A 72,089-nucleotide genomic window follows, 5' to 3' on the forward strand; every position below is an offset into this window, starting at 1 on the left:
ATAATTTCCTTTTATTGTTAATGATGTTGTCAGGGAGCACTGTTGGATGCTGCGTGCAGTATTATGAACACAGCACGGTGATTTGATGAAGAACGAGGTGTTGAACAGTCGACACAGGACAATGACTGCTGTGGCAGAGACACCTTGGCTGGAATTCTAATTAAATAAATTTCCTGTACCTCTCCTTGTTCAAAGCAATCAAAGAGGTACGAGCACACACCAAGAGTAGAGAGGTGCTGACCACAGGAGATATATTTTAAAAAGGAAAGGAGAGGTCGCATCTATTTTACCAACGTTTCGACAAACCTCTTTAGGGTATATGAACAGCTAAAGTATACCATAACGCTTAAAACACCAAGACCAAAAACACTGAGGGATGATACTAGTCCAATCAATACCACTACGGTAGCACCAAACACAGCCTATAGCTTTAAATATACTGTGCGATGAATGAACGATGGTTCCATACTGCTACAACAGGTGTACTGCATGTACAAATTACTGTGAGCCCATATAAATGTAAAAATGTTGCACGGTAAAAAGCAAGGGGGCGATTGTTGTTGCCATTTTCTTGTTTATTAGCCTGGGATCTGGAGAGGACAATAATTGATAGCCATATCTGCAGGATGACTTTGACACTTCATCCTTATCTGCACTGCTATCAGGGATGGTATCCACCACTTCAGGACTGGGCAGTATAGCACTATATAGCTTATCCCCAAGCAATACCATTTCACACACGATGAACTTAACCCCCTGTATAGAGGGTATGTGCGCATGCATAAAGTGAATGGTGAATCGAGTGGCAAAGTGAGTTTAACGTTGTTTAACCCATTTTGGTGTTGGCATTATGTTATGCTTTATAGCTATTGAAAAATATCAGATCTACAAGCTCGTAGCGCGCCACCGAGTGGCGCGGTACGAGCTTGTAGGTCTGCTAATTTTTGAAAAATCGAAGAACCACTGACGTAGAAACATAGCTTTTTCAGAAAACTGTCAGGATGTAGAAGACATTTTTAGAATCTGATCTCGGGTCAAAATGGGTTAAAGTCATTTAATGCAATTACCGTAGATAGGAATTTTGTTTAAAAATTTGTATCGGGGAGCAACATTAATGAAGCCAGATATTAACGTTGGAACGTGGACATGATGAAGTGGTGCTGTAGGTATAGGCTATACATAACCAGATATCAATGGGTACGTATTATTGTACGATTGATATACATTCTACCAATGACATCAACTCGTCATCACTACGATTTTTGTGTTTTAAGCATTATGTTATGCTTTCTTTTTTCTATTTCTATTTCTTTAAAGTCGTGAAAATGTGGCGCAAACATTTGAATATATATTCTTTCAGAACGTTTTTAACTCAAATCTTGGCTTCTGGGGACTACATATTTTCAGATGGGGGGGGGGGGGGTCCTTGACATGAAGAACGTTGAGCACCACTGACATAGAAACATTTGGTTTTACTGACATAGAAACATTTGGTTTTACTGACATAGAAACATTTGGTTTTTCAGTAAAACCGTTAGGATTTAGAAGCACATTTTTAGAACCGACCTCAAATCTGAATGGATTAACAGTTCCCTGTTCCTGTGAAAAAGCCAATGTTGTTGTCCCTTCCCCCCCCCCCCCCCCCCCCACCACCCCTAGCCTGTTACAGTGCCTGGTGCTATCTCACCACCGGCCCACTCTGTCTGTCTTATACCCACACACAACCCCCTCCAAATGAATACAAATGAGTGTTTTCATTCTGAGCTAGACGCCAAAGTATGTTACCAAAAACACTGGTTTTTCTACTCTTAAAAGGAGCAATCTTCATCACCAAGAAGAATAAATATGGGAAACTCTCGAGGATGCAATCATGTTGTGGCCAATTTGCTTGTAATGTCTGCAATTTACAATTATTATAAAGTGCTCTAGCAGGAGTCATTATAATAACACTACAAGAAGGACCATTTTCTTTCGGTTAGAAAACAAGTCATTGGTGCAGAGCTGCTTGGGTAGTACACACAGTATATTATGCTCTTGTGGAGTTGCAAGTTTAAATCCGACTCCCATCATGTCTCGCATGTCTCTCCTCTCTCTCTCTCTCTCTGCCCGTGGTTTTCTGTCTCTATACTCACCTATCTAATAAAGCGTAAAAATGCCAAATAATAATCTGAAAAAAACGAAAACAATTCTTTGGTGATATCACTTTTTTTTAATAATCATTTAAATGTAACACTAAGCTTTACGTCATCAATTGCATTTGTGCAGTTCCACTTTTCTCATGGCCTATGCCTGATGAACTAGAGATTCCAACTTGCTACTGAGAGCGAGAGAGAGAGAGAGAAAAATAGATATATAAGCAGCCAAATAGTTCCCAAACAGTGATTTCCTCATTACAGTGGAATTCTGAACAATGCCAAGAACATGTCAGAATATAAAGGAGGGTGAATAACTTACACCCTAGCCTGCCCCACAGTCTGACTGAAAGTATTTGCTAATGTGTTTATGGTTGATATTGCTGGACACTTACCTCGGTGTCAAATCCCCTGACCTTATAGGTTTACACTGCGTGGTAATGGTGTGTGTGGAGCTATTTTATTTACAACTTTCTCTCGCTTTCAATCTTAAAATAAAAATAATATGCCAAAAGTCACTTATCAAATCTGTGAGCTATTGTTATCTTTTTCTTTTTCTTCTTTTTTTTTTAACACTTTTTTCAAGTTATCTTTGTTACTGTACAATACAGTGCAAGGTACCGGCATGAAAACCTGGGGGTGGCGGGTCCATTTAACATTCTATATATTCTCGAAGATATGGCAGACATCACAAGTCAGATCGAGCCGGCCCGGCGTTGTCTCGTGTGTGTGCGTCTGCCTATATATAATCTGAAGGCTTTCGGTATAAATCTCACACACCAAAAGACCCGGCTGACCCTCGGAGTTAGCCTTTGTTTGGCAGACGCCTTGCCCCCCTTTAATCTTGTGAAGAGATAAATCCTTTGATGGACCTGGCCTGACTCAGTTGAAAGTGCTGCCCGGCGCTGTCCATAGATCACCGTAATACGCCATGTTTGATGTTTTGGTGGGGGGGCTCTGCTGTGGCATGCGGGTGGGCTTCCCTTGCGACCCTGTATAACAGAGTCATCAATCCTCGGCCACAGCCGCAGACCCCGCCTCTCCACCCCCCCCCATACTTTAGCCATGTACCCAACCACAGCAGCCTCCCAGACCCTGCCCTCTTGAATCACACACACACACACACACACACACACACACACACACACACACACACACACACACAACCTGGATAAGCATAGCATATCTGTCTGTCTCAGACACGGAGACGTCAGGCTTTTCTCACACACACGCACGCACACGCGCGCGCACGTGCACGCACGCACACACACAAATCTCATTCTTGCCATTATTCCATTTATTATCTATCCACTCTTCTTTTCCCCCTGAAAAGGTCTTATACATCAACTGTACCTATACGTGCAATTTTACAAATCCATACATTTCCCATAACTATAGATCGTCAGACATTTTGACAGGTTGAACGGCACCGTTGCATTTAGGTGTCACCGTGTGCCAGGCCAGGCCAGCATGGACAACTCCTGTTACTAAAGATAAATAACTTCATGCTGGCACGCAAACCCAAAACGAGACACACCCACACCGTTAATGTTATTACCTTCACCTGAGGTTTATTATATATACCCTTTAACCCATTCTGGACACCCCTTATGGTGTTTTAACAATTATTTTATACTTGTAGCTATTGAAAGATCGCACCGAGTGCCGCGCTACAAGCGTGTAGATCTGCTATTTTTGAAAAAACCGTGAAAATGTGGTGCAGATCTTTGAATATATATTCTTTCAGAGCGAACACTTTTAACTACTTTTTTTTGCTTTTTTTTGGGAGGGGGGAATCCCTGGAACAACATATTTTCAGATGACATAGAAACATATGTTTTTCAGAAAACTGTCAGAATTTTGAAGACATTTGAAGAATCGTCCCCAGGCCTAAACGGGTTAAAATGGCTGCTGTGAAAAAAATAAGGGGGGTCCATATATCACCGAGAAGTAATGAGGAGTCAAAATCCAGTGAGCACATCGTTTGGACTGCGTCCAAGTGTCATCCAAATGAGCCTGATTGAACCGAGGTGAACTTCAGGCAGCTCTTTAGATTCCCACTGATAAGAACCTCACTATAGGCCCATTAAGGCAAGCGGTGGCAGAGCGAGAGAGCTCCACACTACATGCACCGGGTCCCTCTCTCTCACTCACTCTCTCTCTCTCTCTCTCACTCTCACACTCTTATCTAAATCCTTCATTAACACATGCCTAATCTGAACACCGGCAGCTAATTCTGATAGATTTATAGGTTCTCTCCACTGCAGGGGGCCTATTATGGGAGTATAAGTATACTCTCAGGGTCCAAAAAATCAAACGGTAACAAATTAAGGCATCAATGCCTACTTGAGATAGAAATAACTTGTGTGACTTTAAAGGAGTTCACTGCAGATCTTTTCATAATGCTATGTTATAAGATGGTGTGTGTGTGTGTGTGTGTGTGTGTGTGTGTGTGTGTGTGTGTGTGTGTGTGTGTAGTGTCGCATGCATGCATGCATAGTGTGTCCCAGCAAGACCAGCTATGGCAAGTGAGTAGTGACAATAACACCCCTGAAATAGCATCGAAGGCATTTTAATTGCTTTACCCTGCGATGACTCAAAATGTTATTGATACTGTAGCATGAAAAAACAAGACTAAAGGGTGAAAGCTTTCCCAGTACTCCCCCCCCCCCCCCCCCCCCCCCCCCACTATCAACAAAAACATTACAATCATATCCTTTATAGTTGGGAGTGTCTGTCATTGACAACTAAAATTCCATGGAAGTAGTTTTACCACACACACACACAAACAATAGAATAACACCTGAATGCCAGGGCTATAAACTTTACACACGATAACCATCCTTCCCCCCCCCCCCCCCCACATGTATTCATGTCTTGAATCTCCTCCTCCACTCCTTCTTTCAATCTTCTCCTGCGTGTTTAATTATCAACACCACTTATTAGTACTATAATAGACCGCTTGTACAGCGAACCTCGTCCATTAACCGCCTCTGCCTGCCATTGTTTCTACCTCGCGGGTGTAATTTATGATTCACTACTTGACATGTTTTTCTTTAATCAATTTTGGCGGGAACCCCTTTTGGTGTTAGCATTATACCATGCTTTTGCTTTAGCAGATCTACAAGCTCATAGCGCGCCACCGAGTGGCGCGCTATGAGCTTGTATAGGTCTGCTATTTTTTTTTTAATCGAAGAACGACTGACACATAGCTTTTTCAGAAAACTGTCAGGATGCAGAAGAGACATTTTTAGAATCTGATCTCGGGTCAGAATGGGTTAATCAATTTGAAAGTAATAGCGGAGTCATGTGCATCCCAGACTCCACAATGAGGTGCCGAAGCACTTCATGTGTAGGAAGCTTCACACAAACACAGGAAGCTCCGTGTTTCTCGGCGAGGCCATGAGTCTGAACCGCAGCCAGCAGCGCTGCTCCAGGGACTGATGGAGCGCTCAGATTAACTGCAGTTAAAGGACCTGCACTTCTCCCAATGCGGTGTTGTTGTCGTCCAGGAGCTGAATGCTTTGCAAAGGCATCTGAGTTGTGTGCTGCAATATAAGGGGTTACCAAACTTGATAATGAATTGCATTTTTATAGCGCTTTTCCAACGGTTCATTCATTCATACATTGAGAGGTGAAGCGGCGAACGGTCGACGCCATGCAGCGTCCTCACTTCCCAGACCGACTCATTGGAGGTTCAGTGTCTTGCCCGAGGACATGTGGACAGGAGGAGGAGCTGGGATTCGAACCGCCGACCCAGGGATCTTTGGACGACCTGCTCTATACTACCTCCTGAGCCACAGCCGCCCTTTATCAGCTTTAGACACCCAAAGAAAGAGAGATTTGGTGTCTCCTCCTCCGGGACTCAAACTGAAAAGCCCCCCCCCAAACCACACCACAGGGTCGCCATGCGCAACTCCTTGGCTCCAAACGGTTGCAAGGAGTTGCATGGTGGTGACCCTTTGGTGTGGTTTAGGGCCATTGAATTCAACCAGTTGAATCACTTGGGACGACGTGGGTCAAGTGCAACAGGACATATCACACCCTTTGGTGTGGTTAGGGCTTAAGGATTCACCACTTATTACACTAACATGACTGAGAGGTCATTTTGACCTATTTTGAAGTTGATTATCTTTGCCCATGAAGCTTTCAGAAGGTTCCCCTTCCACGAGCATCATCATCAAATTCCATCATCTCAGAAAGTTTTGACATCCGAAACATTTTCTGAATTTGAATTTAAGCACATGCTACTTCTGTCATGCTAGTGTTGGTGAATCCAAGCTAATAGAAAGAAATATATAGCCTATATATATATATCTGCCTAACGATGATGTCACTGGAAGGCGGGTTTCTGAACTGCCCACAGCCCTCCTATGAGACATAGGCAAACAAATTGTGCCATTTTATCATGAACATTAGTGAGGACCAATTATATGAATGAAGATGAAAAGTGGTGCTTTAAGCTCTATTTAAAAATAATAATGTGAAAAACAGCCGATCTACAAGCTCAAATGTGAGCTTTCAAAATGTACTTGAGTGAAAGTTATGTTATAACCAAAATTATTTATTTAAAGGTTTATTTATGGATTCATTTATTAGTTATGGGACTTTTATATATATATATGTTTTTGTACAATTCTGAAATTATTATGAAATATGGATGAATATTTCTATTTTAGAATACTTTTCCCCCTCGGGACCCGTATACAAATGTGTCAGGAACCCAAAGATGGGTACCGACCCATCGTTTGGGAAGCACTGCAGTCCAATCCATGCAGCATGACGGCTTATTTGAGTCATGCACGGCATTCTGCAGTTGGAGCAGGACTGCAGCGGTCTTCACTGCCCTTTGAGTTATTCACAGAGCAGAAGCATGCACGGTTGAGACTCCCGTTGACCAGACAAGTGGCCTTGTGGTTAGAGTGTCCGCCCTGAAACTGGGAGGTCGGGGGTTCGATCCCCGGCCCGGGTCATACCAAAGACTGTAAAAATGTGGCATCAATGGGTTGGATTGGGGGTCAAAATCAACTGATGATTCCCGAGCGCGGTGCACGCTGCGGCTCACCGCTCCAAAGAGAAATGCGGAGAACATATTTCACTGCCGTAACGTGTGTGACTTTGATGATGTCAAGGGGAGCCAGTTCAGTGTAAAGATACAAGGAGGCTGAGTTGTCCGAACTCTGTGTGCTTACATCACTAGCACAACAGCTGTATACTGTGTAGGTCTTGGTGGATTGACTCATTATTAGGGGAGGCTGTGTCATCAACCATAGGGATATTATACTGTAGGTTCAGCTGCACAAGCCACCTAATTTAGCTGTTTATGATGGGTATAGCCACTACATAGCTACTACTTTAGTTTTGTATATTGTAATGGAAAATTCACTTGTTTGCCTAAAAATGAACAATTGTTATCCTTGTGCCTGTTAGAAGTCACTCACTATGACTCAACAAAGCTGAGTTCTTTGTCACCAAAAGAACAGCTGAGAGGCATATTTGTAGTACAGCAGAGACATCCAGTGGTGAAAAAGAGAACATTAATATGAGAGATTTACATTAAAGCCATTAAATTAAAGATTTACATTAGATTTACATTAAATGTATTTAAAAAAAAGTTCAGTAAAGAACAGTATTTAGTGTCATTCTGAGACCCAACAAAACCGTATGGTTACAGCACTCAACCCTTTCAGTCTGCGCATGATACCCCAAAAACGTTGCCTTTCTTATATTTGACAATTTGGCCAGTGTTTGTACTCGAGTGAAAGTATTGCTATCAAAATGTACTTGAAGTACCACAAGTAAAAGTATATACTTGTGCAGAATGTCCCTTTTCAAGTGTGTAAATAGCAGATCTACAAGCTCACAATGCATCGAATCGCGACACATTGTGAGCTTGTAGATTTGCCATTTACACGTGGCCGAACAATCAAAGTCTACAAAGTAACTAGTAACTGAAGTGTTCAAATACATAGGAGTGGAGTAAAAGTAAAACATTTGGATCTGGAATGTAGTGCAGTAGAAGTAAAAGTAGGCTATTGGAAACACTCAAATAAAGAATAAATACAAAATAAATTCCTCAAAACCATAATTAAGTACAGTACTTAAAGGACCACGTCACCACTTTTCAACCTATCTTCATATAATAGGTCCTCACTAGTAATCATGATAAAATGGCACCATTTTTTTCTACTCAGTCTGTGTCTCATAGGAGTTCACATACCCGTCCACCAGTGACATCGATGGGGAATCCAAGCTAATAGAAACTGCAGGCTTTATAGTTTATAGTCCTGAAAAGTTGCAATTCGAAAATGGAAGCCAACGTTCTCACGATAATAAAAATCTAAACATTTTTGTAAAAGAAAATCTTGTTTAAAACAAATCTGCCTAACGATGATGTCACTGGTGGACGGGTGTCTGAACTGCCCACAGCCCTCCTATGAGACACAGACTGAGTAGGAAAAAAAGGTGCTATTTTATCATGAACATTAGTGAGGACCAATTATATGAATATAGGTTGGAAAGTGGTGAAGTGGTCCTTTAAGTAAATGTACTTAGTTACCGGGCGGTAGTTACTTTTTACACCACTGGGTTTTACAGCCAGGACAGATGTGGAACAGCTGGTTTGGCGTGTAGGAATTAACACGAGCCACGAGATGGCGTGTGTAATCAAATGATTGAGAAAGTGGAACGGAACGGAACACTACCCCCATCAAGCCGACAGGTGGCGCCGTTGTTTAAGACTGGCTGACTTGCATATAGGAGGGCGGGGGGGGGAGGAATGTAAAATATATAGTTTTTTTTCAAAACAAACAGCCAGCCCCTTCCTGTCAACATTCATTGATCATTGTGCAGCGTCTAACTGATGCATGTGTGAATGTTGCTGCACTACGTTGAGCTGCTTTTACAAAATATATATATTTACCTTAAAAAGCTTTAGGTTTCAAATTCACTTCCTCATGTTGTAAAGTAAAAACATTGTTATCCGAAATGCTGCTGCAAAAAAAAAAACAACAGCTAATTGCATTGCAGCAATCGCACCACCACCAGTACTTAATTAATTTAGACTAATTAATGCCATGCATTCAAAGGGACTACGTGTGTACTGTGTTGTGTTATTATGTAAAAAATGTTGGCATACCCTGGCAGGCTGTCACAGTCAGAATAGATCGAGGTGGAGGGAGGCATGGCCAGGCAGGAAAAGAAAAAAAAACACGTATCCCTCAGAGCCTATTGGTCCATTTTTTCACCCCTTGTGCTGCCACAATACAGCGCACCACGTGACACCCCCCCCCTCCCCTGTTTTTAGCCAGTTTTAACGCATGTGCTTTAAAAGACAACACAGCAGCAGCAGGGCCAACTGACAGCCAGTCATTCAACCCAACATAACAATCACGATTAACACAATCATGGCGTTTCTTTTCATGTCGCCACGGTCAGATAAGATCGCTTGAGGAGTCGAGGTGAGGAGGACTCGCGTTCCTTAAATCAGTGGGAAGTATAGAAGACAAGACAGACACTAAAGCGGACCATGGCGGCGGCTGCCACGAGCAGCAGCAGCACTGTAGTCTCCACGATCGGCGCGCTCCAGATCAAGCAGCATTCCAGCAGCATCGAGCAGCAGCAGCAGAGGAACAACAAACAGCAGCGCATAGACCCGAGGCGGAGGCAGGCGGCGCTCTCCTTCCTCAGCAACATCTCCCTGGACGGCCGGCCGCCGGTGCAGGATGACTCGGAACTAGTGGACAATAATCACCACGAGGACAACACGTCCTCCGTTGGCGTTGAGGAGGCCAGTAGGACTACTGCTAGACAGAGCCTGGTTTGTTGTTCGCCGGCGGCGGCGGCGCACGGTGTTGGTGTTGGTGGTGCCGCCCCGCCGCCGCCACCGCCCACGGCCGCCCAGGCACTCGCCGCTGCAAACCAGGCTCTCCTCGCTGGTACTACCAACAACACCCACCGGGCTGCTCCTTTTGGCACGGCCGGGGCCGCCCACCACTACCACCACCTCCTCCTCCACCACCACCACCCACCTGAGGCGGAGGGAGATGCGTTCGCCGCAGCCGCCGGCGGCGGGCCTCTTCTTCCTCCTCCTCCTCCTCCTCCTCCCTCCTCCGCCTCGATCTTCAGCTCGCCTTTCTCCGCCGTGCCGCCCGCGACCAGAGGGAGGCTGCAGACCTACACTCAGGGAGTCGTGCCCGTGCCCTACTACTCCTCGTCCAGACAACCGGCCCAGCAACAACTGCAGAGCATCTGCTGTCTGGAGGGAGGACAGATAGCAGCCAACTCTGCCATTGAACTGCAGAGGTCAAGGTAAACGCCGTGCCCTGCCCTGCCGTGACCAAGTTTATAGGCTATACTGCACGGTCAAGTTTATAAAGCCTCATTTATACTTAAAGGACCACTTCACCACTTTTCCAACCTATCTTCTTCATATAATTGTTCCTCACCAATAATCATGATAAAATAGAAATGAAAAAAAAATCTACTCGGTCTGTCTCATATAGCAGGGCTGTGGGCAGTTCAGAAACCCGTCCACCAGTGACATCATCGATGGGGAATCCAAGTTAAAAAAAGTTGCAATGTGAACATGGAAGCCCTCATTCTCACTTAACTGCCCACGGCCCTCCTAGGCTCCTACAGTATGAGACAGACTACCAAAACATTGTGGTATTTTATCATGAACATTAGTGAGGACCAATTATATGAAGATAGGTCCTTTAAGTTGCGTGACTTGTGTCGAGCTCGGTATAAATGGCAGATCTACAAGCTCACCAGCATAATATCTGCTATTTACACCATTCAACAAACACCAGCAGACAACTACGTAAGCATAAATGTCATGAGGCTTAAGAGAGAGCGTGCATAGTAGTGCTGAATGTAATTAGCTTAAGAGCAATTCTATAACGTGATTAATGTGCACACACAGACAAATCCTCTGTGTGTTGAGGCTGCAATCCCTGTTTTACGTCCTACCCACGATTAGAAGCATGCTCGTCTTCCCCGGCCGTGGGAGACCATAAACGAGACGACACATCGTTGCTGTTGGGAGGAAACCTCATAACTCATAATTAAATTTTCTCCAAAAATCTGTGCTATTATTGAACACCCTGTGTGTCCAATGGAAAGTAGTACAAAAAAACCCCCGCATTGGACAAAACCTCTTAACTCAATTGGACCCTCAAATTGTTTGCTAAAACAGCTAACTCCACCACCTTCTGCAAGTGATTGACAATATATAAAGTCACAACAACAACTTTGATGATGGTAGTATTGCATCGTTTAATTTCTTTAGTAAAAATGTATATTTTTCATTTCCTGAAAAATGAACATTTTGGAGTTGGGTGGTTTCTTCCCGACAGCAACGAAATACAAGACGGAATCCCCACTTGGCCAGAGGGGAGGTTGCTCTCTCTCTATTGTCAAGCAGTAGGTGTCCTAACCCGACACCATGGGTCTACATTTCTTTGCAATGGAAGACAGGGGAGGCCAACTCCAACCACTGCAGATGTAGCCTATAGTTCAGTGGTTTCCCAAACGTTTTCATGTCAAGGACCCCCAAATCGACATTTATCAGCCCGCGCAGTGATGCTTCCATTTTAATTCAAAGGACCCCCCAGTTTGACATGCATTAGGCATCTCTGGGACCTCAATTTATATTGTAAAATCAACCAAATCTTTTGTACACTCCTCTCAGAGTTAGACTCATAATAGTCCAGTTGGTTCCTAACTATCATTTAGCTAGGGACCCCCTGGAACTCCCTAAAGTACCCCTAGGGTTCCCCCACTTTGAGAACCAATGGCCTAGTTATAGTGTAATAACTCTACTACCATATTTTAACACTGAGAGCATTTACTGTGTGATGTGTTTGTTTTGTTTATTAATATTGACTAGACCTGTACGTGCCCGTCGCAGTCGGCCACCGGCCTACTTGGGATTTGGGAACGATGCAATTTGGGAACCTAATGATATATGTTGTCATAGCACCCGTTTTAATTGTCAGCCGGTGTCCCACATGGAGATCTGTGTGTGTGTGAAGACTGCAAACTGAAAAGCGTACTTGGCAATCAACTCGGCTCACTGGCAGAGCCTGATTGGTTGAGCCTCAATTGGCTGAGGCAGAGGCTGGAAATTGCACAGGTGAAAGGAGTTGGCCTCATTAGGCCCACTGGCAGAGCCTGGCCCAGGTTAAAGGAGTTGGCCTCATTAGGCCCACTGGCAGAGCCTGACCAGAGCCTTTTGTGGTGGTTCTGGAGAACCGTGGGTCTGACCGACTCGATACCTGGCACTGCACTCCCTGTGGGGTTGTGGAACGTGTGTGTCGAATGTGAAGTCGGTGGGTGAAACGGTTCTCGAGTTACGTGTATTACAACCGTACACACATTTATAGTAGGATGTCTCAAGTTTATCTGCAGAATCTGCATCTGGAAATGATTAATTCAATTTTACTCGTCCCTGACTGTATTATAGAATACCCAGGCTAGGCCGAGTATTCCCAAGAGGATTGTCATTGCGAACGGTTTCGAGAAAGTCTTCTAGAGACTGTAGGTGCTCAATAGTTTTGTCAAGATTTGCCGAAAATCTGGAAAAGATTTCTTCAGTTGTCATATTTCATTGCAAACAAATATAGGCAAAATGACTCCTACCATCAAATGGTTCACCACCACTAGTGAGAACAAAAAGCCCCTTATGCTTTGTTTTTAGTTATTCCTTTTTTTAGTTATTTTAGTGACTAAATTAATGAAATGATTTAGGTCCGATTAATCCGACAGCTGTCTGAAGACTTCAAGAGGAATGACATCAGCTGTTTGCGTTTGCTTATTTTCCGCATGCAGGTGCACGTGGCCTTGTGACTCAGTTGGTCCACAGTAGAAAGACAAACATGATCACAAGTCTATAACAGCTGTGGAGCCGTAACCTAGTTCTTTGTCAGGCAGTTCTGTGTGTGTACCTCACATTCCAAAATATGCTGCATCTCTCTCTTCGTCTCCCTCTCTCTAATGCTTGGTCTTTGTCTCATATAGCCTCACATACTGTGCGCATATACAGTACGTGAGAAACGCACACGGTGGCAAGAGTCAATTTAAGTTGTTTTTATTTCCTACAGAGCAGATGAGACGGACGTTTCGGCTGTCCATCTTCATCAGTTCATCGGCCTTCATCACTCTGATGAAGGCCGGTCGGCCCGAAGCGTCCGTCTCATCTGCTATGTAGAAAATACAAAATCATTTTAATTTACTGTTATTTTGAGTGGTACGCACCAGTTGTCAGCGTGGTGGTCACAAGAAAAGTTCTATATACAGAAGGGCTGCACGATATGGATATCTCAGTATTTAGGAAAACTAAACATTATTCAAAAATAATAAGTCAATACTCTTAATACTTAATTATAAGTGCTATTGGGTTCCCACATTTGCAATTTGATGTGTTGTATAGCAACAATGAAAACTAGCATGGAATGGGATGTTGCTGGCTTTAGAAGTGGCGATACAGTTGCCTTTTTTGCAACACTGATATTGCGCATGTTCACACCTCGATAATGATACGATAAGGATATATTGTGCAGCCCTTAATATAATATACAGTATAAATGTGTATAGCGCACTATATGATATATTCTAGCCTGTTGATATATTTTTCACTTCAAAACATGGCCCCCACAGTACACCTGCTGTCACCTTGGTCTCATAGACAGTAAACATCCTGTAACTGTACACCTACAGATTACCCAGGCTCGTAGCACTGCAGTGTGTGAGAATGTGTATTTATGTTGTAGCTCTTTGTTTACGCTCCTCATTGGAAGCACAGGTGGACGGACGCGCTCGCTAGTATGCCACAGAAGGACAACAGTCTGTGTGGGGGGGGCAGTTTTCTTTTACCTAAAGTATCAATACTGCAACGCACTGTAGAACTATACTCCGTTACAAGTGAAAGTGTGGAATTCAAAATGTACTTGAGTTAAAGTATTGGCATCAAAATGTACGTAAAGTACCAAAAGTAGTCACTATGCAGAATGTCCCATTTCAAGTTTTCAAATGTGTAAAATAAAAATGTTTTGAAAATGGGCAAAAAAATCGGCTATTTGCCAAGGGCCGAAATGTATATAGGGCTATTAAAGCAACTAGTAACTAATGTTTTCAAATAAATGTAGTGGAGTAAAAGTACAATATTTGCCTCTGAGATGTAGTGGAGTAGAAGTCAAAGTATTTGGAAATACTCAGGTAAAGGGTTACAAATACCTCAAAATTGTACTTGCAGTACTCGAGTAAATGCACTTAGTTACTTTACACCACCGACAACTCGACTGTCACTTGCAGTCAAAGCGTGGCTCCCTCACTGCCAGTACCTGATGACAAAATCCTCTCCAGTCCAGTTAGTCTTTACTGAGAGTCTATTATCTTGTCATCTCTTGTGGGGCCAGACTTCACAGGGAGTTATTGTTTCTCCATGAAGCCAATCAGGAGCATTATTTACACCTGCGTGTCGGTTTCGCCTCACTCCTCCGAGAGTGTGCGAATACACTCGAGGGTCCATTTGTAGGCTCTCCGAGATGAATGTAGCACTGTGCTACCCTCCTGACTTCATGGAAATCACCTTTACGTAGAATGCCTTCATAAACAATTCAACCATACTTTAAATGGGCGCTAATAATAATTGCAATAGAGCTTCACGTATACCATAATGTTTTTTGAATTCCACACAATATTCATTTATCCATTTGTAACTGAGAGTTTACACATTTCTTTTTACACATTGGGTTGAGATGATGAGATGAGATATACTTTATTGTCCCTCAAGGGGAAATTTGTCTTGGGCAAAAGTGCATTAGTACATACATCAATGTTAGACTTGGTTAGACTGGTTAGACTGTACAAGGTTAGACTTGTACACTGTCAGAGTTCAATGAAAACGCAGGATTTTACAGGTTTTTTTTTTAAAACTACGGTTATTCACCATCAAGAATGTTGCACCAAAAACAAAACGCAATATGATACCATGAATCCCCACCCTCCCAACCACAATGTTGCGTTCATGTCCTCTTTGCTCCTCCATGCTTATTGTACAGTAAGACAATACTTTTTTTTACTGGTCAAATATAACATTGTCCCCCGTGTTTTGCAATGTGCTTGGGGGGGAGAGGACATCCATTCTATGCAAGCAGAATTCCAAAACCGTGGAAGCAAAACAACCTGTCGATGGAGCGCTGCCATATTTATTCCACGGTGCACGCCGCTGCCGTTCCGGGCCGCTCCGGCGCACAGTGCCCGGTCTTGTTTTCCCAGGGCAGCTGGTGGAAAACGTGTCCAGAGAGGTCCCTCGCTGGGACAGGGAAGGATGCCCAGGCCTTTCTGAGAAGCTTGCCTGGCTCTCTCTGCAACGGCACTCTCTGTCCTCGGCTTTCCTCTCCCAGGGGGAATCAGGGACACGCTTTCTTTCTTTTCGGGGGCCTTTTCGCTCCCTTTCAGGAAGTCGACGTGCTTCCGATGTGCTTCCAAGGGGCAGCCAATGCTCGCTTTGAATGAAACCATCCTCGTGTGATTCTAATGCGCTGCGATAATAGATGGTATCGCAGTTCTTTTCCACTTTAATTTATTCCACTGTGTTATTATTCTACTGTACATATGGTTGCTGTTGGGTGGAAACCTTGTATGTCCAAAATGTTATGTTCCAATGGATCCGGTGTAGTTGCAGTACAGTCACTAGTCTTGCGTAGCCAGACAAATATACTACACCTCCCGAAATCCGAGAAAGGAAGCTGCCATTTCCGTTCACGAAAATATATTTTAAAATAACTTTTTTTAATTATTTTCTTTCCTTTTCTGGTGAGCAACAAGCTATAGATGTAGCTTAGATGATACCTTAGGATAAATGTGCGCGACTGTAAAGACGAAACCCGAAAGTGGGGAGGAGGAGGCTCCACTTCCGCTTTATATTTTGCTCATGATAGAGCTTCCGTTGCTCCAGACTGTATGACGGAAGCATTTTGATTCTGAAATTAAATAGCTTTTAGTGGTTAGACATAACCACTTTGTAACTGGTGTCCCTTATTTTGGGCATGTTATTGATCACAGGCGAAGACTTTCAAACATAGCCGAAAAAGCCGAAAATCTATTACTTTTAGATCGGCTATTTTCGCTGCTTTAGTGCTTTTTAGTTAAAACGGGGATATACAAGTTTTCTGCCTGACAGCGAGCGTATGTAGCACAATCTTCAGTGTTCACAACTGGCCTCGTCAGACAGCAAGGTGTGCGGCTCCCATCTTCGGTTCAAACAATGGCATTCCGCGTCTCTTCACATTCTTGCATGGTTGGGTCATTTTTCTTTGTTGCATCATCGTCAGGACTCAGGAAGCACTAAAACATGTACTGTAATTTTAACAACGCTGTTTCAGCTTGAGCCAGCAGAATCTGAGGCTGTAAAAGCAGGCTGCGCGCATGCAGCGCCCATTATAACGGGTCATTCTGGAGTTTTGTGCATTTGAGTCACATCCTTTCTGGTCGAGGGTTTGGATGTTGTCCGCTGAAGTCATGGCTGGCACGACCACAGGATTATATAAGAATGCTTAGTGTTCCTTTTCCTGAATCGTGCAATGCCTTGAACTGTCAGTAAATGGCTTGAGACAGCCAGAGGTTGTGTTTAAATGGGCCCATAATCAAAACCAGACGGGCAGTTACTATTAAGATAAGATAGAGCTGCACACTTGGACTGGGCTACAGGGGGTTTGTAATCGCTTTGTGCTTGTTGACTGGCTCTGTGTCTCTCACCCTAAACGAAACGACTTGCAGTATATGTCGCTATTTTGAGGGCGCAGTCTGTTTCTCTGTTACCAGGAAAAAATATATGGGGTTTGTTCTAAGTTGCACACAACCCAAACCTGTGAGTACACTGATGTTGTTTTAGGCCTAAAAACAACCCGGAGAGAGAATTGAAAATCGGTTGATTCATGGTTTATTTTCTTTTTTCCCTTTTTTTTTCTTCGCCTTTCTCTTTTTAACAATAATTGTATTTTTGTTGGCCCTGGCTGAAAATTGTGAGGAGAAGCTAGAACATTGGATCTTTTTTTCCACTCAGCCGACTTTGCCAATGAAACGGAAGACAATGTCCATGGCAAGCTGCCAACAGGGAGTGTGCGTGTGAAACAGTTTAATCTCCCACCTCTGAGTGGTTCACATTAATTCTCGAACTTAAGAGAGGCATGGCATGCAAATCAATAGATCTTCGTTTTGATTTGAAGTGGAAATCGGGGTGTAAATAACAAGGAGAAAAATGTATATACACTCTGGACTTTCTGGTTGACGCGTATGATCATCATGTGTTGTGAATTTGCGCGAATCACTCGAGATGCAACAATATTCACCTTGAGAGATCCTTGTTGTTGGTGAGGACGAGGTCCATTGAGGCTTTTTTACCGGGGCATCCGACCAACTACTCTCCTTATAATGTCAAGACTGTTTGGACAGCGGCGGAATACTGTCTGATGATCCAAACCTCCGTGAGCTGGCAGCAATGCATCAGCCTCTCTGTCTCTCTCCAGTCTCAATGTGTATGAGTTAGGTCTGGTCTGGTCCGTGTTATTGTTCCTGTGGTTTTCTACTTTGCCTGGAAAACATTCTTTGCCCCCCCCCCTCCCCTCCCCCCCCCCCAAAAAAGAGAACATGTCCTGCTGTTCTTCATCTGCAGTGGCTGAATCACAGTCCTAAACTCTTCTTAACCCATTTTTGGCGGGAACCCCATTTGGTGGTTTTTTTTTAAGCGTTATGTCTTTAGCTAGTGAAAAATCTTTGAATATATTTATTCTTTCAGAGTTTCAGTTTTTTACTCCAATCTTAATTTGATTCTGGGGGGGGGTCCCTGGAACAACATATTTTCAGATGGGGGTCGGTGGCATATCATTTTTGGGGTTCTTGACATGAAATATTGAGAACCACTGATATAGAAACATGAGGTTTTTCAGGAAAAAAAAATACATTTTAAAGAGACTTTTTTTTTTTTTGTTTTGCTGTCAGGCCAAAAAGGGTTAAGTAGCTCTTAGCCAACTAGTGGCCCTGGCCGTGAATTGAAAGGCTTTTCCCACGTCATGCCAGGCAGTGCCTTGTTGAACTGGAAGGTCGACCTGTGCCGGCCAGGTCGTTTTAGAGTGCTCACTCACTGGATGAGAACGACAGCGGTCCAGTGAGGATTTAGATCTACGCCAAGGTTTAGAGAATGTGAAAGTCCGAACATTTACTTTAAATTGAAAAGGATTGGTTGCTGTAATGTCGACCCCCCCCTTTGACTACTAGACATGTATGCAGATTCAACCAATGCTTTCAGCAAATTCCATACAGTACATGCATGTACATTTTCAGATCAAACTGAATTACGTACTCTGTGTGTGTGTGTGTGTGTGTGTGTGTGTGTGTGTGTGTGTGTGTGTGTGTGTGTGTGTGTGTGTGTGTGCATTTTCAGATCAAACTGAATTATGTAAAAAATAATAGCTTTTGTTGTGTGTGTGTGTGTGTGTGTGTGTGTCATTTGTTTTGTTAATGCAAGAACTTTCCAGGAATATTATTATGTTGTGCCCATCTTATAACAAGCATTTATGATGACCAATTATATGAAGATATGTTACAATTACATTTTCTAATATCTTATCACTATTATTTTTAGATGGGGATTAAGTTAATATAAGATGGTATATGCATTTTGTGTGTCCTTGGGGGAGAAACCAATAATTCTCTTTGAGTTTTGAGCTGAGAAGTCGAGGGTTCCCAGACATGCTCAGCTCGAGACCCCGAAAGAGTAATTTTCTAAATCATGAACAACCTTGTCGTCCGACTCGTGCTGTTGTCACTGATGGGGGGGGCGGGTCCATAAATCACATCACACACAATCACATCTCGTCTCGTCTGACCTTGAGCTATAGAGGTCATCCCATACACTTCCACTGGGCATTGTTTTACTATTCATATCACAGCTTGATGTGTCTACCATGCATTTCATGATTATTAAGGCTGTGATGTATAGACCGGGGGGGGGGGTAGGGGGGGGGGTCTTCAATATTATAAGCCAAGGACCCCTTAGCTGAGTGAGCGATGAAGTAGGGACCCCCACTACATATTATTGTATAAAATTGTGTTGCAGATTAAACCTTTTTAATAGCTTTCATTGATGGCTTCATTTAAAAAGGGTATCTTTGAAAAACAAACAGTTTCTTACCCTTTCTAAGTATGCTATATATTGCCCTACGCACCTGTCACTAGCCTTCTGAGGTGTGCATCGGCCTTTTGCTAAAGCATCGATAGCTTCATTGACACTATCTTCAGTGTAAATTCACGTTTTCTTTGTTTTGCACGTGATCTTTCCAAGTCACTTAAAACCTTAATAATACATTAAAAGACCACTTCACCACTTTTCAACCTATCTTCATATTATAGGTCCTCACTAATAATCATGAAAAAATGGCTCGATTTCTTTCTACTCAGTCTGTGTCTCATAGGATGGCTGTGGGCAGTTTAGAAACCATCTTCCAGTGACATCATCATGAGGCAGATATTTTTTTAAACAAGATTTCTTTACAAAAATATTTAGATTTTCATTATCATGAGAACGATGGCTTCCTTTTTCGCATTGCGACTTTTCAGGACTAGAAAGCCTGCAGTTTTTATTAGCTTGTATTCCCCATCGATGATGTCACTGGAAGACTGTTTCTGAACTGCCCACAGCCCTCCTATGAGACACAGACTGAGTAGAAAATGATTGCGCCATTTTTTCATGATTATTAGTGAGGACCTATTATATGAAGATAGGTTGAAAAGTGGTGAAGTGGTCCTTTTTAATAGTGAACTTGACCTCAGCTCTGTACCTGGGTCTGCTCCCTTTCCCTCTAGTCTATACGCCAAACCTCTTCACCGCACATAGCATTGCTACGAGCTCACAACGCGTGTCACGGCTAACGCGTGAGCTAATCGATCACACAGACATTTGGTGACCCCATCCCCCTCACCGTATAGTAACTGAGGACCCCCTAGGGGCCCCGGACCTCCTGTTAAGGACCCATGCATTAGGCAAGGATATGGCCCTCTCTCTATAGCTCCTTGCTTCAGCAGTGAGATTGCGCCGTCATGTGTAAAACATTATCTCATCTCATCTCATCTCTGCTGTACAATGTCCACTCAGCTAGTGTTGGTTTACCCGTCCCGGGAGCTCCTCAGGGACAGTCATCTTTTGTTAATCTGTCCTCCTATCCCTGTCGATCATTAACTTCTAAGTTGCAGCAGCCTGTGGTCTTTCTTTTACCAGCTGGCATTGGCGCACTGACGAGTGGATGGCTCTGGTCACCTGTCATGACCTTTCATGTCGCAGGACAACACATATCGTTTATGTCATTATACCGGCGACCGATTTTAAACCTTTCTTTTTTTAATAATCGTTTTTATTTTCTGTGTGTTTATAGAATAATTGACTAGAATTGATTATTAGTCTGATTAACCACCTACTGTAAATCCTATTTTACGTCAATGTTGCACAACATTGTTGCACGAAAATAGCACAATGTCTGTTTAACAATATTTACTCTGTAATTGAACCCATTCTGCGCGGGAACCCCTTTTTGTGTTCTAACCCTTCTGGACAGGAACCCCTCTTGGGGTTCTGTGTACAGTATGTACAGTATTCAAAAATGTAAAAACTTTGATGCTGATAATATAAATATTTGGTTAAGTTTTTCAGAAAGCTTAGGTCAGGATTCAGAAGGCTTTTTAGAATCGGCCTCAGTCCAAAATGGGTTAAATCAATTTGTTCGGTTTATCGGTTGCACCTCTATAAACACAGCCGATCCATCTCAGAGTAAAAGTTGATGGTCTTGACACTAATGGAGATGGAGTACTATCCGTATCGCTTTGTTTGCAACTCCGCAGCACTGACTGTACAGTCATGTTGAGCACTCGGGGGTTGTTGTTTCTGCAGCAGTCACTTTATTTGTCATTTCACACGTTTGCACATATCAAACGAAAGTCGTACTCGGGACCAGCAGTGCATATTTAAAACCTATCAATGAAAAAGAATAAGCATAAAATCCCAAAGTGCAGTGCATTATAAAACTGAGCAGCATATTAAAAAAATATTAAAACGGCTAAAGTGCATTTTATTTGACTTAAGAGTTCAGTAGCCTGACTGACAGTCCCCGGGTAGAAGCTACGTTTGAGCCTTTCAGTCCTGGCTTTTGATGGAGCGCAGCCTCCTATACCCGAGGGGAGCGGGGCAAACTGTTCATGGGCTGGGTGAGTGGGGGTCCTCCATAATGCTGGGTGAGTGGGGTCCACCGTCCTCCATAATGCGAGCCGCAGTGCTCATGCACCTGCTGGTGCACTGTAGATGTCCTCGATGGAAGGGAGACTGCCAGTGCCACTGTCGGAATGCGTCACAGTTTTGTAATTTGCTCCAATTACAAATTATGGTTCATCATCACCTGTGGTTTGTTCTATTTTGTGGCGTGTGGCTAGTAGCAGTATGTCGGTTATATTTTGTTATTGTGGTAATCTGAACACGTGATTACAACTTTGTTTGGAATAGTGCTATATACATGTTGGGGTTATTTGTGAAGCTGGTGGCTCACTAGTCACTATATTGAGGTGGTCTGATAGAATCATGTGTCCGATTCATCATGGAAAAGCAAGTTGAAATAAAGGGCATCAGTAAGGTAATGTCTTACTTGCACCGGAGGGATGTGTGTGTGTGTGTGTGTGTGTGTGTGTGTGTGTGTGTGTGTGTGTGTCACACACTGAAAATAGATGATCAACACGCTTGCTCACAATGTGTCGTGGTGAGCTTGTAGATTGACAGGCGTTATTCTCCTCCGTGTCTGATTCTGGAAAAGTCTCCGTGATCTTGCATAACATCGGCTGCAGTGATGTTAATTGATGGCAACCATAACTGACCCATTACTCTGTGAGACAGTCGGAGATAGAACACAGGCAATAAAAGACCTGCACACGCTGGTGTACAATATTTACCCGTGGCCTCCTTACACACAGTTGATGAGCACAAGGTTTACTCATTTGCCCACAGTGTTTGTCACGGAATCTTAAATGTCAACCCTCCATCTTGCATGAATACTTAACCCAGTTAGACCTGAGGACGATTCTTAAAAAAAGAAAAGAAAAAAAAAGTCTTCTAAATCCTGACAGTTTTATGAAAAACCTATGTTTCTATGTCAGTGGTTCTCAACCTTTCCATGTCAAGGACCTCCAGAATTATCTGTATTTGGCCCCGATCTGAAAATAGAAAGAAAGAAGAATTGGTATAAGATATCTACCGCAGTTGTGTTCTTTCTCTTCATATTGCACTTATCTTAAGTTCAGAAGGAAATTCATTTTTTAGAGATTTTCTGTCCGAGTTGCATAATGTTTACAGATGAAGGCTAAATTGCAACCTGACGAGCGTCATTGACTCATTGCTAAAGTCGTTTCTAGAGTACACTGCAATTGTCTTCATGCCATATAGCCTTATTAGATAAAGGACTCATCATCTTTAATTTATTTCCCAGATTGATATATATTCAGCTGGATAAACAGAAAGTCCGATCATCCTTTTTGTACATTGTGGGAAAATAAAGTGCTTTGTCGATGTGTTTCTCACCAGACGAAGGCTAATCTCTCAGCGGTCATCACTGGAGACCCTGGAGGACATCGAGGAGAATGCCCCTCTACGCAGGTACTGTTTTCAACAGGACCATCTCATTAGGGCTGTTTGGCAGTCAGCGCTAGAGCCATTTCCATCACCATGGCTTTTTATCACGAACACTAATCCATTCAGGACGGGAACCCCATGTAGGTGTTAAGCATTATGTTATACTTTAGCAATTGAAAAATAGCACATCTACAAGGTCGTAGCGTGGCACCGAGTGCCGCGCTGCGCTGGTAGGTCTGCTATTTTTTGAAAAATGGTGCAAATATGGCGCAAATCTTTGAACATATTCTTTCACAGCGAGCGTTTTTGACTCAAATCTTTGCGTCTGGGAGATCCCTGCAACAACATATTTTCAGATGGGGGGTCGGTCGGCGGCCAATTACATACAGTTCTGGGTGTTCTTGGCATGAAATAGTTTGAGCACTACAGAAAACGATGTAAATGATTTAGAAGACATTTGTAGAATCTGGTCCGCAGTTCACCATGCCCTACTAACTAGTTTGTTTGTTTGTTTGTTTGAACAGATGCAGAACCCTATCGGGTTCCCCCCGACCAAAGAGCTACAAGAAGATCCACTTCATAAAGAACATGAGGCAACACGACATGCGCAATGGAAGGTATCGAATCAAACGGCGTCAATATGAGCCCTCACTCAGTGGATAATGGCAGGGTGCCCTCAGTCAATGAAGTGCAGTTCGACTGTTTCTCACATTACAAGACAAATCCAATGCCAAAAGCGCTAGTCTATTTGTTGCTCAGGAGATTTGACTTGCAGTGTCAGCCAGTCTTCACGCTGTCGTCCTGTTGAAAGGGGCTTTTATCACCCGTCATCCCATGGCTATATCGTTCAGTAGGTCCCTATTGGCCTACCACAGGGGTGGGCAACTGGCGGCCCAAGGGGCCACATGCGGCCCCCCACCGTCACTTAATGCGGCCCGCGTGTTAATATCAGAATACTGATATAGTATTGATTTCAGCTGTTTACAATTCCAAACCCGCTTTAATTATTTCACGACTAGTATTAAATGACTAGTACTTAATGACTAGTATTAAAATGTTATTGTCTTTTTGTGTTCAATGTAGTTATGTTAACAGTTCATAAAGTTAACATGACTATAACTAAATGCATTTGAAATTCAATAAAAAGGTTACTTTTCAGGATTCCAATTCAAAAATAGCTAAAAAAATTATTCAGGTTTTCAATTCAAATATCTCAAAGAATAGCCGTGCGACGCGTTTTGAGCTCAGGTCCTCTTCTAGAGTCGTCCCCATACCATATTTTCCAGACCGTTAACAAGTACTTAAGTTTTAGTACTTGCCGATACTGAGTACCCGATAAGAGTACTTTTTATTTTCGTTGAGTAACCACTTATTTCACCCCCTTTTCTCCAATTAAATGTCATTGTCATGCCAAAATGTTCCTTATTTTGCTTATTGGCAATAAAACATTTAGTTCTAACTAGTATCAATTGAATGTTTTGCTACTCGGGGGTCAGGGTATCTGGGCCGGTGGCAACAATAACTCGTACCGGCGAGTACGAGTACTCGAGGGTGGTATCGGCCTGAGTAATCGGAAAACAACTCTATCCGCTTCTGACAGTGTACCTCCGATCTGATTCGAACACAGGACGTTAGGACTAAAGCTAAAAGGCCAATGATTAGCGAGATATGCTGCCGAGGCTGGTGCTGGAATGGGTCGTTTCATGCTGTGTTTCAATGGGACAGCACATGCAGTAAGATTGGTCTCAACGGGCTGCCCATAGACACAGGCTGATAACAGCCTACCAGACCTACTGAACCATAGCTATGGGATGACGGGTGATAACAAGTCTCCTTGCAATGGGATGATTCCTTTCCTATAGGTAGTTCTAGGTGTCCGCTGCAGCGTAGACCAAGAGAGACCGCATGTTCACGATACAGATTTATTTTATTTAGTTTCACACAAATGTGGGATAAGTGCCACCATGGCAAGAAGAAGAAGAGAACATGGTGGCCTTTTCTCAGCGTTTCCACTGGTTCACTCAGAGGTCCCTCATCGCAAACACATCCCACCACGTTGGTATTGGTCTTCTTCTTGTAGTCTGTCAAGTGCCGTCACGTTTTATCATTGACATTCCTACATTAGTTTATATAAATAGTTCAGTGAGCCATTTATGCAGCACATTATCCATCATTATAATTATATTATTTTAAGAATATATAATGTAATATTGCACTCTGGATGGAGATGGATATAACTATCCCTTTGATGTACAGTCAAGAGGATAGACACATTTTCTAGTCTTTTTTGTTTTATCTTACATTAAGTATGATTGTTGTGGTTGTCATGGAGCAGTTGAATTGTGTTTTAATGTAGTACTATTGACCCAGATTGAACCTCTAAGTGGTTGATAATCAGCATGCCTGTTTGGTAGGCCTAAGTGCCCTTTGTTAAATTGAACTAATTTTGATTACATTTGTTTCGGATCGGTTTATTCCTGCATCCTAGCCAGTGCCTGACGTTGCATAAATGCGACGGGGATTTGCCACGCCATTTAACAATTTATCGGTTTATTGACGCTGAAACAATTTGACTTGATCCTTAATCCAGGTGTTCATGCTTTGATGCAAAACAAATGCCACTGTCAAAACCACTGTCCACATAATGTACTTCTAGCCTTCTTCTAGTTAGAAGTACCACATAATGTACTTCTAACTTCTACATAATATCCTATAATTGTGAACACTGACTCACACCAGAATACACATTCTGACGTTTCAACCTGACTCTTTAAATTCTGAATGTTTGATGCTCACTTTCTATACCATTACCTTTTTTTTCTTTTTTTTTTTTAGATAATTAGCTTATTTGCCATGTTTTGTTTTATAGGATAGTCCTTATCAGTGGCAGAAGATCCTTCTATAGTGTATTTTCTGTCCTGCCCTATCGAGATTGTAGCCAAGCAGGGTATGTATACCACAGCATGCCAAACCGTATCTTTTTCCAGCCTGCGCTCCCTTCTTTCCCTTTGTTTCCCCTTATTTTTTTCTGTGGATGTCTCGTCTCCTTTACCTGGTGATAATAATAATACACTGGGAAGGATTGGTTTTGGTTCATGCATTTTTATCCTCAAGTAGACACAAAAAAAAAAAAACAGCAAATGGGCTGAAGCAGCCTCATAAGTTCCATTGAATGTGCAACCTTGGCTTGTAGCCTAATGCTTGTTGCTTGTATCCGTTTTCCATTTTGGCTGAGGTGGCTTCTTTTTTTCCCTTTTTTTTTAAACGTTTGTTTTTGTTTTCAAACTTCATTTTTGTCCATTGCTCCTGCTGCTGGCTTTGCTGTTCCCATTTAGGATACACGTTCTGTGAAGTTGTCGCTATCCTTCCCGTCTGCCCCTTGTGCTTTAACTTCAAAATTTGCTACCCAATATGCTATTGTCATGTGTTGTCATGTTGCAACGGTTTAAGCCTGCAAACAATCCATCATGCTGGACGACTGATGTTTCTGTTTGGGGGGTTATATACAGACACGATGGCTATTCCTCATTTTTGTTTATTCCCTGCCTGGGTAGACTAGAGCGTACATTTGTCTTGGCACAAGAAGAGAAAATGTCTCTGGCTTATCTGTAGGAAGAGCTACTGTAAGCTTGTTTCCTTCTTAAAGCAACCCGGGGTCTGTGTTATGGGAATCTTAAATTGGTTCACAGAGCCTGCAATCTCCCACCTGGCCTGCATGGAGATGGCTCTGACCTGGCCTTGGTTGATGTAACCTCCCCTCCTCCTCCTCAGAGAGTGCTGTAAAGTCAAACTCCCTTCCCGGGCCTGGCCTTGCATGAACTCTGCATAGCTCTGCTCTGACCTTGCTCTGATGACGTTTTTTGGAGGAAATCCGTGAACGACTGAGAAAAGGGAATGGATAAACAGCGGACGATACAATGCCCAGGCATAAAAGCACCTTGCTGGGGCTTATTGAAGGCTCGATTTAGTTTTTGGAATTTCCCTAAGCAAGTCATGCAGTACAGTACAAAGTGAAGGGTTAATGAACACCTATCCAGTAGCCTCGGTCCCAGCCTTACTCGTCTGCAAAGAGAAAAAGCCTGGTCACAACAACGTAAGGCAGAGAGTATCGGTGGAAGTGTCGGGCTGTCAGATGTTGCTGACCAATCACAACACTGGCTTCATTCACGGAGAAAGTAAACAGATTTGTAAAGCGTCAAAGTAATTTCCTTGAGCAGTTCCTTCCGCCGATAGACTCTACACAGCTTAGGTCTTGCCCAGCGTGTCCACATTTGAATGACCATTAGTGTTATTATGACGGCCGGGTTTTTTGGCTGGCTCGGGGCAGTGTTGTGATTGCAAAATGTCATTTTATTAACAACAGTCGACTGGTTCCAATTCCAGTTTCAAATTGTATTCCAGCAGTTGATAACCAAGTTCCCGGCCGTTTTGAAGGAACATACATACTGGTGCCAAGACATGTCATTGTCTATTCACAGATTCCTGCAAAACATTGTACATGGACAATGTTCCTGTCAATTGTTGGCTAAACATCATTACACACATGGGGCTCTATTTTCATCCATGCTAAACCCCTTATCCCTAAACTACTTTTTTTTCTGAAAAACATTTTTCTACAAGCTGACACAACGTGTCAATGTAGATTGGCTAATTTAACTATTCAAAAATGTTTTTCAAAATGGTAAGAAAGGGCAAGGTAGTTTATGGATAAAGGGGTTTATTTAGCATTGATGAAAATAGATGGACTATTTTCAGCTATACTTTTCAAATTGATCAATGCTTCGAAAAACATTATAATAACACAACTTTGACAAACAATAACTGCACAATGACATTTCGCAATGTTGGATTATCTACGTGTCTCAACTAAGCATGTAGAGTTTCTGAAAATTGATTTTCATATCTTAACAAAGGCATTCAAAGGCTTCCTCGAAAAATCGAACAAACCACAAGAGAATTGGTTTGTAAAATGATTGGCGGTAAAGTGAAGGATAGAGCAATCTGGGAACGCATTAGCAAAACAAAAGAAAAACAGCGGCCAGTCTGTCTCGAGAGACTAGAGCCAGAGTAGTACTATGTAATTATGTTATGAAGTGTGATATTTATTCTAATTTCAGCTAATTTGGACGTATATAATGTGTCTCGCTACAAACATTATTATAGGGGTCCACATAACGGGGGAAAAAAAGCTAATTGTTGGTACAATACCACAAGGGAGTGGTGAGTAAACGGAAAGGTATGTCAATGCCATTACTGAGGTGTAATCCATGGAGCAGGTGCTACGTAGGCCAGGTGTAGCTAATCAGTGCTGCTGCGCTTAATGGTACACCTCAGTAATGGCCGCACCCAGGCAACCCTCTGTGAATCGGTCTATATAGGAACAAGGCTGTTTTATAGTAAACAGGAAATTAAATGTGTTTTCTCTCTGCTGCAGCAGCAAACAAAACTGTTTCCATATCCACTTGTTGTGACCAATTACAATTCGTGCAGAAGGAGTGAACAAGTAGCATAACAATAGCCTTTCCCCCCCGGGGAGTATTAAAGAAAGTAATTTGTCACTGCTGGAAGTAATTAATGGGTTATTCAGTATGTAGTATATTGCTTTTTAAAAGTAAATTGCCCAACTAAATGGACACAACTTGTGGTCCTTTTAATAGCCACTGCTACCTCTTATGTTTCTCTGTCTGACCCCGAAATAGCAGTTTGGTTCAATTGCTAATTAGATCAGATCTCTAGAGCATTACCTCTAGACTAGTTATGGGAACTGTTAACGGCTGCTAATTGCACATCTGTCATCCATCTATCTTTTTTTCTTTTTAGGAAACGTAGTCATCTTATTTTGAGTGTTTGAAGCACAGCAGGCCTAATTTTCCTTTTGGCAAGTATCGGCTAACATGGTTGACCAAAAACGGGTTCATCTTTGAGATCACCTCGATGCTTGACTTAGCCCGTAGTCCAAACCTTGGAGCACTGCGGTCACGTAGATTATAACACTACTAACAGAAACATTTGAATTCAGCTGTTCTGCATGCACTTTGGCATCGCAAGCAAGTTTTTATTATTTTTTATGATTTCCTCTTCTCTTCCACCGCAATAAGCCTGAGCTCCCTGTTTTAATTTTCCTGCTGGCTTCAAAGAAAGCTTTTTCTCCCATGAACGCTTTTTGGTTTTCTGTTTTTCTCCTTCTTACTTCCTCTTGGCTGTTCTCCTGAGTCGTCCGCTGTCTGGGGATCTCGCCTCTCGTCTGTCAACAGATTGTCTCCCTAAATAACACTGTTTCCATTGCAGCACTTTGACCCCCCGCATAATATCATTACAACACTGGGCTTGTCATCCAAACGCCCACTTGTTTATTTGTTTTCATTCCTATATATAGGTGTCATTTTGAGTATGAAAAATGAGACCCGGGTGGAAACGAATAAGAAGAGCTCCAACAAATCCTGGTCTCTAAACTGCCTCCCCCTGGCCAGCCGGGGCGCCTGATGGAGGGGAAAGGAACTGGTTGGAATAACGTGTTCCTTCCACGCGCTATACGTCCAACCAGGGAAACTCCCCCCTGTCAGGTGTAAAGGAGCAACTTGGACACTCGGGCATGAGTTCAAGTTCGTTCCTCTCCCCAGGTTGGCGGAGGGTGTGTAGAGCCCAGGATCACAGTAGATGATTGACACAGGGGTGAAAAAAGGGTTACAAAATCGTGGGATAAAAAATATATATAAAAAAAAGAAGAAAAAGAAGAGCTCCAACACACGGATTTCCCGTATCGTTGTTTGTCAGTTTTATCCCAAAATGTCCAATTGGAGGATTACATTTATTTATTCATACAATGAGGTGGATTTCACCATCACGAATCCCCAGGATCATGCTTGAGGTTGAGGAGTTTTGTGTTAACTTATTGGTGTGTAAACCTCTGCAGCTGCTTGTTCCATTTATTGGTTTGATTCCTCTGGTAGTACCGTTCATGACTCCCCTGGCAACGGGCCGTGGCCAGAGGAATGATGTGTTTGGGGTTGTCTTGTCAGTCTTCACTACATGTGAGTCTAGACAGAGACACGGGCGTAAACGGCATGTGGTTGGCATACGACCGTGATGCAGTATTTGTAGTTATTTCTGCAGGTTTTAAAGGTCCATGCTGGCGCCATTGCATATTCACAGCTTCGACCATATAGCCTATACTGTACATGAACATAGACCATTTCACGGTTTGGCCTGAGACTTTAACAGAGTCCTTCACGTTTTGGCCCATGACTCTTGAACCGTAGGTCGCCCGGTCGTACGGTCAAAATCATTTTTTCCCCCCCTGGAACGTGGATTCCTTGGATCGTGAATCCCCATGTAAGCCCCGGGCATTTGTGCCAAACTCGATTTTCAGTCATTTTGCCCCAAATGTAAAAAAAGTATTTTTTGGTAGCTGCTGTAATCTCTTAGCTTAGCTACACCAATATTGTTTGGTGTACAAAGTACTTTGTTTATGCTTATTTATTAATGTGATGAAGATCAGTCGCACACTAGGCATCAACTTAAATTGACATACTAATTAACTGCTGTATGGGTGTAGTCAATATTAGTTTTTAATTAGCTGTTGTAGACGGACAACTAAACCTGCACATTCAATCTATCGCTAATCCTGCAGGCGCAGAGACAAAACCCCACAGCTGGTCTCGCACAGCTTGTTTGTGAACAACCCATTCCTCTTAGCCAAAATTGTATGCTGTTTTTCAATATTAATTCATATCACATTTACAACTGCTAGTTCAAATATTCATCTTCAAGAAAGTCCTATTTCTTAACCTCTATCGCGTTTCCTTCTTAAAGTAACCTGGGCCCGTGTTATGGGAACTTAAATTTGGATCACAGAGCCTGCAATCTCCCACCTTTTCGTTCACGTATCAATCTTTTTTCCAGGGAAAATAAATCAATCCATGCTTTAACCAATTCTGACCTGAGATCAGATTCATACCAGGTTTCCACTGGACACACACTGGTCTGATTAACCCATTCTTGACCTGAGATCAGATTTAAAAAATGTCAGTCGTTCTTCGATTTTTCAAAAATAGCAGACCTACAAGCTCGTAGCGCGCCACTCGGTGGCGCGCTATGAGCTTGTAGATCTGCTATTTTTCAATAGCTAAAGCATAACATGATGCTAACACCAAAACGGGTTCCCGGTCAGAATGGGTTAAAATGCATTTGGGATGCAACAATAAATTACCTTTGACAAAAAGAATAACCATGCAATGATATAGGATACCTATCTCAAGCAAGTCTCAAGTGTCCACATTCAAGAACACCACAGCACAGTATGCTTGGAAAACAGCCAGAAGTTATGTAAAGTGTACCGTGATAGTCAATGCACTAAACATGTCAGACCACCGGTATGGTCCTATATCATTATGATTTCTGTATGGCAGGGCATTCAAATTGCACAAATGTAAGATTAACCAACCTTTAATGTTTTTTGTCTAAACCAGCAAGGAGGTCACTTAAGTTTTATCACAGTTCTAAAAAAAGATGTCGAACACAGCTTAAACATGGCCTCATACTGAGGCTATTCAGTTACAGTAAGTACAGCAGTATGACAAACCCCTTTTAGATGTTTAGTTGGCATAGTGACGTGACGGCCGCGGAGTTTGTTGACAACAGACAAACGTGGATCACGGGCACATTATTTGGCCCACGCTGACTTGACTCAGCAGCGTGCAAACGAACGGTTTGCTCTACTGACACAGTTCTACTGCACGCCCACATAATATACTCTTACTCAGCAAACCATAATGACCTGTTGGAAAGCTCTCACATCGGTGTGGCATTTCAAGTATTGGTGGTGACGCAGCATCTCCTATAGCTGGAAGAGAGACTGCTGCCCTGCTTGCTGGAGTGAAACCCAACTCTCCCCTTGTCGTCGTCGTCACCCCCCCCCCCCCCCCCCCCCCCCTCCCCTCCCCCCCACACACACACACCTCCCAAGGGCGCACTTGAATTTAATTGCCCAGAAACATGACAAACGAGACTGGCAATCACTGGAGCTGTGCCAGCTGTGTGGACGAGTGCAGTTCGATAGTGGGGGGGGGGGGGGGGGGACCATCTGTTGATAAGGGAAGCGGCAGATAGCTGTGACAGGCAAGCAGTGTTGATTTCGTCGACTAAAACTAAGACGGAAAATGTTCGTCGACTACCAAAAAAGGTAGACGACGAACATTTTTCGTCTGTGAAAAAACACTGACGAAAACTAAATGAAAACTAAGCTATATGATTATAAGCTATAAGACTAAATATACTGACAATGTTGTCAACAAATTAAAACTAGACTAAAATGTTAGGAAGGGACTAGTGGACAAGAGATCCAGTAGAAGTCATTTTCCACTTGGTTGCATGCTGGAAATTGCAGATCTACAAGCTCACAAGCGTCGTGTTGTGAGCTTGTAGATCGGCTATTTTCAGCATGTGTAAAAAAACAGCCATTACGACGGCATCGAGGCCCGACGAAACACATTTCACTCGACTAAATCAACTGCAGATTTAGTCGACTAAAATCGTATGACATTCAGTCGACTAAAAACCAGACTGACGTTGAAACATTCCAGGTGACTAAAATGTGACTGAAACCAAATGAAAGCTATTGAAGAGATTAAAATCAAAAGTTGCTGCCAAAAACGACACCGACGGGGCAGGCAGCAACAGTGGGGTGGAGGAAGGGAACGTACTGTGTACTGTATATGAATGACTACTGCGGTGTGTGCATCGCTGCATGAGAGAGAGTTGTTAAAGGGTCTTGTGCCCCCCCGACAGGGACATCAAACTGGAAGGAGGAGGACGCCAGCGCCATCCCTCGGGTGGCGTCAGTGCCAAGGAGATGGTGATTGGGCTGGAAGGAGTGGAGCTGGGCGCTGACGGAAAGGTGAGTGTGGCATTTTAGATTTTTAGCTATAGAATCCTCAGTGTTTTCTATTTTAGTTTTAGTTTTTAAGATTTTTAGTTTTTTGGGGGAGGCTTTTCTTCCTTTTTTATTGATGGTATCAAGTGAAGACAGACAGGATAGAGGGAGGGTAGAGGAGGGGAGAGACATGCAGCAAAGGTCGTCATGAACGGGACTTCGGAACACGCAACACGCTGTCAGGCCAAAGCCTATATGTGGCATGCGCCTGGGAGGGCATTAAGCAACTAGTTCGACAATCCACTAGTCAACCTTGTTGGTACTAGTTGATAAGAAGACGAATTTCTTTTTGAAGACCTCAAGATCAGGTAGATTATAGTTATAGTCACCAATGTACACAGTTTTTAAATGCACAAATATTTATTTCCTTTTTTTTTCCCTTTTTTTTTTTACATAATAGGTACTTAACCCATTTTGGGTGGGAACCCCTTTTGGTCTTAGCATTATGTTATGCTTTAGCTATTGAAAAATAGCAGATTGCCACCGAGTGGCGCGCTACGAGCTTGTAGGTCTGCTATTTTTGAAAGATCGAAGAACGACTGACATAGAAACATAGCTTTTTCAGAAAACTGTCATGGATGTAGAAGACATTTTTAGAATCTGATCCCAGGAGTGTCCAGCGTCCAGCTTGCAAAGCAATGTTTGGATTCACTGATTTAACCCATTAAGGTGTGGCATTTTAGCTATATATATATATATATATATATACTATTATAGCACATTGGTTGGCTATTCAAAATGTGCAGATATATACAGTACGGCATAAAGTAACGCACTTGCAAGCTTGCAGATCTGCTATTTTAGAAAAATCATGAACATATTTTGTGCAAATCTTTGAATTTATATACATAATTATATTAAAGTGAACATTTTTAACTCATTCATTTTCCTTCTGGGGGCCCAAAAAGTCTAAGGGTCCTTCTTGACATTTAAAAAGTTTGAGCACCACTGATACCGTAAATTATTAACACCTTTCAGAAAACGGAAACGGAAAACGAAAATACGTTTTTTCTTTTTTTTTTAACCCATTTAGGCCTGAAAAAATGTCTTCTAAATCCTGACAGTTTTCTGAAATACCCATGTTTCTAGGCCTATATCACTCAATATTTCATGTCAAGGACCCCAAAAATGATCTGTAATTGGCCTCCGACCCCCATCTGAAAATATGGTATTCCAGGGACCTCCCCAGAAGCAAAGATTTGAGTTAAAAACGTTCTGCTCTGAAAAAAAATCCAAATTTGAGGCACATTTTCACGATAAAAAAAAAAATAGCAGACCTACAAGCTCGTAGCGCGCCACTCGGTGGCGCGCTATGAGTTTGTAGATCTGCTATTTTCCAATAGCTAAATTATAACATAATGTTTAAAACACCAAAAAGGGGTTCCCGGCCAGAATGGGTTTTAATCGGCCTCGGGACTCAACGGGCTCACTTTGTTTTTGGCTAACAAACATAACTGTATGTCTGTGCAGACGGTGTCCTACACCCAGTTCCTCTATCCCACCAACGTCCTGGCCGGTCCCTCCGGGGGGCGACGGAACACCATGGACTCCACCTCGTCCTTCTCCCAGTCACGGAACGCCAGCCACCGCAGCCTCAGCCTGGGTCGCGCCAACAGCAATCAGAGCAGCATAGACACAGGTTTGCCCCCCCCGCCGTGAATCAACTTTCATTGTTTCATTTCATTAGATAATTGCCTGCACCTGTAATTATGGGAACTAATCACAATTATTTTTTTTGCACAATCGAAAAATCGTAATTTCCATTTCATCTTAACGGCAGGGCATTTGGGGCATATTTTGGGGGACGTTAAGTAGTACTTATTAGTACGTTAGTAGCATTTATTAGTTTAGTTATATATTTAATCGTCAACTAAATTGTCATGATTGCGCCAGGCCCTATAGTCCGTCCCCCCCCCCCCCCCCCCAAATCACCATGTTCAGATAATTGCGATACATGGGACTATGCTTTCTTGCTTAACACGTTGTATACAGACTGAAGTGGGGAGACACTTTGCAATCACGCAGTACGTTTGCTAGTACCGTAAGCAAATGTTAGTTAGCTGCTGTTTCCAATGCGTTCTCCTTCTGTGCAGTGCCACAGTGCACATTAAGAGCTGTGTACAGATTCTGAGAAGATGATGTTTTGCAGGCTGATTTTTGTTGTTGTTGCATCTGGCTCATTTTGTCTTTCTCTGTTGTTGTGTTCATGGTCTCGTCAGGGAATGATCTGGGGGACTTTCGTGAGTATGACCCCAATCTGCTGGATGACCCCCAGTGGCCGTGTGGGAAGCACAAGAGAGTGCTCATCTTTCCTTCCTACATGGTGAGAGAGAGAGAGCGCTCTGCATTTATCATTGTCAGACTCCCAATTATTTATTTTGCCAAGTATGTGTACACACAAGACAGTACAAGGAGTTTTGCTTGGAGAGGTCGGCGTTGTATAAACAACAACACATTCAAAAGTATTTACACACACACAAGTTATGGACGGTTATGTTGTGGGACACTAACGAAAATGACATCAATGTTTTCCCATTGAGATTAGAATGGAAAATGTGTTGTTTTGGTTGAGAAGCTCACATGCCTCTGTGAATTTGACAAGCATAACATTATTCCGTCCCTATCAAGTTCGGAGATATTTTTCTTTTCTATTTATTTATTTTATAATTATTGTCTGCGGAATAGAACAGTTAACGTGAAATTATTATTTTAATTATTTATTATTATAAAGCCACATGTGTACATGTATATGTCATTATTCTATTGGTCTCTAATCCAGGGGTTCCCAAACCTTTTTGGACCAGGTACCCCTTTTGGGGTAGATATTTTTCCAGGTAAATAAATGTATACGTCTAAATGTAGACGTTTAAATGTAGACGTCTAAATGTAGACGTCTAAATGTGTACGTCTAAATGTAGACGCTAAATGTGTACGTCTAAATGTAGACGTCTTCTCTTATGGGGGTCCCTGGCATATCTTTTCAAATGGGGGTCCACGGGCTAAGTAGTGTCAATTTGGGGGTCCTTGACATGAAAAAGTTTGGGAACCACTGCTTTAAACACTTTAGCACTTTATGAACATGAACAAAATAGATGGGTCCCCCCTGGAACTCCCTCAGGTACCCCTGGGGGTCCCCGGACCCCACTTTGGGAACCACTGCTCTAATCAACAAGATAATTTGTCCAAAGCCTATTTCTTTCCTCTGGTCTGGTTAAATATATTCACCATATCACCAAGCCAGTGGTCAGTAGCTATTTAATCCATTCTGGACGGGCACCCATTTTGGTGTTTTAAGCATTATGTAATACTTTAGCTATTGAAAAGTAGCAGATCTACAAGCTCGTAGTGCGGCACGCTGTACTAGAGCTTGTAGATCTGATATTTTTGAAAAATCGTGAAAATGTGGTGCAAATCTTTGAATATTATATTCTATCACAGCAAACTTTTTTAACTCAAATCTCTTTGCTTCGGGGGGGGGGGGGGGGGGGTGTGTCCCTGGAACAACATCATCAACAAATCATTTTTGGGGTCCTTGCCATGAAATAGTTTGAGAACCACTGATATAGAAACGTTGTTTTTTTTTTCTCCAGAAAACTGTCTTTGATTTAGAAGCCTTTTTTTTAAATGTTTTATCTGCCTCAGGCCTCAGGTCTAAATGGGTTGTTAACCCATTTTGCGCGGAAACCCCTTTTGGTGTCAGCATCATGTTATGCTTTTTTAGCGATTGAAAAATAGCAGATCTACAAGCTCATAGCGCGCCACCGAGTGGCGCGCTACGAGCTTGTAGGTCTGCTATTTTTTGAAAAATCGAAGAGCGACTGACATAGAAGACATTTTTAGAATCTGATCTCAGGCCAGAATGGAAAACTGTCAGGATGTAGAAGACATTTTTAGAATCTGATCTCAGGTCAGGCCGCTGTACGTCCCTCTCTCATGTTCTTACTGTGGCCGCTGTACGTCCCTCTCATGTTCTACTGTGGCCGCTGTACGTCCTCTCCAGTGTTGTTTTTGGCAGCACATTTCGATTTTAGTTTTAGTCATAGTCTTTTGAATAGTTTTTATTTAGTTTTAGTCACATTTTAGTCACCTGAAATGTGTTGGTGTTAGTCTAGTTTTAGTCGACTAAATGTCATGAGATTTTAGTCGACTAAATCTACAGTTGATTTAGTCGACTAAAATGTATTTTGGTGGGCATTGATGCCGTCGTAAGGACTGTTTTTACACTTGCTGAAAATAGCCGGTCTACAAGCTCACAACGCGTAAAATGACTTATACTGGATATCTTGTCCACTAGTCCCTTCCTAACATTTTAGTCTAGTTTTTATTTGTTGACGAAATTGTCAGTATATTTATTATTTAGTCTTAGTTTTAGTCATCATAGCACAGTTTTCATTTAGTTTCCATTTAGTTTTCTTCAGTGGAAAAAGGTAGTCGACGAACATTTTTCGTCTTAGTTTTAGTCGACGAAAACAACACTGGTCCTCTCTCATGTTCCGGAAAGGAACGGATGCTTTATTGTGTTCGCACAGGGGGGAAAAATACCAGTCTCTGCTCTCATTCTTTACTAGGGCTTCTGTTTTTGTTAACCGTGGAATGGCAGAATACACAGTGAGGGTTGAAATGTTCAGTCCAAGGCCAGACAATGTTTTCTCTTCTCTTCCTCCAATTGCGAAACCCCAGCCTCTGACAACAATAGCTATTGTGTTTACTATAGGATTTGAACCAGTGACTTCTGAACATTTCGCTCTGTGACCCCGCGGTGCTTAGAAGCCATGACTTTTCCCGGGCTGGATTTTCAGGCTGTACAAGCAGGAGATAACACTTTTTTTTCCTCCTTTATTATTATTATTTTTTTTTAGCTTGGCTTACAGTTAGGGACGTTCCATATGAATCAGAGGAAAATGTTAGCTTCACTTGTTTTAAGTGATTGTAGTGTAGAAAAGTGTAGAAGTGTAGACAAGTTGAATTTTTTTTCCTTTTGTGCCTTTAGTCTGTATGTAGATGTTTGGGAATAACATACTGTTATGGTGTGGTGTGACATTAGTGTTTTAGTTTTCCTGTTTTCCAAGGCCATACAGTGTATTATACAACCGGTCGTTTCGAGGAAGCAATCTGATTGGTTGAAACGGATTTCTAGCCGTGCTTAAACCGCGATAATGGCACGGCTAATCAAAACAAAGAATTCAGCCGTGCTTTTCTCTCAGAGCGCAGCAGACTCGGTGGCTATAGGCTAGCTAGTTTATTGGGACATGTGTGGCCGGTGTGGCTACATCTGTTATCGAAAGATTATCATTTTTCTGCGGTTATCTTAGTTTTAAGGGTAACTTGTATAATTGCAATATTACACTAAAGCAGTGGTTCCCAAAGTGGGGTCCGGGGACCCCCAGGGGTACCTGAGGGAGTTCCATGGGGGACCCATCTATTTTGTTCATGTTCATAAAGTGCTAAAGTGTTTAAAGCAGTGGTTCCCAAACTTTTTCATGTCAAGGACCCCCAAATTGACACTACTTAGCCTGTGGACCCCCATTTGAAAAGATATGCCAGGGACCCCCATAAGAGAAGACGTACATTTAGACATCTACATTTAGACGTCTGTATACATTTAGACGTCTACATTTAGACGTCTACATTTAAACGTATACATTTAGACGTATACATTTAGACAGTGTCCCCCCGAGTGCCTCCCCAATGCCTCCCCAGTGTGCCCCCCGAGTGCCTTCCCAGTGCCTCCCCAGTGTCTCCCCAGTGCCTCCTCAGTGCCTGCCCAGTGTCCCCCAGTGTCCCCCCAGTGTCTCCAATAGCAATACAAGAGCAATAATACAAATTAATCTTAATGTATTAATCTTATTAATTAATGAATCAAATTAATTAATTAATCAAAATTGCGGCCTGTGACCAGCACCATGCCAAAGCTTTTTCCTGCATGAAACACTGCTTGTGGTTGTAAATATATTGTTATCCGTGTTGCGAGGATGAGGGGGTACCTGGAAAAATATCTACCCCAAAAGGGGTACCTGGTCCAAAAACGTTTGGGAACACCTGCACTAAAGGGTCTTCTTTATCGTCATAAATGCACTTCTCCGATACCTTTCGGAACCGCAGGCGTGCATTAATGATGATAAAGAACACCCTCTCGTGTAATATTGCTTAATTAATTTCACAATGACTCAGCATTATTTCTGCTACATTTGACATTTGACAGATATTTACATATATGGTATTAGTATGTCAGTATAGTTACCAGGTAAAAACAGTTACAAACATAGTTGCAGCTTTCAGGGTTTTCACTGGGATAGGGTTTTTTTTTTCCATTTAATTTCGAGTGAGATTTGAGTTTAGTTATTGTATATTTTGTTTTATTAGGGTAATTTTGCCGCTCCCATCAGAATTTTTCGGCCCAAGCGAACGCCCACACAGCTTGCCGCATTACCGTAAGGGCCCGGCTAAAAAGATCAGAGCAAATCTACACTACATTCTACAGTATAAGCTCACTGTATCTTTGAATGTATATTCTTTCCCAGTGAACGCTTCTAACTCAAATCTTTGCTTCTGGTTGGGGTCCCCATGGAACAACATATTTTGAGATTGGGGGGTCAGCGGACAGTTTGAGAACCACTGACGATAGAAACATAGAAGGTTTTTTTCCGAAAACTGTCATGATTCAGAAGACATTCGTATAGAATCAGTTCTCAGGTCTGAACGGGTTAAAAGAACAAAGGCCAGCCAAAGCGTTTCTTTTAGAGTTCACCGGGTACATTTTGTGTTTGTCTGTGTGTGTGAGCCGATATACTCGCCACGAGCGGTGTTTATATGAGCCACTCAATGCAATGCGATCAATCAATCAATCCTGTGTGGCGTTGGTCCTGCCTCAGCTTTCAGGAACCCGACACCTGTTGTGTGTAGTGGGATCCAGTCACCTTTAACGCGGCTCCCAGGGTGTCTCTCTGACACCTTTTGTCTCGTTTTCCCTTTTCACAGACCACAGTCATCGAGTACGTCAAACCCTCTGACCTCAAGAAGGACATGAACGAGACATTCAAAGAGAAGTTCCCTCACATCAGGTTGACACTCAGCAAAATCAGGAGGTATGATTGTCACCAAGTTCAAGTACCATTTAGACTTTAGAGCGTCGCAGTCCCCCCCTTTCAGAACGACGACGAGGCACACCGGAAAATAATGATTTTTTTTTCCCATAGACGTTTAAAAAAGTATTTATTTTTAAGACCTGTAAGGTCAGCCTCAGACAAAGCCAACTCGGATCGTGACAAATCATGACAACGAACACCATTTTTTTTGGGCCGAACAAATAATTAGAAGAAAAATCACACCCGTGTGAACTGAGTGTTGCAGCTCCCCACCCCCCACCTCTCTCTCTCTCTCTCTCTCTCTCTCTCTCTCTCATTAGCAGGCAACATTGCAGCATTATCCCTCTCTCTGTTTCTGGCGCCCCCTACTGGTACCCTATAGTCATATACTGGTGCTCATGACCACATGCATGGGTACATGACCACATACATATAGGTGTACACGGACATTGCTGGTTGTAGGAGTGGTTGCACCACTCAGAAAAGGGCAGGTTACAACACTTTTGTTGTTGTTTTTCTTCTTTGTGATTTGTCCGATGCTTAATCCACTCTGTACGGGAAGCCCTGTTGGTGTTTTAAGCATTGTCTTATACTTGTTTAGCTATTGAAAAATAGCAGATCTACAAGCTCATAGCGCGGCACCGCTTCTTTCAGAACGAATGTTTTTAACTCAAATCTTTGCTTCTGGGGGGGGGGGGGGGTCACTGGAACAACATATTTTCAGATGGGGGCTCGGTGGCCAGATACATATCATTTTTGGAGTCCTTGACATGAAATATTGAGCACCACCGATATAGAAACATGGGTATATATATATATATATTTTTTAATTTCGACGTCTGGTCTAAACGGGTTAAAGGTCTTTAAATAAATACTTTTTGTAAAACGTCTATGGGCAAAATGCATGGGGGAATTATTTTCCGGGCCTCTCGTCGCCATGACAGGCAGGGGGCGGGACTGCGAGGCTCTATACCTCAGGTGACCTGAATCCATGCATGTCGTATCGATCCATATAGGCCCCACGGCAGCCACTTTGCTCTTATCCCATTTTGGTCCGGGAACCCCTTTTGGTGTATTGGAAAAATAGCAGACCTACAAGCTCATAGCGTGCCACCGAGTGGCGCGCTACGAGCTTGTAGGTCTGCTAAAAATCGAAGAACGACTGACATGGAAACATAGCTTTTTCAGAAAAGTTTTCAGGATGTAGACATTTTTAGAATCTGATCTCAGGTCAAAATGGGTTATGTCACAATACTCTAATACTAAAAAGCCTCACCGTTGTTTTTGGCAGCAAGTTGACCTTTTAGTTCAGTCATATTCTCTGGAAATAAAACGTCATTTAGTTTTAGGCACATTTTAGTCATCTGAGATGTTTTAGTGTTAGTGTCGTTTCAGTCGACTAAATGTCATAAGATTTTAGTCGACTAAATCTACAGTTGATTTAGTTGACTGAAATGTCTTTTGCCGTATTTGGCAGATTTTACACCAAATAGCCGATCTTCAAGCTCACAACGCGTCACGTTGTGAGTTGTGTATTGTATTTTGTGCAAGTGTAAAATGATTTGTGTCTTACTTATACAGGATCAAACATTTATTTTTCGTCAGTGAAAAAGGATAGTCGACGAACATTTTCTGTCATAATATTAGTCGACGAAATAAACACTGGGCTTCGGTGTGTTAAATGTCAGAAATACATCTATCACACTGTAATTCTGTCACGGTGGCACAGTCGGTAGTGCGGTTGCCTCACAGCTAGAAGGTCCTGGGTTCGATTCCCGCTGTGGGCGCTGGGGGGCGTGCTCTCTCCTCCGCGTCATCAGTGCCCATACCCCGAGGCGTGGTTGGCGAAAAGGGCCTTTCTGTGTGGAGTTTGCATGTTCTCCCCGTGTCCCCTAGGGTAGGTACCCTCACATAAAACATGCAGTAATCCTGGTCTCTAAACTTCCTCCCCCTGGCCAGCCAGGGGGGCCTGATGGGAGGGGAAAGGAACTGGTCGGAATAACGTGTTCCTTCCACGCGCTACGTCCAACCAGGGAAACTCCCCCCTGTCGGGTGAAAAGAAGCAGCTTGGACTCCTCATGCATAGAACGAAGCATGAGGTCAGTCCGTTGCACTCCCCAGAGGGATTGTGGAGCCCAGGATTACATCTCAAAGTGAGGGAAGCCTCGCCACTATATGTATGTCAGAAGCCATTGGCGGTGTGTGTGTGTGTGTGTGTGTGTGTGTGTGTGTGTGTGTGTGTGTGTGTGTGTGTGTGTGTGTGTGTGTGTGTGTGTGTGTGTGTGTGTGTGTGTGTGTGTGTGTGTGTGTGTGTGTGTGTGTGTGTGTGTGTGTGTGCGTGTGCGTGTGCGTGCGTGCGTGCGTGCGCGCGCGCGCGCGTGACACTTTGTTTTGTCTACTCTTAATTCATTTCTTTCATTTGTGTCTCTCTTGGGCCACACAGCTTGAAGAGGGAGATTAGGAAGCTTGCACAGTTTGAGTGTGGCTATGAAGAGCCCACCGTGGCCATGGCCTTTGTCTACTTTGAGAAGCTGGTGCTCCAGGGCAAGCTCAACAAGCAGAACCGCAAGCTCTGCGCCGGGGCCTGTGTCCTGCTGGCGGCCAAGATCGGCGGAGACCTCAAGAAGCACGACGTCAAGCATCTGATAGACGTAAGGTTCTTCAATATAGCGTAGCGGTGAAAATATGAAAACATTGACCCATTTTGGGTGGGACTGGGAACCCCTTTAGCTATTGAAATATAGTAGATCGATCTACAAGCTCATAGCTTGTAGGTTCTGCTATTTTTGAAAAATCGTTTTCAAGGTTTTTCAGAAAACTGTCAGTATTTTTATTTATTTATTTCAACATCAGGCCTAAATGGTAAATAGCCTGAGCTAACGCTAGACATTTCTGGCCTAGATGGGAGGGCCGCGGCTCAGAGAAACGCGCACGCTGATTGGTTCACCGATCTGTCCGTCAGCCCCGGTCTCTCCTCCCCCCTCGACCAGAAGCAGAAACCACTGGTTGCTGGAGTATACACCATTCTAACAGACTGTCAAAGTTATTTCCACAGAGTCGGCACACGTTGGTTTTTTTCTTAGACGGTGTGGTGGGTTCTTCAGCCATTCTCCTCATTTTCCTCGCATAGCCTCGTTTGAATTCCACTGGTAATAATTTCCTCACGGTGCTCTTTTGAGGGGTGCACACCGCTCAGAGCCCTGAGGGGTGCACACCGCTCAGAGCCCTGAGGGGTGCACACCGCTCAGAGCCCTGAGGGGTGCACACCGCTCAGAGCCCTGAGGGGTGCACACCGCTCAGAGCCTGAGGGGTGCACACCGCTCAGAGCCCTGACGTCACATCATTTGGAGCGATCCCACTTTTAGACCAGTGCAGCCCATGCGTAAATCCAGGCTTTCATTTTTCGACTAAATGAAAGCCTGGTTATCGAGGCTAATCGGTAAATACAATCTGTTAATCTTCAATTCAACTCCCTTGTCAATGCATTAAAAAGATATAAATGTCAACCTACAGTATATACACATAGCAATTAGTTAACATTAATTAATCAAAGGTCATAAAGAATCTAGAAAACCAAACAAAAAATGGCTGCTGGTCGCTTAATTCTAATCAATGATTTGGTGTATTATTTTTTTTGCTGACAAAACGCCCTGATGTGCTAGACCTAGCCCTGGTCCAGTGGGTCAGCGAGTCTCTCTCACTGACGCCCTGTCGGACACCCATCCACTGCTCTGTCGCAAATTTTCCCACTGCCGTGCGAGGGTTTACAATTCCCCGAAAATAAACAAAACTACGTAGCTACTCACCGAAAACAAAGCCTGCTAGACCTTTAGGTAAAAAGACCATTCTCAAACCTGGGAAGTGTCTCAGTTCCCCAGCTTCTCTCTAAAAATGCACTATTTTTGTCATGAAATAAAAATTAAGTGGATCGGCGGCAGGCGCAAACCCGGAAATGCCACAGTAGAAGAGGTTTACTCTGTCCGATACATTGCTTTATTAACCGGCTTATGGCCAGTGCCGTAATTGACGTAATGAATCAATAAATCCCTTATGGCCACTGACGTAATTGACGTAATCGTTTAATCCCCTGTAATCGTGAGCTTAATATAACAAAATGTAGCAACTTTTAGCTTGTTTGGCCGATGTAATCTACCTAAAACCGGCCGGAATCCGCGCATGCACGGTCGATCACGCATAATGGTGACGTTACCGCCACCCTCAGGACTGGGTATAATACTATAGGATTGCCGTGTGAGAATGAGATGGAGTGTGTATATCACAGATTTCTCTATTGGCATTAAAATCACAAATTAAACATATGAATAGTGCAGGCAGAAGGCACAATCCACTGTTAATTTCGCTGACCATAAGAGGGTAATGGCACAAAGTGCATTTCAGAGAGAAGCTGGGGACCCTGAAACTGAGAATAGACTTTTATCGGGGCGTCGCGAGACATGGCCATAAGCATTTCCGGGGGGGGGGTCTCCTCCCCAGCCCAAAAACGTTGAGAACCCATAGAGTATTAAAAGGATAGAGACTAAACTGGCGCGAAGCTCCGCCCCCTCCGCTATTCATGTCAGTGGAAGTTGCTCAGTGGCGTTTTGAAGCACCCGGAAGGCTGCCGGAAGTACCGTCTATTTCCGCATTTTTTCGCTTGTATCAGCATTTGGACACCAAAATTTCGTGTCCGGAAGTCAAGAAGTGCGGAAGTGCAGCTGGGCTTTAACATTGAGCGCTCGGTTGCACGGGGTTTCCTCGTCAAGAATCCACGGGTCCGCCTGCAGTCCTTCCTCTTACCACTAGGGACCAGCGCTTCAACATTGGAGTGCCTAGCTGGCCCCTTGTGAGAACCCCCTGCTCTGATCACCTCTTCTTCTTCTTCTTCCGTTGCAGAAACTGGAGGAGCGCTTCAGGGTGAACCGCCGAGAGCTGATCGCCTTCGAGTTCCCCGTGCTGGTGGCGCTGGAGTTCAACCTGCACCTGCCGGAGCACGAGGTCATGCCCCACTACAGACGTCTGCTGCAGAGCTCCTAGCATTGGTGACCCGTCAGGGGGAAGAAATAACCCAGCTTCCAAGGTTTCTCCTCCTGATCTCCGGGTCTCCACCACCACCACCACCACCACCAACCCCTCCTTCCATCCGTCTCTCCTCCACAAGGTCACGGTAGCCCCATGTTGTTGTCTCACAGCTGTACCTGCATCATCATCACCGCCACAGCCAAACGACATGCTCCCTCCTCCTCGTCTCAGAGAATCCATATTGGCCAAAGTGACGCGCACATTTCAAAACCGTATTTTTCGAGTTTTTCCGACTTTTCTACATTTCGTCATCGCCGCGTATTTCCGATGGACGTGTGTGAACGAAAGGGGTTCAGCCCCGTCCGCGCATAAGTTGATTGTTTTTTTTCCCCAGTTTGTGATATTTTCGCATCTCCTATCTCACTTAACTTTTATATCTCGGAGGCCTCTTCTTATCTTTGTGGTTAAGAGGGTTGTACAAAAGATTTTTGTTTGAATACAATGGACTTTTTGTAAGGGAAGCAATCGACGATTGTACGATTTTTTTCATCACCTTTTTCATTACAATCCTTATTCCTTATCGTGAACTTTGGCATGGTTGGTTGCCTTCTGACTTTGAAAACAAATTGATCTAAGCCGCAAAGCGGCTGCTTTTCGACTGGACTGTTATTTCTCGATTCCTCCCAGTTCTTCCTCCTGCAAGTCATTCTCCAGTTCCTCTTCACTGAAAGTGCACTTTTTGTGGCAGCCATTTTGAAACAAGTAATGTGTTTTTTTGGGGGGGAAATAACCCTGAAAAAGAAGCCGTGTTCATAAACACCAAATCAGACAAGAGATCTGATTGGAACTCGGTTGATTTATTTTTCTTTTCTCATCGCTAAATCACTCTTTTCTAGAAACAATCCACCATCTGCATGGGAATTCGTTTTCAAATGCAAACACAGTACATTCTTTCCTACAGTGTAGTCATTACAGCTTAAAGGACCACTTCACCACTTTTCAACCTATCTTCATATAATAGGTCCTCACTAATAATCATGAAAAAATGGCACGATTTGTTTCTACTCAGTCTGTGTCTCGTAGGACGGCTGTGGGCAGTTTAGAAACCGTCTTCCAGTGACATCAACATTAGGCAGATTTTTTTTTACAAAAATATTTTGATTTTCATTATCGTGAGAATTTCATTTTCGCATTGCAACTTTTCCGGACTAGAAAGCCTGCAGTTTTTCTTAGCTTGTATTCCCCATCGATGATGTCACTGGAAGACAGTTTCTGAACTGCCCACAGCCCTCCTATGAGACACAGACTGAGTAGGAAAAAAATTCACAATTTTTTTTCATGATTATTAGTGAGGACCTATTATATGAAGATAGGTTGAAAAGTGGTGAAGTGGTCCTTTAAGTATTCCTTGTTTTCTACCTGTTGAATGCTTACTCCGGACATATGGAGACGGTATGTATTTTCCTTTGCTCTATGTTAGAGTGTATTGCTAGCACGTTTACAGTGCTATACTCGAGGGTGGGGAGGGTCGTTCCGAAGAGCTGATCACAAGAGTAAAATGCCATTCATTCACTAATGATCAGTATTTGGGTATTTAGAATACAACTTGAATTTCATTCATTCATATTTGAATTCAATATTAACACACCAGTGTGACCAATTACAGTAATTTTCCACTACATTTATGCCTAATGTCTGGCATGTATTTTGACTTGAATTCTTTGTATAACCTTGATTGAAAGCAAATGTCATTGGACTGAATTATTTAGTATAATACAAGAATCATCTAGTATTGAGAGGCCACAAATCAGGAACATAGGCCTTCGTATGAAATTGTATTCAATGCTGCACAGATGTATTGATTGTAAAAAAAAAAAAAGAAAGACGGAAAGAAAAACAAGTCTTAATAAGAGGAAATGGACAGATGTGACTTGAGGTTTCGGTTTGGTTCGGTTGAGCTACGTTCTGTTCGTAAGCCCAAAGAGTTTGCTGTATGACGCATTAAAAAGCTTTGTGAAAGCTTCAAAACTGTTCAAACTGATTTCATGTCTATGTAAATAAGCTGCTTTGCTTGTTCAATAAAAACAAGATTCAGAAATGTGGAGAAAATAGGTTTTTTGATCATGTCAAAGTATAGTCAACAACTGAAGAAAGCCACTGGGGAGATAGCCACTGTAGCCGAGACCACATCAAGATGGATATGGCTGAAGAGAGCCCACAGTTGGAACCCTGCAGGATCGTAGCCCCACTGACAACCAGTCAAGAAGCAGAAGGTATGCGGCCAGGTTCAGACCTGGCTCAGGGAGTAGGACGCCCCTGCCATGCATAGTACCGAGTCCAGCTGCAGGGAGCGGCAGGGAGATGTCCCTGACCGCGGGCCCCACCATCCGGAGATGTTCTGGGATGAAAGGGGCGAAACATCAAGGAAGGATGGCTCCCAGCTGATGACCCTGACAGCTGGTACTCGCAATGCTCAGATCATCCATCCACCGAGGATTACCAACACTTGTAACCTGCAACACCTGTAAGTAGCTCTAGCAGATTCTGCTTGTAGCAAAGCATCTTCAATGTTTACTTCACCTGTAAAGTTTCTTTGCCAAACTTTTTTTTTGATTTATTTTTCCTTCTTTACAGTTGATACTTATTTTGTTGGACAAAATTAAGTCAATTCAGTACTTGAATTTACTATTGGAAAGTCGATTGTGGGTCTCATTCCTTTCCCTGTCTTTCATAAAAACAACACCGCAGTTCTGTTCGACAAACACAATCCGGCCACTTCACCCCTTTTGCAACTTATTTTAATGACGTTTAGGACACAAGAAACTCTTTCGTGTGTTTTCTTTTGATATTTAAATTTGAGTCATGACACCATCTTCATGACCAAAAGTTGTCGTGAAAATGTGTTTTCACTTCCTTCCTGGACTACAAAGTGACAACTCCATGTTAACCTGACGCTGCCAGATCCAAAAAGCTTGCTACACAAATTTGTTTAACAGCTTATTGGGATCTGGGATCGCGGAAGCAAATTCGATGACGGGGCTGTTCCTTTTTTTCAAGATACATGGTAGATGATTGGATGGGAGCGTCTGTCTATCACCGTGTGGGCGTGCAAACACAACCAATCATATTGACGTGTCTATATAGCTTCACATCCGGTTTCGCACATCCCGCCCTTAGCTCACGCTGATTGGTTCGGTACGGGTCGGATCTGTGTTAGCTCAACCCCCTCAGAGATCCCAGATCCAAATAAGCTGTGAAACAAAATTTGTGTAGCAAGCTTTTTGGATCTGGCAGCGTCAGGTTACCTCCATGCAGCCTCCCCCATAGATATGAACCCATTTAGGCCTGACGTCGGAAACAAAAGTGTTTTTAAAATGTATTTTCTTTCCTGAAAAACCTCACGTTTCCATATCAGTGGTTCTCAAAAATGATATGTAATTGGCCCGCCGACCCCCATCTGAAAATATGTAGTTCCAGGGACCTCCCCAGAAGCAAGGGTTTTTTCCGGGACTTGTCAGACCCGAACATGCACTCTGTGGCGCACGCTCATGCTTCCGCGAATCTCTGGATTTTTTTTGCCCTCCCTTGAGCACATGTACGCTCCAGAGCCCGAAAGGGGCGCGTCTACCTTATACGTCTATGCTGGCCTTCCCCCCCCCCTCTCCACAAGGAGGAGGCAGTGCAGCAAAGCATTATGGTCATTGTAGGAATTCAGCAATCCAGTCAAACCCTATAGAACGACACACATTTTTCGGGCCATATAGGGTGCAAAGTTTCAAATAATGCTACTGCTAGTATCTACTACAAATACTACTAACATTATGTGACTGCCGTTTCTAGCAGCGGTCGTTGAAATGTGTCCCTTTTTACGGAAAGCTTGACGTTCTTGCATTTTGCAGTCACTGCCCCTGGCTCTGATGCAATCTGAGAGGGAGATTTCACATAGCTTGTGTCTGTCTGTGTGTTGTGTGTGTGAGTGTGTGTGTGTGTGTGTGTGTGTGTGTGTGTGTGGGGGGGTTGGGGGGTACATGTATCCGATGTAAACAAGGCTGAGAGTCACGCCAGTCTCGTGCTGCCATCAAAACAAACAGACCACGCCAGAGGGGGAGCGTGGACACGCCGTCCATGGCTTAGTCCCTTCCATTGACCGGCCTAATTCCCCCCTCGCAGCCCTCATAATGGGGGCTATTGATTGGCCCTTCCTGAGCCCCGCATGCTCACACATAAGTGACTGTCATTGTGAAAATATGTGCACGGTCGTTTGGGGGGCATGCTTCAGTCTATTGCCCTTACTTTTAAAAATAACATTTGGCTGAAACGGCAGTTTGCCCCCGATTCCCCCTAGCTCACGAGACTGTGACTAAGGGCTTTTTCCTCCCGGGGTCAGGTCAGACAGACCCCATCCATCCACCACTATTTATGGCAGTTTGTAAACAAGGAAGTGTTGAGCGTTGCGTGGGTTTTTTAGAGCAGCTCCCCTGCTTTGATTTGACGTTATGATTTGGGGGGGGGGGGGGGGGGTCTGTACACAATGTATACAGTTAAGCAGAGTGAGGGATGGGTGTGTGTTTATTTGGTTGACTAATAAGACTACAAGACTAAAAGATATTTAGTCGACTAAACAATTTCAAAAACACAAGACTAAATCACAATTATGCTGTCAAAATGAACACTGGTGTGGCCAACTGTTTAAATCAGCCGTCAACCATCACACACAAGTCTAATATGCAAGTCTAATACGAGCCAGCTTGTATCTATCTGGCAGAAAGCTTAGCGCCTCCTTGGAATGTTTTTTCTGCAGTAACTGCTGAATGGGTGAGGAGGTGAAAGGCAAGCACTGCAGGTGGACCTGAAACTGTGATCCTCAGTCCCTGCTTGAGATGGCTATCTAATCCCATTGTTATATAAGAGTCTGAGTCAAAGACAACCGAGCACCGGAGTAACCGAAAACCAATGACGCAAGACAAGACCTTATAAATGCCTCACGCGCTTATTTATTGATGAACTTTTTAATAAACGCTCAAGTCCCAACGTTGTTTGTTTTGTTTAAGCGGATGGCGGTGTTGGTAATGTGAATGTGAACGAATGTGGGAGAAATACAGTAAAAAAACCAGACAGTTTCTTGATGAAATCATGCGCGTACACTAGGGGTGTAACGATACGTTTGAACAGCGATACGATAAGTATCACGATACATGGTTGACGATACGATACGATTCAATGGTTTCAAACCGATACAGTAACTATTTAGCAAATACATTAAATGTGTGAAAGTGCAGGTTTTTTAAGGGAAAAATGTATTATTATTGGATATAAAAAAGTAAACACAGTGATTCTCTGGCAAATAGATGGACATTGTGTCGCCTTGACATTGAAAAATACATACATTTTTCAATTGTAGCTATATGGAATGGAAAAGTAATTAAATCCATCTTGCTATATGCAATGCACAAGTACTTAGTATTGATAAAATTGATTATGTACATTGCAAAAAATAAGATACCGATTATTTCCATTGTAAAACAATATGATACAAAGTCAAACAATACGATATTTGCTGTTTATTTTTTTTATTTTTTTTTATTAAAATCGATATTTCGATATATTGTTACACCCCTAGCATAAACGCTGACAGATGAGTTTTGAAGGTGTGACTTTCAGAAGTCACACCTACATTTACATTTCTACATAATCTACATTTCTCAGCATTCACAAGCTGAACTTGTGAATGCTGAGAAATGTAGATTAAATCATATGAAGTCACAAGTGAACAGTTGTGAAGTGAACGTATATTCATCCATGATAGTTGAACAGTACAGTACATGCTTGTACAGTAGGTACCATTTACTCCCATCTAGAGGTACAACCGCAGCAGGTGTTAAACATGCTATAATAGTTGTATATACAGTGAATGGCATTTTGTCAAATGCCAAGAGTGTTTTGAAATTAGTTTTAAAATGTCCTACATTGTTGTACAGTACAGGCCTTCTTCATTTGACCACGTTTAAACCCATTCTTGGTGAAGCACGCCTGAACACAGAGGTCTGTCTTTGTTGGTTCAGTACTTGGTGATTTGAGCCCACATGCTCATTTACACAGGTGTGTAGAGTTCCAGTTGGTGCACCTCGTCAGTGCTTCTGCTGGAAGCAACGGAGAAGAATCACACTCACACTAATGATCACAATTAGGAGCTTAAATACTGTAAAATAGCTTTGTCTTTGCAGAAGCCAAATCCATGGTACTGCATCTTGGCACTAGAAAAGTCCAGTATACAGTAAAGGCGTCTATATAATAGTGCAGTGTACAGTAGTTGTGTACAATTTCATTTTCTGACACACTTGTGCTCTTGAAATGTATTGTCATGATATTGATGATGGCTGCTATTTGTGTGACAATACTCTCTAGGCCAATTTGAGATCAATATCTGACTATAGAAGCTGACAGGTAATGACTGGAGGAAGGCTTGAACCTCAGTTCATGACACGGGGCACTGGTTGTACAATGGCATTAGATATATATCAGACAATTGTTCAAGTCGCTCCGGTCCGAGTCCAAGTCGAGTCCCAAGTCAGTCCAAACCCTCAGGTCCGAGTCCCAAGTCGAGTCCCAAGTCATTTGGTCCCAAGTCCAAGTCGAGTCCCAAGTCAGTCCAAACCCTCAGGTCCGAGTCCCAAGTCGAGTCCCAAGTCATTTGGTCCCAAGTCCAAGTCGAGTCCCAAGTCAGTCCAAACCCTCAGGTCCGAGTCCCAAGTCGAGTCCCAAGTCATTTGGTCCCAAGTCCAAGTCGAGTCCCAAGTCAGTCCACCCCTCAGGTCCGAGTCCCAAGTCGAGTCCCAAGTCATTTGGTCCCAAGTCCAAGTCGAGTCCCAAGTCAGTCCAACCCTCAGGTCCGAGTCCCAAGTCGAGTCCCAAGTCATTTGGTCCCAAGTCCAAGTCGAGTCCCAAGTCAGTCCAACCCTCAGGTCCGAGTCCCAAGTCGAGTCCCAAGTCATTTGGTCCCAAGTCCAAGTCGAGTCCCAAGTCTTTCTGTTGTGGGCAAGTCAAGCCGAGTCACAAGTCGAGTCACAAGGTTGTGTCAAGTCTAGAATTTGAATTTTGTTATGTGACTTGTCATGATTATGAATTGATTACCCAGGACCGAATGGAAACGAGACAGAAAGGACTTTTTTCAGTGATCCCTTTTTGATCAGTGTTTGACTGTACCCTATACCGATTACATTTCTGCCAATAAAGTATTCAATCAATGAATCAATAGATATTCCCCACTGTATTTCACTGTACTATGGCTCCCCCTAATGGCCGTTTTGTCCCTGTACGCTGGAGCAGAGGTAGTGCAATCTGCGCATGCTCACAACTGTCACTGTGTGCCTCCGTGTTGACACTAGTTTACAGACACAACTTCACACTTAGTTAGTACATATGGAAATATGGAATATACAATTGGATCTGGGTGTCTTTCAGCAACACTAACTCAAAGGTAGGAAGCAACTTTTCAATCTACTGCAGCTGTGTGGTGAAAATAAAGGTTTTGCCTTAGTGTGCGAGTGGAGTTGCGCTGCACACCGACGCTGTATTCAAATACCGTATGCTCGGAAACAAAACAAGTCACAAGTCATCTTGTCTCGAGTCGAGTCGAGTCGGGAGTCATTGGCTAGCAAGTCGGAGTCAAGTCTCAAGTCTCGTTGGTCTTTTACCTTCCAAGTCCGAGTCGAGTCGCAAGTCTTTACATTCAAAGTCCGAGTCGAGTCGCAAGTCGTCAAATATGCGACTCGAGTCAGACTCGAGTCGAGTCACTATGACTTGAGTCCAATTGTCTGCTATATAATAGTGCAGTGTACAGTAGTTGTGTACAATTTCATTTTCTGACACACTTGTGCTCTTGAAATGTATTGTCATGATATTGATGATGGCTGTTGTGTGACAATACTCTCTAGGCCAATTTGAGATCAATATCTGACTATAGAAGCTGACAGGTAATGACTGGAGGAAGGCTTGAACCTCAGTTCATGACACGGGGCACTGGTTGTACAATGGCATTAGATATATATGGTGCAATGAGTTTGGGTTCAAAGCCACACACACACACACACAGAGAGAGCCTGTGTGGTGAAATAAGGCATTCTCAGAAAGCTTGCCTAATGTCCCCATGGTTATGAGTTCAAATCTTACTCATTTCAAAACGATATGTTTGAAAGCCAACTTCTGGATGAAACAAGTCGTGACATCACGACTTACTGCCAAGGGACACACTACTGTGCTGTGGCGCTTGTAACAGTACTTACTTGGTACTGTCGGGTTTAAGACCACTTTAATTCTGGGCACCTGCCATGATAGACCAGTGGTTTTCAACCCTTTTCATGTCGAGGTCCATTATTTATTGTGCGTTTGAGCCACGGACCACCATTTGATGACATTTATTGGATACATAAGACTTTGTCCACAATTCCATGCTGTGTTGATGTTGGTACCATTAGGAGAGATAACAGGCAACATTAATCAACATTCTCTAATTGTGCAGACGTCTTGTAAATTAAGAGGCCCTGATGCAGATGTTTAACTATAATGTAACTCTGTAAAATGAAACCAAATGAAGAGAGAAGAGAGAGAAAAGATGTGTTCGAAGGACAGACGTGTACAGTTACAATAGGTTACACTGGGGACTGGGTGGGGAGTGTTTTTTTTGAGTGGTGCAACCACTCCTACAACCAGCAATGTCCGTGTCTACCTATGTCTCATGCACCTATGTGTGAGCACGAGTATATGACTTATTAGTACCAGTATGGGGTGCCAGAAACAAAGAGAGGGATAGTGGCTGCTCTGTTGCCTGCTAATGAGAGAGAGAGAGAGAGAGAGAGAGGTGGGGGGGAATTGCACCACTCAGTTCACACAGGTGTGATTTTTTAGTTGTTGTTTTGTTTCATCCTCGTGGTGCACCAAAATATTCAAGCCCCCCCCTCACCCCCAAAAAAAAACAAAGTCATGCAAGTGCCATATTGTGGCATTCAGGATTGTGCCAACTACCCTGGGCATAAATTATCCCAGCATGCACCCAAGGGAACAGCCACATTAGGCTGTGTATTCGTGTGAAATTGTCCTAGTTCTTTAGTAAACAAAACACTGTGTTCCGGTTGGACTCTAGACACCAATTTTATTCAATCAAGAGAGAGAACTCATAGCATAACAAAAAAAGAACTGGGAAGCGATGAAACAAATGAGCGGTCAAAATTGGACTTACACTACAGCTATGATTACTATCAGAATAGAGCTTTAACTTTTAAATAATAACGTTTGAAATCACTTTCAGCTGTGTATTTGAACGTCTACTCCCAAACCTTTCCTATCTATCCTGCCATACGCTCCACATCTCTCCAACTTCCACTGGTCGGAGAAGTTGTCTTATTTGGGTTATGATGTCAGTAACCTAGTTATGACGCACTGTATCTATGATGTATGACCCTATAACGTTTCAGTCCAGCCATTGTTGAAAAAGCCCTGTGTGAAGTGAGGGGCGCTCTTATCATTATATATAATCTCATGAACAACTGAATCTATGTGATTGGTTAGCCAATTTGCTCGTCTACATATGACGTACATTTTCCCTTCACTGTCAATGACATTTAATGTTTGTGTTGCCTCAAATTTATGTCATATTAGGCGGACATTTTACCTAATTTCTCCTGTCATCGTCAATGGCAAATATTGAGACGTGTGGGGACAAAAAAAAACAAAAAAACATATTTGGCAGACATTTAAAATAAAATATATAAAGGAGTATTGATAATCACACCTGTGTGAAGTGAGGGGTGCTCTTATCGTCGTACATCATCACGACGTAAAATAGACATTTGCTCAGACACTATGACATAAAATTGTCCGTTCATCGTCAATGGGAATTTAATGTTTGTGTATAGGACAAAGTTTGTGCACACATGCACCAAAAGCTGGATATAGGAGGGGCTATAAATTCACAAGCAATGTTTGTGTTACGCAATGTTTGTGTCAAAATTGTCCATCCATTGTCAATGGCATTTAATGTTTGTGTAGGAGGACAACGTTTAGGCCCTCAAAAAATAAATGTGACAGTACGGTAGGGCTACATAATTGCCACGATTGCCTTCAGCCTGGGGATAATGAGAGAAAAAACGCATGAAATATCTCCTTCAGGTCAAGCTGCTGGTGGTCCCCTGTGGTGAGGGTCTTCTCAGTTGCCAACCCCCCTCCTTATGGAACACATAAAGCTGCCCCCATGTCTCCCCTCCTTTAAAACTGCCCTCAAAACCCCACCTCTTTACACATGCCTTTCTCATTTTTATTTTTTTTGTCTTTATTTAAAATTATAATCAATTTAAAGCGAGTACCATGAAAAGCATGATATAAATCTGATTTATTATATAAATGATGTATATCTACCGGTATCTATAAATGCACAGAAGTCTCTGTACGTCGACTCTTGTCCGTGTGTAATCCACGGGTGCAATGACCGGTGTCGAGTCGGTCGGACCCACGGTTGTACAGATCTGGGTGGGGCATTCATTTCCACCTTGCATCGTTCCAAGTAAGCCAGTGCCCAACGGGCACCGCTGTAGAGGCCCCACGGGCACCGCTCTAGTATAATTAATTATGTATATAATTAATTAAAGGTATATTCAGTGATTTCACTTATTTCAAAATATCACTTATTTTTTTGTTTTGTTGTGAGCTCCCTACTATGTGTGTGTGCTGACCATATAAGGAGTTTCTCCCTGTCCCCAGTTAATCCCTGGGGGTCCAAAAAACCTTTTTTTGGCTAGGTGGCCCAGCCTTCATCCGATCAGGATAGAGAGGGGCCTTCCGCCAATCATGATCGAGCGGTGGCGGGCCTTGGTGTGCGTGATGTTGGCCTGTCGCGTGTCCCACTGTAGTGCGTGCATGTGCACATCTTGTTACAGCCAGAACCTTCCATGTTAGTGCCAGATCCAGAGCAGCAAGGGGAGGAAAATGGCTACCGAGAGCCAGGAGATTCCGTCCATACATGCAAACAAGGAGGAGCCTTTGTTGCTGGCAGGCTTCTCCAGCTCTTCACCGGGCTCCAGGTAGTTCCTGGCAATGAACTTCAGCACCTCATCCAGAAGAATTACGGGCAGCGAAATCTTCAGCACCATCCGCCACTGGGCGAGGTTCAAAGATGTGATCTGGAAGATGACAGACAGAGGCTCCACATAGAGGATGAGGAAGTGAAGGCCCATCGAGAGGCAGATGGCTCCCAGCAGCCACATGTTCTTCCAGGGAGGCATGCGCAGCAGCGACTGATTCTCTGACACACTGTTGAGGGCATTGCACATCTCAATGGTGACCAGGACAGACAGGGCTATGGTCATTGGAATGGGAGACCGAAACAGAGCACAGTCCACACCCGCAAACTGTGGATTTTCTGGGCTACACTGCAGGAAGTGGCTCAGCTGGTGAAAGGTGATTCCGGGACCATCTTGAGCAGAAACAAACCACCAGGCAGCAGCACCAACAGTAGCAGCACCCACATAGCAGCCAATGACCATATATCTGAAAAAGAGCCATCCAGAGATGAGCGGCTCGCGGGCATTACGTGGTGGCTTGTTCATGATGTCCAGATCTGGGGGGTTGAAGCCCAGGGCTGTGGCGGGTAGACCGTCGGTCACTAGGTTGACCCACAGCAGCTGAACTGGAATCAAGGCATCGGGGAAACCCAGCGCTGCGGTCAGGAAGATACAGACAACCTCTCCTATATTCGAGGAGATGAGGTATCGGATGAACTGCTTCATGTTGTTGTAGATGGCTCGTCCTTCCTCCACGGCAGCTACGATGGAGGCGAAGTTATCGTCCGCCAGCACCATCTCAGAGGAAGACTTGGCCACCGCAGTGCCTGAACCCATGGCGATGCCTATCTCCGCTCTCTTCAAGGCAGGAGCATCGTTAACTCCGTCCCCGGTCATAGCAGTGATCTCACCGTGCGACTGAAGGAACTCCACGATCTTTGACTTGTGAGAGGGCTCGACGCGGGCAAAGCAGCAGGCTTTAAGCACGGCTTCTCTCTGCGCGGCGGGCGACAGGTCGTCGAACTCGCGGCCCGTGAAGGCCACGCTCGAGAGGTCACGCAGGTCATCCTCTCCAAAGATCCCGACTCGCCTGCATATCGCCATCGCCGTACCCTTGTTGTCTCCGGTGATCATGATCACTCTGATGCCTGCCCGGCGACACAGCTTGATGGCGGCCGCCACTTCTGCCCTGGGAGGATCCAGCATGCCCACGCAGCCAACAAACGTCAGATCGGTTTCATACTCGACGAAGCGGCTCGAGTCCTCCAGCGGCAGCTCCTCTTTGCCCACGGGGTTGTCCCGCGTGGCCATGGCCAGGCAGCGGAGGCTGTCCCCGCCTGTTCCGTACTCCCTGAGCACAGACATGACCTTCTCCTTAATGGCAGTGGTCAGCGGCACCCGGTTCTGACCAACGCGGATGTGAGTGCACCTGTCAATCACTCCCTCCGGGGCGCCCTTGACAAACATCTTGGAGGACCTTGTCTCACTGGCCCCGTTTGGCGTACAGTATACGGACATGGACTTCCTGTCCCGGGAGAATTCCAGGGTAAACTCCTTTTTCATCTGCTGCTTTATTACAGCGTTACAGGCGTTGGCCCTCTCAATCTTGGACAGCTCCTCGACGTCCGTGTCAAAGACGTTCATCTTCTCCACCAGACAGGTGAGAGCTGTCTCCGTGGCCTCACCAACCTTCTCATACACACCTTTGGCCTCATTGTAGTCCAGTGAGGAGTCATTGCATTGAGCACAAATAGTGGCCAGCTCCACTAAGCCGTCGTACTGGGAACACTTCACCGGGACACCTTTGTGGAAAACTTCTCCGTCAGGGGCATAAGTAGAGCCAGTTACGGTAAATTCTTTCAGGGTGCAGCCGTCATCCGTAACCCGGTCGACTGTGAACATCTTGCAGACCGACATCTGATTGGTGGTCAGCGTTCCGGTCTTGTCAGTGCAGATGACGGAGGTGCAGCCCAGGGTCTCCACGGAGGGCAGGCTGCGGACGATGGCGTGCTTCTTGGCCATGCGGCGCGTTCCCAGAGCGAGGCAGGTGGTGATGACGGCGGGCAGGCCCTCCGGGATGGCGGCCACGGCCAGGGCCACGGCGATCTTGAAGTAGTAGACGGCCCCGCGTATCCAGGAGCCCCCGTGGACGGGGTCGCTGAAGTGGCCAATGTTGATGATCCACACCGCGATGCAGATCAGCGTGATGACCTTGGAGAGCTGCTTTCCAAACTCGTCCAGCTTCTGCTGCAGAGGCGTGCGCTCCTGTTCCGCGGACGCTATCTCGTCGCAGATCTTTCCTATCTCCGTGTTGACCCCCGTGGCCACCACGATGCCCACGGCTTTGCCCGCTGTGATGTTGGTGCCGGAGAAGAGCATGTTCTTTTTGTCCTGGTTGACGGCACGTGGGTCCGGCACGGGGTCCGTGCGCTTTATCACCGACAACGATTCCCCTGTCAGAATTGACTGGTCAACTCTCAGCGTCGTGGACTTGATAGATGTAAGCCGGACGTCCGCGGGAACTTTATCACCGACAGCCACTTCCACGATGTCCCCAGGCACAATTTGACTTGCTTTGATCCACTGGATACTCTTTCTGTCCTGACGGTACACTTTAGCCATCTCTGGCTCGTACTCCTTGAGTGCCTCAATAGCATTCTCCGCATTTCGCTCCTGCCAAACTCCTACGATGGCATTCGCCACGAGAATCAGTAGGATAACGAAAGGCTCTACAAATGCCGTGATGGTCTCTCCCTCTTCAAACCACGCCAGCACAAACGATATGCAGGCGGCGAAAAGGAGGATCCTCACAAGTAAATCTTCGAACTGTTCAATCACCAGTTCCCAGAGAGATTTAACCGCCTCGGGTGGTAATTCGTTAGGTCCGTATTTCTCTCGTTGTTTCGTCACTTGGTCTAACCCCAGACCGGTGCTTTCATCTACGTTAAAAAAGCCATGAACTTCCTCCGCCGTCTTTGTATGTCCATTGTCCATGGTCAAAGGCTTCTTGAGGACACCGCTCTCTCCTTCCCTCCGTCTTCTCTCTGGCCACCCCTTTTATTACAGCTTGAACGCTAACAGGGTATAAGCAAACTAGTTGTGATTTAGTCGTTGCTATATGCTCTGCTTCAGTGTTCTACATGCTTATTTCAGACGACATGTGTTTTAAGGTGCAAGCTGCTGTTCACAACGCCTGACATCATGAATTTCTCCCAAACGTTTGTCCAAATATGGAGTGTTTGCCCAAATATGGAGCTGACCGACTGTCATATTGGTGCAGTCAGAATACTGAATTTGTCCCAAATATGGTCTGTCTGCTGACTGCACAGGCCATGCTGTTCCTCAAGAACCATGCTGTGTGTCTAGAACCGTACGACGCACCAATGACTGCGCCCAGCGTCGAGTCGGTTGTTCCGCCGATACGATGGATACGCGATAAACAGGCATACAATTTAATTAGGGGTGCACGATTATGAAATTATGACCGATATCCGATCTACGATTATTTGCAGCGTCATATCTGCCGATACCGATTCTGACCGTTTCCGATCTTATACAGAGGATGTGGCAAACCAGGGGAAACAGCCAGGCCTATTCCCCACAGAATGAGGCTGGGGGAGGTGATAATGGAGTATATCACCCTGTACAGGTATTGCAGCCAATGGGAGCCTGGACATGGACGCACCTGCAGCCGGTAAGGCAATCACCAGAAGCTTTTAAATAGCCGACGCCCAAGCTGTCTGGTGACTCAGTTTGAACTAATGGAGTAGTGAGGAAGGAGGAATCACTCTGTTCATGAGGAGGCTGGTATGAGGGAGATCTCACAAGTGAGTACAAGACTTAACTCAAACCTTTGGACCCACTTGGATGTGCTGTGCGTGTATTGTGGCTCACCTGGTCTCACCTGGTCTCTCCCTCCCTCCTAGGCCGACTGAACTCCACAAGGGAGAGCCTACAGCACTCTCCCTCAACTGAGTAAAGTAGTCACTAGCTCTCTCTCTGCTCTGCCCACAGGACTGCATGTGAATAGAAGCCCAAGCCCCTGACAAGAGGGACCCTGTGTTGACGTTTTGCCCCATTTTCCCCTTTCCCTAACACTTTAATAAAAGACAATTTAAGTTTATGTTGAATTTGACTCTGACTGAGCCGCTTATTTTATTGTGAATCTGTGCCTATTCTCCCCTGGGTTGCCACAAGGACCACAATGGAAACACAATGCAAAGCCTGTTAATAAAGTATTCAATCAATCAATAAATAGCATAATACTTTTCCAAGTGTCTGTTTTCACAAATTAAATGTAGATTTATTTTAAAATGTATTAATTTTTGCTGTTGAAAACCGATTAAATAATCTGTATTATTTTGAGACCATTCCGATACCAATATTGTATTTTTATGGCCAATTTGGCCATTTCCGATTATGCTATATTTTTTACCCTCGTTTTTCATAATTTTGTATGGGGGTTGCTAGGTGTAAGTATGTAGGACTAGTAGCATGCCAAAGTTTGTGCTATTGCCATAGAGAATGCATTGAGCATAAAAGTTTCCTTTTCTGGCAAACATGACTCTGCAGGAGATAGAGCAGGTCGTCCAATTATCCATAGGTCGGCGGTTCGAATCTCGGCTCCTTCTGTCCACATGTCGAAGTGTCCTTGGGCAAGACACTGAACCCCAAATTGCTCCCGATGTGCTGGTTGGTACCTTGCATTGCTTCCGCCACAATCGGTGTATGTGTTATAGCCCATGTTTTTTTTTATTTTGAAAAAAAAAGTTATCCTCGTTTCTCATCATTTTGGACCATGGGCTATAGCCCATATCGTACGGCATACTATAGCGCGCCGTTTTTCATCATTTTTGACGATTTGAAAAAAATTACGAAATGACAAAAACGATGGGTTATAGCCCATGTTTTTTTTTATTTTGAAAAAAAAAGTTATCCTCGTTTCTCATCATTTTGGACCATGGGCTATAGCCCATATCGTACGGCATACTATAGCGCGCCGTTTTTCATCATTTTTGACGATTTGAAAAAAATTACGAAATGACAAAAACGATGGGTTATAGCCCATGTTTTTGAAATTTTGAAAAAAAAAGTTAGCCTCGTTTCTCATCATTTTGGACCATGGGCTATAGCCCATATCGTACGGCATACTATAGCGCACCGTTTTTCATCATTTTTCAGGATTTGAAAAAAATGACAAAAACGATGGGTTATAGCCCATGTTTTTTGAAATTTTGAAAAAAAAGTTAGCCTCGTTTCTCATCATTTTGGACCATGGGCTATAGCCCATATCGTACGGCATACTTTAGCGCGCCGTTTTTCATCATTTTTGAGGATTTGAAAAAAATGACGAAATTACAAAAACGATGGGTTATAGCCCATGTTTTTGAAATTTTGGAAAAAAAGTTAGCCTCGTTTCTCATCATTTTGGACCATGGGCTATAGCCCATATCGTACGGCATACTTTAGCGCGCCGTTTTTCATCATTTTTGAGGATTTGAAAAAAAATGACGAAATTACAAAAACGATGGGTTATAGCCCATGTTTTTGAAATTTTGGAAAAAAAAGTTAGCCTCGTTTCTCATCATTTTGGACCATGGGCTATAGCCCATATCGTACGGCATACTATAGCGCGCCGTTTTTCATCATTTTTGAGGATTTGAAAAAAATGACGAAATGACAAAAACGATGGGTTATAGCCCATGTTTTTTTAAATTTTGAAAAGAAAAGTTATCCTCGTTTCTCATCATTTTGGACCATGGGCTATAGCCCATATCGTACGGCATACTATAGCGCGCCGTTTTTCATCATTTTTGAGGATTTGACAAAAATGACGAAATGACAAAAACGATGGGTTATAGCCCATGTTTTTGAAATTTTGAAAAAAAAAAGTTAGCCTCGTTTCTCATCATTTTGGACCATGGGCTATAGCCCATATCGTACGGCATACTATAGTGCGCCGTTTTTCATCATTTTTGAGGATTTGAAAAAAATGACGAAATGACAAAAACGATGGGTTATAGCCCATGTTTTAGAAATTTTGAAAAAAAAAGTTAGCCTCGTTTCTCATCATTTTGGACCATGGGCTATAGCCCATATCGTACGGCATACTATAGCGCGCCGTTTTTCATCATTTTTGAGGATTTAAAAAAAATGACGAAATGACAAAAACGATGGGTTATATCCCATGTTTTTTGAAATTTTGGAAAAAAAAGTTAGCCTCGTTTCTCATAATTTTGGACCATGGGCTATAGCCCATATCGTACGGCATACTATAGCGCGCCGTTTTTCATCATTTTTCAGGATTTGAAAAAAATGACGAAATGACAAAAACGATGGGTTATAGCCCATGTTTTTGAAATTTTGAAAAAAAAAAAGTTAGCCTCGTTTCTCATCATTTTGGACCATGGGCTATAGCCCATATCGTACGGCATACTATAGCGCGCCGTTTTTCATCATTTTTGACGATTTGAAAAAAATGACGAAATGACAAAAACGATGGGTTATAGCCCATGTTTTTGAAATTTTGAAAAAAAAAGTTAGCCTCGTTTCTCATCATTTTGGACCATGGGCTATAGCCCATATCGTACGGCATACTATAGCGCGCCGTTTTTCATCATTTTTCAGGATTTGAAAAAAATGACAAAATGACAAAAACGATGGGTTATAGCCCATGTTTTTTGAAATTTTGAAAAAAAAAGTTAGCCTCGTTTCTCAACATTTTGGACTATGGGCTATAGCCCATATCGTACGGCATACTATAGCGCGCCGTTTTTCATCATTTTTGACGATTTGAAAAAAATGACGAAATGACAAAAACGATGGGTTATAGCCCATGTTTTTGAAATTTTGAAAAAAAAAGTTAGCCTCGTTTCTCATCATTTTGGACCATGGGCTATAGCCCATATCGTACGGCATACTATAGCGCGCCGTTTTTCATCATTTTTGAGGATTTGAAAAAAATGACGAAATGACAAAAACGATGGGTTATAGCCCATGTTTTTTGAAATTTTGAAAAAAAAGTTAGCCTCGTTTCTCATCATTTTGGACCATGGGCTATAGCCCATATCGTACGGCATACTATAGCGCGCCGTTTTTCATCATTTTTGAGGATTTTAAAAAAATGACAAAATGACAAAAACGATGGGTTATAGCCCATGTTTTTTGAAATTTTGAAAAAAAAAGTTAGCCTCGTTTCTCTTCATTTTGGACCATGGGCTATAGCCCATATCGTACGGCATACTATAGCGCGCCGTTTTTCATCATTTTTGACGATTTGAAAAAAATGACAAAATGACAAACGATGGGTTATAGCCCATGTTTTTTGAAATTTTGAAAAAAAAAGTTAGCCTCGTTTCTCATCATTTTGGACCATGGGCTATAGCCTATATCGTACGGCATACTATAGCGTGCCGTTTTTCATCATTTTTGATGATTGACAAAAATGAAAAAATAAAAAAAACGATGGGTTATAGCCCATGTTTTTTGAAATTTTGAAAAAAAAAGTTATCCTCGTTTCTCATCATTTTGGACCATGGGCTATAGCCCATATCGTACGGCATACTATAGGGCGCCGTTTTTTATCATTTTTGAGGATTTGAAAAAAATGACGAAATGACAAAAACGATGGGTTATAGCCCATGTTTTTTGAAATTTTGAAAAAAAAAGTTAGCCTCGTTTCTCAACATTTTGGACTATGGGCTATAGCCCATATCGTACGGCATACTATAGCGCGCCGTTTTTCATCATTTTTGACGATTTGAAAAAAATGACGAAATGACAAAAACGATGGGTTATAGCCCATGTTTTTGAAATTTTGAAAAAAAAAGTTAGCCTCGTTTCTAATCATTTTGGACCATGGGCTATAGCCCATATCGTACGGCATACTATAGCGCGCCGTTTTTCATCATTTTTGAGGATTTGAAAAAAATGACGAAATGACAAAAACGATGGGTTATAGCCCATGTTTTTTGAAATTTTGAAAAAAAAAGTTAGCCTCGTTTCTCATCATTTTGGACCATGGGCTATAGCCCATATCGTACGGCATACTATAGGGCGCCGTTTTTTATCATTTTTGAGGATTTGAAAAAAATGACGAAATGACAAAAACGATGGGTTATAGCCCATGTTTTTTGAAATTTTGAAAAAAAAAGTTAGCCTCGTTTCTCTTCATTTTGGACCATGGGCTATAGCCCATATCGTACGGCATACTATAGCGCGCCGTTTTTCATCATTTTTGATGATTGACAAAAATGAAAAAATAAAAAAAACGATGGGTTATAGCCCATGTTTTTTGAAATTTTGAAAAAAAAGTTAGCCTCGTTTCTCATCATTTTGGACCATGGGCTATAGCCTATATCGTACGGCATACTATAGCGCGCCGTTTTTTATCATTTTTGAGGATTTGAAAAAAATGACGAAATGACAAAAACGATGGGTTATAGCCCATGTTTTTTGAAATTTTGAAAAAAAAAGTTAGCCTCGTTTCTCTTCATTTTGGACCATGGGCTATAGCCCATATCGTACGGCATACTATAGCGCGCCGTTTTTCATCATTTTTGATGATTGACAAAAATGAAAAAATAAAAAAAACGATGGGTTATAGCCCATGTTTTTTGAAATTTTGAAAAAAAAGTTAGCCTCGTTTCTCATCATTTTGGACCATGGGCTATAGCCCATATCGTACGGCATACTATAGGGCGCCGTTTTTTATCATTTTTGAGGATTTGAAAAAAATGACGAAATGACAAAAACGATGGGTTATAGCCCATGTTTTTTGAAATTTTGAAAAAAAAAGTTAGCCTCGTTTCTCTTCATTTTGGACCATGGGCTATAGCCCATATCGTACGGCATACTATAGCGCGCCGTTTTTCATCATTTTTGAGGATTTTTAAAAAATGACAAAATGACAAAAACGATGGGTTATAGCCCATGTTTTTTGAAATTTTGAAAAAATAAGTTAGCCTCGTTTCTCATCATTTTGGACCATGGGCTATAGCCCATATCGTACGGCATACTATAGCGCGCCGTTTTTCATCATTTTTGACGATTTGAAAAAAATGACAAAATGACAAACGATGGGTTATAGCCCATGTTTTTTGAAATTTTGAAAAAAAAAGTTAGCCTCGTTTCTCATCATTTTGGACCATGGGCTATAGCCTATATCGTACGGCATACTATAGCGTGCCGTTTTTCATCATTTTTGATGATTGACAAAAATGAAAAAATAAAAAAAACGATGGGTTATAGCCCATGTTTTTTGAAATTTTGAAAAAAAAAGTTATCCTCGTTTCTCATCATTTTGGACCATGGGCTATAGCCCATATCGTACGGCATACTATAGGGCGCCGTTTTTTATCATTTTTGAGGATTTGAAAAAAATGACGAAATGACAAAAACGATGGGTTATAGCCCATGTTTTTTGAAATTTTGAAAAAAAAAGTTAGCCTCGTTTCTCAACATTTTGGACTATGGGCTATAGCCCATATCGTACGGCATACTATAGCGCGCCGTTTTTCATCATTTTTGACGATTTGAAAAAAATGACGAAATGACAAAAACGATGGGTTATAGCCCATGTTTTTGAAATTTTGAAAAAAAAAGTTAGCCTCGTTTCTAATCATTTTGGACCATGGGCTATAGCCCATATCGTACGGCATACTATAGCGCGCCGTTTTTCATCATTTTTGAGGATTTGAAAAAAATGACGAAATGACAAAAACGATGGGTTATAGCCCATGTTTTTTGAAATTTTGAAAAAAAAAGTTAGCCTCGTTTCTCATCATTTTGGACCATGGGCTATAGCCCATATCGTACGGCATACTATAGGGCGCCGTTTTTTATCATTTTTGAGGATTTGAAAAAAATGACGAAATGACAAAAACGATGGGTTATAGCCCATGTTTTTTGAAATTTTGAAAAAAAAAGTTAGCCTCGTTTCTCTTCATTTTGGACCATGGGCTATAGCCCATATCGTACGGCATACTATAGCGCGCCGTTTTTCATCATTTTTGATGATTGACAAAAATGAAAAAATAAAAAAAACGATGGGTTATAGCCCATGTTTTTTGAAATTTTGAAAAAAAAGTTAGCCTCGTTTCTCATCATTTTGGACCATGGGCTATAGCCTATATCGTACGGCATACTATAGCGCGCCGTTTTTTATCATTTTTGAGGATTTGAAAAAAATGACGAAATGACAAAAACGATGGGTTATAGCCCATGTTTTTTGAAATTTTGAAAAAAAAAGTTAGCCTCGTTTCTCTTCATTTTGGACCATGGGCTATAGCCCATATCGTACGGCATACTATAGCGCGCCGTTTTTCATCATTTTTGATGATTGACAAAAATGAAAAAATAAAAAAAACGATGGGTTATAGCCCATGTTTTTTGAAATTTTGAAAAAAAAGTTAGCCTCGTTTCTCATCATTTTGGACCATGGGCTATAGCCCATATCGTACGGCATACTATAGGGCGCCGTTTTTTATCATTTTTGAGGATTTGAAAAAAATGACGAAATGACAAAAACGATGGGTTATAGCCCATGTTTTTTGAAATTTTGAAAAAAAAAGTTAGCCTCGTTTCTCTTCATTTTGGACCATGGGCTATAGCCCATATCGTACGGCATACTATAGCGCGCCGTTTTTCATCATTTTTGAGGATTTTTAAAAAATGACAAAATGACAAAAACGATGGGTTATAGCCCATGTTTTTTGAAATTTTGAAAAAATAAGTTAGCCTCGTTTCTCATCATTTTGGACCATGGGCTATAGCCCATATCGTACGGCATACTATAGCGCGCCGTTTTTCATCATTTTTGACGATTTGAAAAAAATGACAAAATGACAAACGATGGGTTATAGCCCATGTTTTTTGAAATTTTGAAAAAAAAAGTTAGCCTCGTTTCTCATCATTTTGGACCATGGGCTATAGCCTATATCGTACGGCATACTATAGCGTGCCGTTTTTCATCATTTTTGATGATTGACAAAAATGAAAAAATAAAAAAAACGATGGGTTATAGCCCATGTTTTTTGAAATTTTGAAAAAAAAAGTTATCCTCGTTTCTCATCATTTTGGACCATGGGCTATAGCCCATATCGTACGGCATACTATAGGGCGCCGTTTTTTATCATTTTTGAGGATTTGAAAAAAATGACGAAATGACAAAAACGATGGGTTATAGCCCATGTTTTTTGAAATTTTGAAAAAAAAAGTTAGCCTCGTTTCTCATCATTTTGGACCATGGGCTATAGCCCATATCGTACGGCATACTATAGCGCGCCGTTTTTCATCATTTTTGAGGATTTGAAAAAAATGACGAAATGACAAAAACGATGGGTTATAGCCCATGTTTTTTGAAATTTTGAAAAAAAAAGTTAGCCTCGTTTCTCATCATTTTGGACCATGGGCTATAGCCCATATCGTACGGCATACTATAGGGCGCCGTTTTTTATCATTTTTGAGGATTTGAAAAAAATGACGAAATGACAAAAACGATGGGTTATAGCCCATGTTTTTTGAAATTTTGAAAAAAAAAGTTAGCCTCGTTTCTCTTCATTTTGGACCATGGGCTATAGCCCATATCGTACGGCATACTATAGCGCGCCGTTTTTCATCATTTTTGATGATTGACAAAAATGAAAAAATAAAAAAAACGATGGGTTATAGCCCATGTTTTTTGAAATTTTGAAAAAAAAGTTAGCCTCGTTTCTCATCATTTTGGACCATGGGCTATAGCCTATATCGTACGGCATACTATAGCGCGCCGTTTTTTATCATTTTTGAGGATTTGAAAAAAATGACGAAATGACAAAAACGATGGGTTATAGCCCATGTTTTTTGAAATTTTGAAAAAAAAAGTTAGCCTCGTTTCTCTTCATTTTGGACCATGGGCTATAGCCCATATCGTACGGCATACTATAGCGCGCCGTTTTTCATCATTTTTGATGATTGACAAAAATGAAAAAATAAAAAAAACGATGGGTTATAGCCCATGTTTTTTGAAATTTTGAAAAAAAAGTTAGCCTCGTTTCTCATCATTTTGGACCATGGGCTATAGCCCATATCGTACGGCATACTATAGGGCGCCGTTTTTTATCATTTTTGAGGATTTGAAAAAAATGACGAAATGACAAAAACGATGGGTTATAGCCCATGTTTTTTGAAATTTTGAAAAAAAAAGTTAGCCTCGTTTCTCTTCATTTTGGACCATGGGCTATAGCCCATATCGTACGGCATACTATAGCGCGCCGTTTTTCATCATTTTTGAGGATTTTAAAAAAATGACAAAATGACAAAAACGATGGGTTATAGCCCATGTTTTTTGAAATTTTGAAAAAAAAAGTTAGCCTCGTTTCTCTTCATTTTGGACCATGGGCTATAGCCCATATCGTACGGCATACTATAGCGCGCCGTTTTTCATCATTTTTGACGATTTGAAAAAAATGACAAAATGACAAACGATGGGTTATAGCCCATGTTTTTTGAAATTTTGAAAAAAAAAGTTAGCCTCGTTTCTCATCATTTTGGACCATGGGCTATAGCCTATATCGTACGGCATACTATAGCGCGCCGTTTTTCATCATTTTTGATGATTGACAAAAATGAAAAAATAAAAAAAACGATGGGTTATAGCCCATGTTTTTTGAAATTTTGAAAAAAAAAGTTATCCTCGTTTCTCATCATTTTGGACCATGGGCTATAGCCCATATCGTACGGCATACTATAGGGCGCCGTTTTTTATCATTTTTGAGGATTTGAAAAAAATGACGAAATGACAAAAACGATGGGTTATAGCCCATGTTTTTTGAAATTTTGAAAAAATAAGTTAGCCTCGTTTCTCATCATTTTGGACCATGGGCTATAGCCCATATCGTACGGCATACTATAGCGCGCCGTTTTTCATCATTTTTGAGGATTTGAAAAAAATGACAAAATGACAAAAACGATGGGTTATAGCCCATGTTTTTTGAAATTTTGAAAAAAAAAGTTAGCCTCGTTTCTCATCATTTTGGACCATGGGCTATAGCCCATATCGTACGGCATACTATAGGGCGCCGTTTTTTATCATTTTTGAGGATTTGAAAAAAATGACGAAATGACAAAAACGATGGGTTATAGCCCATGTTTTTTGAAATTTTGAAAAAAAAAGTTAGCCTCGTTTCTCATCATTTTGGACCATGGGCTATAGCCCATATCGTACGGCATACTATAGCGCGCCGTTTTTCATCATTTTTGAGGATTTTAAAAAAATGACAAAATGACAAACGATGGGTTATAGCCCATGTTTTTTGAAATTTTGAAAAAAAAAGTTAGCCTCGTTTCTCATCATTTTGGACCATGGTCTATAGCCTATATCGTACGGCATACTATAGCGCGCCGTTTTTCATCATTTTTGATGATTGACATAAATGAAAAAATAAAAAAAACGATGGGTTATAGCCCATGTTTTTTGAAATTTTGAAAAAAAAAGTTATTCTCGTTTCTCATCATTTTGGACCATGGGCTATAGCCCATATCGTACGGCATACTATAGGGCGCCGTTTTTTATCATTTTTGAGGATTTGAAAAAAATGACGAAATGACAAAAACGATGGGTTATAGCCCATGTTTTTTGAAATTTTGAAAAAAAAAGTTAGCCTCGTTTCTCATCATTTTGGACCATGGGCTATAGCCCATATCGTACGGCATACTATAGCGCGCCGTTTTTCATCATTTTTGAGGATTTGAAAAAAATGACGAAATGACAAAAACGATGGGTTATAGCCCATGTTTTTTGAAATGTTGAAAAAAAAAGTTATCCTCGTTTCTCATCATTTTGGACCATGGGCTATAGCCCATATCGTACGGCATACTATAGCGCGCCGTTTTTCATCATTTTTGAGGATTTGAAAAAAATGACAAAATGACAAAAACGATGGGTTATAGCCCATGTTTTTTGAAATTTTGAAAAAAAAAGTTAGCCTCGTTTCTCATCATTTTGGACCATGGGCTATAGCCCATATCGTACGGCATACTATAGCGCGCCATTTTTCATCATTTTTGAGGATTTGAAAAAAATGACGAAATGACAAAAACGATGGGTTATAGCCCATGTTTTTTGAAATTTTGAAAAAAAAAGTTAGCCTCGTTTCTCATCATTTTGGACTATGGGCTATAGCCCATATCGTACGGCATACTATAGCGCGCCGTTTTTCATCATTTTTGACGATTTGAAAAAAATGACGAAATGACAAAAACGATGGGTTATAGCCCATGTTTTTTGAAATTTTGAAAAAAAAGTTAGCCTCGTTTCTCATCATTTTGGACCATGGGCTATAGCCCATATCGTACGGCATACTATAGCGCGCCGTTTTTCATCATTTTTGACGATTTGAAAAAAATTACGAAATGACAAAAACGATGGGTTATAGCCCATGTTTTTGAAATTTTGAAAAAAAAAGTTAGCCTCGTTTCTCATCATTTTGGACCATGGGCTATAGCCCATATCGTACGGCATACTATAGCGCGCCGTTTTTCATCATTTTTGACGATTTGAAAAAAATGACAAAATGACAAAAACGATGGGTTATAGCCCATGTTTTTTGAAATTTTGAAAAAAAAGTTAGCCTCGTTTCTCATCATTTTGGACCATGGGCTATAGCCCATATCGTACAGCATACTATAGCGCGCCGTTTTTCATCATTTTTGACGATTTGAAAAAAATTACGAAATGACAAAAACGATGGGTTATAGCCCATGTTTTTGAAATTTTGAAAAAAAAAAGTTAGCCTCGTTTCTCATCATTTTGGACCATGGGCTATAGCCTATATCGTACGGCATACTATAGCGCGCCGTTTTTCATCATTTTTGATGATTGACAAAAATGAAAAAATAAAAAAAACGATGGGTTATAGCCCATGTTTTTTGAAATTTTGAAAAAAAGAAGTTATCCTCGTTTCTCATCATTTTGGACCATGGGCTATAGCCCATATCGTACGGCATACTATAGGGCGCCGTTTTTTATCATTTTTGAGGATTTGAAAAAAATGACGAAATGACAAAAACGATGGGTTATAGCCCATGTTTTTTGAAATGTTGAAAAAAAAAGTTATCCTCGTTTCTCATCATTTTGGACCATGGGCTATAGCCCATATCGTACGGCATACTATAGCGCGCCGTTTTTCATCATTTTTGAGGATTTGAAAAAAATGACGAAATGACAAAAACGATGGGTTATAGCCCATGTTTTTTGAAATGTTGAAAAAAAAAGTTATCCTCGTTTCTCATCATTTTGGACCATGGGCTATAGCCCATATGGTACGGCATACTATAGCACGCCGTTTTTCATCATTTTTGATGATTGACAAAAATGAAAAAATAAAAAAAACGATGGGTTATAGCCCATGTTTTTTGAAATTTTGAAAAAAAAATTATCCTCGTTTCTCATCATTTTGGACCATGGGCTATAGCCCATATCGTACGGCATACTATAGGGCGCCGTTTTTCATCATTTTTGAGGATTTGAAAAAAATGACGAAATGACAAAAACGATGGGTTATAGCCCATGTTTTTTGAAATTTTGAAAAAAAAAAGTTAGCCTCGTTTCTCATTATTTTGGACCATGGGCTATAGCCCATATCGTACGGCATACTATAGCGCGCCGTTTTTCATCATTTTTGAGGATTTGAAAAAATGACGAAATGACAAAAACGATGGGTTATAGCCCATGTTTTTTGAAATGTTGAAAAAAAAAGTTATCCTCGTTTCTCATCATTTTGGACCATGGGCTATAGCCAATATCGTACGGCATACTATAGCGCGCCGTTTTTCATCATTTTTGAGGATTTGAAAAAAATGACGAAATGACAAAAACGATGGGTTATAGCCCATGTTTTTTGAAATGTTGAAAAAAAAAGTTAGCCTCGTTTCTCATCATTTTGGACCATGGGCTATAGCCTATATCGTACGGCATACTATAGCGCGCCGTTTTTCATCATTTTTGATGATTGACAAAAATGAAAAAATTTAAAAAACGATGGGTTATAGCCCATGTTTTTTGAAATTTTGAAAAAAAAAAGTTAGCCTCGTTTCTCATTATTTTGGACCATGGGCTATAGCCCATATCGTACGGCATACTATAGCGCGCCGTTTTTCATCATTTTTGAGGATTTGAAAAAATGACGAAATGACAAAAACGATGGGTTATAGCCCATGTTTTTT

At 42.4% G+C, this 72,089-nt stretch overlaps 2 protein-coding genes across 3 annotated transcripts; one reads left to right on the forward strand and one right to left on the reverse strand.

Moving 5' to 3' along the window:
- Window positions 1–9,496: 9,496 nt before the first annotated feature.
- cables1 (Cdk5 and Abl enzyme substrate 1) lies at window positions 9,497–46,898 on the forward strand. 2 transcript variants are annotated; one of them, XM_080778112.1, is made up of 10 exons: window positions 9,497–10,442; window positions 22,753–22,824; window positions 23,325–23,417; window positions 25,670–25,747; window positions 32,587–32,695; window positions 34,202–34,370; window positions 34,951–35,054; window positions 39,710–39,816; window positions 42,260–42,467; window positions 44,710–46,898. In XM_080778112.1, the coding sequence occupies exons 1-10, from the start codon at window positions 9,661–9,663 to the stop codon at window positions 44,848–44,850; spliced, it is 1,863 nt and encodes a 620-aa protein (XP_080634238.1). In that variant the 5' UTR covers window positions 9,497–9,660; the 3' UTR covers window positions 44,851–46,898. The 2 variants fall into 2 exon arrangements, with proteins under 2 accessions (XP_080634238.1, XP_080634239.1); XM_080778113.1 differs by lacking the exon at window positions 25,670–25,747.
- An 8,880-nt stretch (window positions 46,899–55,778) lies between these two features.
- LOC308326242 (sarcoplasmic/endoplasmic reticulum calcium ATPase 2-like) lies at window positions 55,779–58,880 on the reverse strand (the record flags this gene model as incomplete). The annotated part of the gene is made up of 1 exon (XM_080779050.1): window positions 55,779–58,880. The coding sequence occupies one exon, from the start codon at window positions 58,878–58,880 to the stop codon at window positions 55,779–55,781; it is 3,102 nt and encodes a 1,033-aa protein (XP_080635176.1).
- Between the last annotated feature and the right edge of the window lie 13,209 nt (window positions 58,881–72,089).

Source organism: Protomyctophum bolini, assembly GCF_963924005.1.
Source record: "Protomyctophum bolini genome assembly, chromosome: 12".
Lineage (NCBI taxonomy): Eukaryota > Metazoa > Chordata > Actinopteri > Myctophiformes > Myctophidae > Protomyctophum > Protomyctophum bolini.

What these genes read in the sequence shown, in the direction of transcription:
- cables1 (XM_080778112.1), top strand. Translation starts at nt 9,661, where the DNA reads ATGGCGGCGGCTGCCACGAGCAGCAGCAGCACTGTAGTCTCCACGATC. An exon ending in CACGACATGCGCAATGGAAG is followed by an intron (nt 23,418 to 25,669) that starts GTATCGAATCAA and finishes TTTGTTTTATAG; the next exon opens with GATAGTCCTTATCAGTGGCA. An exon ending in ACGTCAAGCATCTGATAGAC is followed by an intron (nt 42,468 to 44,709) that starts GTAAGGTTCTTC and finishes CTTCCGTTGCAG; the next exon opens with AAACTGGAGGAGCGCTTCAG.